The sequence below is a fragment of the Apteryx rowi genome, unplaced genomic scaffold, assembly GCF_003343035.1.
Source record: "Apteryx rowi isolate R43461 unplaced genomic scaffold, aptRow1 scaffold_43, whole genome shotgun sequence".
Lineage (NCBI taxonomy): Eukaryota > Metazoa > Chordata > Aves > Apterygiformes > Apterygidae > Apteryx > Apteryx rowi.
In genome coordinates this window covers 3,325,971-3,395,351 of record NW_020450683.1, presented here as the reverse complement: position 1 = coordinate 3,395,351, position 69,381 = coordinate 3,325,971, and the positions used below count along the sequence as shown (strand labels likewise).

The window sequence follows — 69,381 nt, the reverse complement described above, 5'->3', positions numbered from 1 at the left end:
AAGATGCAAACGAGCCTTTTCTGGCTTCTCGGCTGCATTCAGCTAACAGTCACTGAAAATCCTCTTCAGCAATGATTTTGGGGGGATTGAACAGAGCTATCATGCAAATACTTGGGTGGCTACATTTGGTACCTGTATCACCGTAAAACATCCGAAAGCTGTCAGTGTGATGGTGTCCAAAAAACTGGGCAGCAATCACTCTATGGTGCTTCTGCACGATTTTCAGGTATCTTTCATTAAAGTTACTCTGGAACCAGGGCTTGCTTCTTTTCTTCTCAAAGAAACCAGGAGGAATGTGCCCAGCAATGTAGACCTACAATACAAAGAGCCGCCCTGAATGCAGATCCCATGCTTCCCGAAGACAGCATTGACTTGCTGGTCCTTGGCACACAGGGGCATCAGGAGTGTCATTCTTCCAGGCTGGAAGAAGCCTGGAACAAAGGCTTTTTTTTTTTCCCCCTTCTTTTTCTTTTTTACCATTTCTTCTGCTTTTGAGGCGTTGGTCAGTGTTTCTTCCAGCCATTGGAACTGCCCGCCAGGATCTTCCTCAGCAGCTGTCTGGTTATTCTGGTCATAGTACAGATTGGTATTGAGGACAATCATTCGACCCCTTGTATTTGGGCTGGGCAGCTTCTCACTGTAGAAAGCACCTGCAAAATGCAACCAGCAGGAGAAAGAGCTGGAGTTCTGGCCACATGGGCAGTTGTGTCCCCAAATCCCTGTGAACCTCCCTCAGCTCTCCTTGGCAACAGCCACAGCAGAGTCACTATCTAGACAAGGTGCCAGCAGCTCTGACTGGTTACACAGTAACCAGCAGCTCTGACCAGTCCAGGATATGGATTTGGTGTGACTCTTCCCTGTGTCTTCTTGTCCTGCATGTGCCACTCAAGGTGAAAGGAGGCCCTGGGTGTTAAGAGCATGTACAGGACAGTCCAGGAGCTGGGAAGCTATAGAAAGCCATAGTGCTGATCTACGGCAGCAGCTTTCTTGAGAGATCTTTTTTATTTTCACTGAAGCCCACCATTCTCTGCAGAGACACCTTCCTACAACTCTAGGAAAGCAGGAGAGACTAAAGCATAAAGAAATTCCTTTTCTTGCATGCAGGAAAACTCAGTGCTAGGAATCATTTTTAAATTGGATCCTTCCTCCACAAACACTGTAGTTTCGGGAATAAAAGCAGGGACAGTTCATTCATGGTGACTCTCCTAACCACTGCCATCTTCCCAGCACACTAACATGGGCTAGTGGTGCCACACCTGCTCTGAACAGAGGAACGGAAGTATCGTTCAGCCAGGAGCGCCATAGTTCGGCCGTTTGGTTGTAGATCCTGTGCTCCTTCCCTGGAAACTGATTCTTGGGGTGGAAGTCATGATTGCCCATCGCAGCATAGACTTTAGTTTCTAGAGACAGAGAAAAGGAAGCACAGAGGAATCCATTCAAACTTCAGAGTTCTTCAGCACCAAAGCTCTCTAGTGAACTTACAGACTCAAAAAGAATAGCAAGGCTTGAGAGCTTCATAAAAGGTTACCATCCACACTAAACCTGTGTGGTTGCATGGACCAGGGATACAATACTGCAAAGACCATCTGTCCTCAGGGAAGCCACTGCAGAGCAAGACTGCCATGTCTTTATAGTCAGAGTTAGTGAGATTTCCTTGTCAATAATACTTCTTCCCTCACTGCTGAGATGGATTAAGTGAGAAGAAATTTTGCAGCCTTGTTTTTCATAATGAGTAGTTACAGAAATGTTTCTTTTCCCCTCTTCTGAGTAAATTAATCTGAAACAGCAAGGGTGTGTCAGACATGTCTTGATTCAAGTGGCCTGTACAGCAACTAGGAAGAGGACAAACTAGTCCTAACGCCCACAGCATTTCAGTGCCTTTCCCCTTCCTAATTATATCATTTCTCCACAATGGTAAGTTCTTCCCATGAGACTTTGTACTCCTCTCCTCTATTCATTCTCTCAAATCCTACCTGGAAATATCTGTTTTATCAGAGAAGTCAGATTTTCAATTATATGCAGAACCTGTTTTTCTCCAAGCTGCTCATTGGGGACATGAGGAGTATCATCTCTGGAGAAAACAAACAAACAAACAAACACACACAAAAACAAACAAACACACACAGCAGAATCATCATCTACGACTAGCAGTGCATATGCTTAAAGTGATAAGGCAGAGAACTTGGGTTTATGCCCTCTGACTGTCAAGGGCACTCACGGAGTTTCAAGGAATTGCTCATGGTAAAGACCTGCTCTGCTTTATTCTACCTTGAAAAACCTATACACAAGCACAAGAAACGAAGCCTTATTCTACCTCAGTGTATTTAATAGATGCTACAGATCACTGGCGATCTTGTGAGGAACAGTGTTTCAGAGTCTGGTAGTAAATTTGATCAGCAATAGTGAAACAAAACTCTTTGTACCCAAGAGAGCAGCAAGATAACTCTTCCATTGAAAATGAAACAAATGGACGCCTCCAATAAAGCAGTGACCCTTGAGATCTACTTCTAAAAATCTAGCAGACACATGTTTCAATGCTTTCACTAATATGCTTTTGGCATCTGTAGACAATATTGGGGTAAGGATTACGAGTCCATTGGAGGATAAGATTAAAATTCAGACAGATTTTGAAGAACTGGGAGAAACGGTTTGAGAAAAACAAGACAGAAGTTTTAAGGACTAACAATTATTTCTAAGCAGAAACGATCATCTGCACAAATATAAAGTGGGAACAATGGGTTAGTCAACAGCACTGCAGATCAGGACCGGGGTTATAAAAGCTCACAGGGAACACTGGGCTGTTAGAAGAAGCAGCAGACATTACAGAGGAGTGTATGAACCTACAGACATAATACAAAATAAATCCTTCACTGTCTGCAAGTGCTATTATGGTCTCCTGTAGAACAGGGTGCCCACTTCTGGACACCATACTATGAGAAAGCTCCATTTGGGGAGGTTCTTTATAATTTTAAAGAAAAATAGCCCCTTTTTGAGGCAAATCTTCCAGGTTCCTCTCTGTAGTTTGAAGAAATGCAGCAAGCCTGTTTTCTGATGCCCTTCTACTGGTGCCTCTAACAAGGCAGGGCTTGTGCACCAAGGAAATGAGTAAGCTCCATTCCCCCAAGCGTTTTTGGGTATTCGGAATTTGTGTGAAGTCAGACAGGGCTGGCAACAATTGAAGAAATGGAAAGGATGGTGAATTCTAACATTTTGCCTCATCTTACTTGGAGTTTCTTGGAGAATCCCTCATTGCTGGGGCTTGTTAGGAGCCCGGCCTCCCGCTCCTAACAGCCTTGCTACACTGTCTCCCTTCCACTTCGTACAGCTCTGCTGGAAGCCTCCATTTTGCAATTTAAGGCGTAGCCAAATCTCGCCTCTCCAAAATGCTTACCTTATTAAACCCCCTGAATTTACTATGAACTCTTCACACCCAAGTCTTCCTGCTCCCCATTCTCTAACAAAGGTTCCTGGCCAAAACCGGCAGTCCTCAAAGCACACTGGATCAAGGCAAAACCGAAAAGCGTGAGTAAACAGAACCAGTCCTGCCAATTTTTGGAATATTTGGCGTGTTGTTTTTTTTTTTTCCTCTCGTATCTGCAGATTCCTAGCAATGCAAGCGCAGGTATTCGCCTCCTGGGACTTCAGCGAAATGATGGAAAACGCGAGCCCCGAACTCGGATTTCCTCATTTTTAAAAGCATGGCTGCAAGGCCAATCCTGAACCTGCTGCTTTTCCGCGGGCCGGGCCGGGCCGGGCAGGGCAGCGCCGCGGCGGGGGCGGCGGAGGTCGCGCCCCGGCGGGCCCCCGCGGAGCCCCCTCGGCGGGCGAGCGGCCGCTGCCCTGCCCGGCGCCCGGCGGCGCTGCCGGCCCGGCTCCTCACCCGGTCCAAAGGATGAAGTCGGGCTGCCGCAGGAGGCTCCTCATGGCGCAGACGGAGGAGTTCAGCAGGCGCCACGGGGCGTCGCAGAGGTAGCTGCCCCAGGGCCCGGCGGCCGCCGCGGCCCGCGAGCCGCCCGAGGGGCACACCTGCGAGGGCGCCGCCGCCGCGTCGTAGCCGGGGTCCCAGTGCAGGTCGGTGACGTGCCAGAAGCGCCCTGCCGCCGCCGGGAGAGACGCCGCAGCTCAGCGGGGCGGGCGGGCGCCCGGGAGTCGCCCGCGGCCGCGACCACCCCCGGCGCCCCGTTACCTGTGAGGGCCGCGGAGAGCGGGCAGAGCACGAGGAGCGCGAAGGACTTCATGTCGGGCAGCCTCCCCGTCCCGTGCCCGTGCCCTGCCCGTGCCCCGCCCCCGTGCCCTGCCCTCCTCGTCCCGTGCCCGTGCCCGTGCCCGTGCCCGCTCCCCGCCCCGCCCCAGCCCTGCTCACCTCAGCGGCGGCCGGGCTGCGCCAGCACTCAAAATGGCGCCGGCAGCCTCCCTGCCGCCTTCCCCCATTGGAAGGAGCCGGAGGAAAGGGGATTGTGATTGGCTGGCAGGCCGGAGCAGTGAGCCCGCGGATTGGGCAGCTGCTGGCGGCGCGCGCGGAGGGGCTGCGCGGGTCCGCCTGACGCCTGCTGCCTGCTGCCTGCTGCCGGGCCTGGCGCCGCCGCCATGTGGAGCGGGCAGGGTGCGGGCCCGGGGCTGCGCGGGGCCGCCGGGGAGCCGCTGCGCTGGGGCCGGTGCCGGTGCCTGTGTCCGGGGGCAGCTCGGGGCGGACCGTGCCGCCGGCGCGGGAGGAGCCGGGGCTGCTGCGCCCGGTGGGGGCGGTGGCGGCGGGTAGCGCGTCTGCCGCCGCCTCAGGGTCTCTCCTTCCCCTTCCTCAGGTACCTTCGAGGGCGGCTACAGCGGCGTGGGCGGCTCGGGGCCCGCAGGCGGCTACATGCAGTCCCCGGGAGGCTTCGGCTCCCCCGCCGGCACCCAGGCTGAGAAGAAGCAGGTAGGCCGGGAGCGGGGCCTCGCCGGGGCGCGGGGCGGGCGCGCGGCCGGCAGCGCTGACGGCCCCTCGGCGCCCCCTTGCAGAGAGCCCGCTCCCAGAATATCGTGCCCTGCACCGTGTCGCAGCTGCTGGCAGCCGAGCAGGTCGACGAAACCTTCAGGATCCGCGACGTGGAGATCTCCCAGGTAAGCGCCCGGGGCGGCCTCCGGGCAGAGCCGCCGCAGCCCGAGCGGGAGCGACGCGAGCGGCGGCGGCGGCCTCCCCGCGGCGGCGGCGGCCTCCCTGCAGCGGAGCCTTCCCTCTTCCCGCGCAGGTCACCGTTATGGGGATAATTCGGCACGCGGAGAAGGCGCCCACAAACATTCTCTACAAAGTAGACGACATGACGGCGGCCCCGATGGATGTCAGGCAGTGGGTTGATACCGACGTAAGCACCAGTGGGGAATGCAGCGGAGAGAGAGGAGCTTTTAGGTGGTTCCTGTAGCCCTGCTTGTTTGGGAAAGGTGGAAAAAGATAGATTTAACCTGTAAGCAAAGAACGGAAGAGCGAGAATTTAACTTCAGTTTGGTCCCCCTTATATTTTAAATGGAGGGGAAAACTCAGAACTTGGGTGTTCTTAGTCGTTTATAGTGATTCTTTGCGATAAACACCCTGTCACATTCTCTGTGCGTACTGTGTTTGCGTTTATTACCGCATTTGTTACAAACTTAATATAATGTTGCTATTTTGGAAAATATTTGGGGAATAACATACCTTTGAAAGCCAAGGAAAATGTTGCTGTAGCAGAGGTTACCAGTATCGTATAGAACTCTCCTCCTGCTTTAAAATTCATATGTGTTTCTGCATTGAAGCATGCTGAATAATTTTTTGAGGTATTTAGAGGCGGACGCTCGAATGTTACTTCATAACTGAATTGAGAGATGAGCCCTCAATACCTTTGTGTAGATGCATGACTCCAGTGAAAATTACCATCATTACAGGATTCTCATGCTGATATAGCAAGCCTTTAAAGCTGGACCATGTTATTAAAACATTTTTGAAGGCAAACAGCTGAGTTCAGGTTAACAACCTGAAAGAGTAATTAAGCAAACTTTCAGTTGGCTTAACTACAAGTTCATCATAAATTAGAAAGAGATTCTGTTGCTGTTTCCATACCCATGACCCAAGTTTTATAGCTGAACACTTCCTTTTTATTACTTAATTTTTTTCCCCTTTTGGTGCTTTTTTTGAAGATCCCTCAGAAGTGGACAAAGACACCAGAGCACTGTAATACAACTGACTTTGGCTGCCCTCAAATATGCAGTGTGTTGAAACAAGAATTTTTTTTCACTTTTAACTTACAGATTTTTCCATTTTTCACTTATACTGACTGTTCTTATTGGACGTAGGAATGTATGGCTTTTGCGTTTGCTTGAGATAAGTCTCCTTTCTCAAGTCACTTATTGTGATAATGGAGAAATGAAAATGTGAATCAGCAAAACCTTGTTTTTTCCCCCTTTTCCTTTCTGTAAGGAGGCAGGTGGTGAGAATGTTGTGGTACCTCCAGGAACTTACGTAAAAGTAGCTGGTCATCTTCGATCTTTCCAGGTAAAATCATGCTACTTACACATGACTCTTCAAGTAATGAGGTTGAAGCAGTGGCTTGAAGGATTAGTGATCTTGTAAAGTGGTTAGTAGGGTCTTTTTAGAATATCCAGTTAATCATGATCTTTGTTCAGCTTTTCCTTGAATGTTTTTGCCAATGCTGTATGAATCACTTTAATTGATCCTAAATGCAAAGGACAGAAGATCCATTTAAAATGCCACTGTTGATCAGTACAGCTGAACAGTACTGGCCACTGCATTCTAGGATGTTTGTACTATAGAGCTTAGATCTCATTCTGGTTACTGGGGGACACTTAATAAAGGGTAATAATGTCATACAGTTGCATCATAATAGTCACTGTTCAAACAGTGATGCGTGTATTAAAGCAAAGTGCAGTTAGTTACTAGCCAGTTAGAAAAAGAAAAACATATTTATGTGTTTAAGGTTTCTCCCTTTGTCTTTACTGTGTGAATTAATCTTCAAATTACTGCTTTAGTATTTGGGAAAGGTAGTTTTTTAGCACAACTTTTTTAAAAGCATTGGAATGTGGCTTTTCATTTCATAGGGTGTGGGGGGGGGTTGGGTTTTTTTTTTTTTTTTTTTTTTTTCTTGGTAAGCAGCCAGTGCTGCCTTCTTGAACAGTGCTGTTGGTGTTATGTCAGTTATATGGGTAAAAAGCCAGGAGTCATCAATCTAAATTTTTACCCCATTTTGTGAGAAGTTGCTCTGTCTATAATGTATTTCAGTCGCATATGAAAACAAGTCCAAAAACTTGGGCACTAGTTACATGCAGACAAGCCCCCTACCCACCACTATCCTTGTTCCTAGAAATAATGATTGGATTGGGTGTTAAGCATGTTCCTGTTGGCTATGATTTAAATTTTTTTCTTTTTCTCTTCTCTGAAAGAATAAGAAAAGCTTGGTGGCGTTTAAGATCATGCCTCTAGAAAATATGAATGAATTTACCACACACATACTAGAAATCGTCAATGCACATATGATCCTCAGAAAAAATCTTATGGTATGTACTTGGAGATCCCAACACCATCTTAACCCTTACACTGAATGAGGGGATTGTTGGTTATTTCCCAAAGAGATGGACCTCTTCTTTCCTTAGGGAAATTGTATTTGACTTGTGAGGCTGAAAAGCTTTAAATTGCTGGCGGGCTACAGTGAAGGTATGGCAGGAATGCTGGCTTCCTTGTTGGGAAATTGTGCTGCAGTCAATTTCCAATTGTTTCTTTTGGGAATTTATTTTTAATTACTGTGTGTCTGAAATAACATTCAGTCTTTCATCCCTCAGGCTTGAGGGCAGCCCATGTAACTGCAGCTCTTTTACTCTTCTAGTCAGCATCGAGAATGCCTCAGTCTCTCTCCTCTGCTGGGATAGGTGACATGGGGGGCTACGGAGGAGGTGGCAGCCTGCCAGTGAACGGACTCACAGCACATCAGAGTCAGGTAGGTGCAAACAACAAGCTACTTTTCCTGGAACGCAGCAGTCACAGTGGTTGCTGCTGTGATGTGATATAGGACAAAGAAATGAAAGTTAAGGTGTTCTGTGAAGGCTGATAGTTCCTCCTAGACCTTCCTGTAACTGTCCATTGATGACAGACAACTTTAGTTGTATGCTAATGGTGGTTGTGTGTTGCTAGACTTACTGAAGACCAGGTGGTCTTAACTGGAATTTTGCTGCTCCTGTGAAAAGGAGTTTGAGTCTTCTCAGTAAATGCAGCTAACATTTTGCAAACTAATTGAATGAAGATGTACGTGGTATTCATGGTACTGTGAACATATGGGACAGAAGGAGAGGAGGAGAAGCAATATGGGAAAATAGAGCATAGTCTGCTGTACTCCTGAATAAACTGCATACACTATCCCTAGATTCTTGTTCTTCCAGGTGCTTAACTTGATTAAGAACTGCCCTGTTGCAGAAGGTATGAGTCTTCAAGAGCTAAAATTTCAGCTCCACAATATCAGTATGGCAACAATCAAGTAAGTATATAGAAGCAGAGGATGTGTTTCATCAGAGGATGTTTCATTCAGGCTGTCCTTCCTAGAGTCTGATAAAAGAAGGGAGGGAAGTAGTGGGCAAGATGTTTACCTGTTAAACCACTCTAGTAATTTCAGACATTTCCAGTAGGGTGTGGTAGTGAGTCTGAGCTTTTGAAGTCTTTCAACGGAACAGGTTAGACTGAACCATTGTCAGATGAAGTGGTGATAAAATCCATCACTCCTTTTCAAGACAAACTGTTTAACACTTCAGTAACAAAGTTACATGTACCTGGGAGTATTACAGTGCCTCAGCATTATGTGCTGTTGTCTGCATGAGTTTGAGGACTATCTTTGCTCTCTTTGCATATTGGACAAAATTTGGGAATAGACGATTTTTTTTCTTTGCTGTCTCATGTAGCTTCTCATCTCTGAGACTTAGAAAAATAGTGAGGTCTAAAGACAGAAAATTCCATTATCTTTCTGTGTTCTGTCCACTTTGAAGCAGACAGTTGTAGGCGCTGCTTGTATCTGGAAAATACAGACAGTGGTGGCCTTTCCCTCCATGGTAGGAAAAGGCTGAGAGCCATTGGCTGAGCATTTTACTTTACCTTTGGAGAAACTTTCTTTTTATTCCTGCTGAGCAATGGGTCAGCACTTAAACTGACCATGGGATAGAGCCATGAGAGCTTCCCTTAGCAGATGCCAGAGAGAAACAGTAAGGATGGGGTCTGTAGGCAGGAAATCCCAGAAAGAAAGATGTTAACATGAAGTAATGACTGCTTTTTTTCTTCTTCCAAGGCAAGCAGTTGAATTCCTTAGCAGTGAGGGACATATCTATTCCACTGTGGATGATGATCACTATAAGTCTACAGATGCTGAGTGAAGCTATTTCCACCTGGTTTTGGTTCTAAACAAATGCCTGTCTGTGCTTCAAGTTACCCTGTCAAGCTTTGCGACGTGGAAGGTGATCTTTGCTCTTCCTAGCCCTTGAAAATCACAGTTACTCTGTGAGCGCATACTTTGCCGAATTCAAGGACAAGCAAAATGTACAGAATTCTGTTGACTCAATTACTATGCTGCGGCCAGGTGATTAAAAGTATAAATAGATACAGAAAAGCTGAACTCTTCAAAACTTCAGAGACTTCAGTTTGTTTTTTATGTTTCTTAGTAGAGTGCCTGGGTTAGAAAGGAAAATTTCTTTCTGATCTTGTTATGGGCAGGTTGTCTTTTGTTTCTGGAGTAGTTTCTCCTAACACAGCTTCATTTTACTTCATTCACAAAGTGGGTAGCCAAGAAAAATGTTCCACTAATGTAATCAAGACTAGATTTTTTTAATGAGTTTAGTCTGTGCATTTAAACCTATATTTGTACTACAAGAGGATCTTGTTACTGAAGCTTTTGAATATTTACAATAAAATTTTAACTTGGGTAGTCTTGCATGCGTTTGTGGCTCTACAGGCTTTTGTTCTTTTCTAAAGCAGGAAAACCATCTACATTGATAAAACTTAGCCAGGTGGGTAAAAACACAGCACGTGCTTTCTCCTGAGTTACTTGTTTTTAACTGTATTTTTTTTTTCTTTAGGTTTTGAAATAAATTACTCTAAAAGGTCAAACTAAAGTGAATGTCTGGACACTAAGCAATTAAAGAATTCTGCTACTGAAAGAAGTTACAAGTTGCATCACTGGCTTCCAAATACAGCCAGAATCATTTTTGTTAGTATAAGCACTTTAGCTCAAGCTAAAAAGAGTTACATCCTGTGGAACAAGTTTTTTTTTAAAAAAGCTATTTAAAAAGAGATAATAAAAACACTGCAAGTTAGGTTAAAAAAAGCCGTGTTGAAATTGGTGATGCATGTGTGATAACAAATTTGCATTTCCTGTTTCTCTGCGTGATCCTGCCTCATTCAGGGGAGCAGCACTTCTTGAGGGCAGCTGCTTCAGAATATCTCTGTCCTCTTAGTCATTATATGCTTCATGTCATATAAAATGCAGAGCTGAAAACTACCTCATGGGAGTTGTTTTACGTTCATTAATGGTAGCGTTTGAGAAGCTCATAAATATTCAGGAGCATTTTTCACAATGACCCCTTAAGGAACGTAGCAATTCTCACAAGAGGAACCATGGTTTCTGTGGCAAACGTGTTTAGCATTGCTGAAAAGCAGGGCCTGGGATCTCTCAAGCTGAACGCTGAGAAACTGAAATGCACTCAGTGCCCACCAGATGGGAGCCCAGTTTTCTGTACTGCACTGATCTGTCGGTTGAGAATTGCCTGTTCTGTGTCCTGCATGACAGGTGGCCTGTTAGAAAAACTGCATGTGTGATTAGGGACTCATTCTGCATTCGTGCAAGCTGGGCAAGTCTGGGTTTCACATGAGCTGCAAATCGGGGGTTTCAGTGCAAGTTTTTGTGTTATCTGAGACTAATGATGTGACCCAGCTTTGAAAAAGCAATTCCCAGTTTGCACATCCATTGCGCATCAATATCGACTTTGCTATCCAGTGTAGTTGCTTCTGTTGTTTATGCTGTAGCAAAACCAGTATATCCTGTTCAGGTTCAGATAGCAGTACAGCTGTATCTGGTGATGTATTTTGGGGGCTAAATTGTACTATAGATGTGTAACAGGTGAACTTCCGTGCTATGGAAACTAGTGGATCCAGAAATCAAAAGTAATACTATTTCCATTTTGCGGGAGGTGTGCAGGTTAGGAAGCAAAACTCTGATCATTTTTGAAAGCTAAAATAAGTGAAATTGAGAGTAGCTGTGGGAGCRTACAGAATGATTATGTGACTGCTGGGGAGGAGGTTCAACTCTTCGCTTAGTTGCCCATTTGCTGTTTATTAAAAGTGTCCAAGAGCACCTGCTTTCGTCTGGCTAGCAGGAGGATTTGGAATAAGGCTTGGGTCTGTCAGGGGAAGAACTGTTGGCTCTTTTGCAAAAAGTTTGATTTAAAAGTATTAGCGAAGTTGCATCAAAACTCGGGGTGCTTTTGGTTCTAATAAAGGAGATGAGAGGAAATATTTGGATATTTTCAATTGTTCTAATTTTCTCTATGCTCCTGCTCTCCTGCTCCTCCTCCCTGTCTGGAGCCCATCTTCTTCCCAGCCATAGTTCAGGTACTAGTTTTTCTTCTGGGACAAGGAAAAATGTTCCTGGGGTTGTTTAAATGCCTCTTAGTAAGATGACAGGCCAGGTAAGAAACTAGTTTTTCCCTGTTTTGGTGAGTACTCGGTCCTGATACTGAATGTAAATCCCAGGGCAGAGTCGGAGGAAAAGAAGACACCAGCCCAAATCCAGGCTAAGACTTGGGCTTGAATGAATGAGATTCTCTCTGCAACTTTGTGAACCTCCCCCAGATTCCAGGTGAAGAATGACATGAACTAAAGAACTGTTGAACTTAAAACTGTCTTCCCTGGGAGAGGAAAAAAACGTTTTTATCTCAAGTGAAATTTAAAATTTATTTTACATCTTAACTTAAAACTGCAAGCTTGTTGAGAAATTAAGCCAGAGTGAGAAGTGAGTTAGGCTAGCACTGAGAAAATGCAGCTTCTATCTCTTAAGATGTTTCTTCTTGTGGAGTGAATGTGCAATTGTAAAAGCATGTGAATCACCAGTTCGGACCCCAGATGGAGCATTGTTTGCACTGTGCGAAGTACTTAGTAATACCCCTCCCCATGCCATGTCCCAAACAGTGTCTGAAAATGCTGGCCTCAAACCACATGTGTGGAAGTGTCCAGCATCCCAAACTATAGATCCAGTCTCTGAACTCCATGGTTAGGCACTTAAAAGGATGCTGAGCTTCCAGGAATCCCACTGCAGTTGCTCAGCATCTTCCCAAATGCACCTGCTTCTGGTTTTAAGCTGCTAGGTCTGGAAATGGGCCTGCGTTGGTGTTACTGGTGTCCAAAGCATGCTCCTGGTAATGCAAAACACCAGTCAGGTGGATTGCTGTGCCTTAGCTGATGGGTACAAGGGCATGTGGAGAAAGCCACTGGTGGATGTCTCCTAAGCCTCTGGTAGCTCCCAGCAAAGGTAGCACAAATGACATGTAAATACAATAAAGGTATTAGAAGTTTTCAGTCTGAAATGGGCGTAGACATGGCATATCTGCCATTTAGGATCCTATTCAAGCTGCATGCATAAAGTGTCTCGATGATGTTAATGTAGTGGAGCAGAGCAAGATACATGTCCAAGAGCCTTGGCTGGCATCTCAGTGGCATCTTGGTGGCCACTCAGTCCCTAGGATGGGTCCCCCCTCTGTATGCTGGTCTGGTGCAGTTGGAGGGTCCCACCTGTGACAGCTGTGGACAGCACATAGCACAACCACCTGCTATGGTACAGCAAGGGTATGTATGCTGCGTGCATAGCGTCCTCTGGCATTAGAGGGAAAGCGGGGATGATGCATCTGTTACGATGGAGGCAGTTGGAGGCTGCACTGTGGATCCTTTTGGCTATATTTAGCTTTTGTAAATAACGAGTTTAATTTAGGAACTAAGAATATTTGGAGGCTCCCAGAAACTAGAGGTTTAGAAAGGAAAGACAGTCTGCATTTTACAAATTGTCTTTTGAAGATCTTCATCAACTGTTTCATAGTCGTGGTCAGAATCGCTGGTCTCCGCACCTAGAAGAGAAGAGTACAGAAGGATTGAGTAAATGCACTGTGATGATGGACCATGGCAGATTAAGGTCCATGGTTAAGCCCTGCAGTGGGCTGTGGGGGCTTCTGCTGAGGTTTAAATGGTGAGGAGCTGTGCAGGGAGCAGAGCACCATGGTGGCCTCACCTTTGTCCTTTGGGGTCTTGCTTGGCTGGGATGCTCTCTGCAAGCGGAGGTGCATGCTGTACTCGTTCGGGGTGCTCCGTGCAATGAAGGGGCTTCTTGTTTTCTGGGACAAGGGAGACTTGGACACAGGCAGGGAAGGCGGCTGCAGAGAAACGATACAGGCTTTTGACTGAATGCAGGGCCTTGGGAGTGGTGGTGGTGGATCTGGGGTTTGAGGGCACCTTCCCACTGGAGCATCATCCCTTCCTCCTGCTCCCTGGGCAGGATCATGCCATACCTTTGCTTTCTCAGGGCCAGTTGCTTTGGCTGTTCTGAGGCCTGCCTTGCCCACAGCCTCCTTCCTCCTGGGGGGCCGCGGTGGAGGGGGAGCTGAGCTGCCCGGCAGCTGCTTCAGTAAGTGGTAGTAGAAAGGCTCCTTCAGCTCCTCAACCCGCGACCAGTCTGTGGAGGGAGCCTGTGGGTGGACAGGCTCCTCCGTGAAGAACAGGGACATGTCCAGCCACCGTGGTGGGATCTCAAAGCTCTTGTTTGGCTCCTCACAGAAGCTGCTGACCAAGAAGGGCTCGGTGACCCGTACCTCCAGCCGCAAGGCAGAGAAGGAGCTGAGCATGTCGCGGGTGAGCGAAGGGTCCTTGGCCACCACCTTGACGTCGCAGGGCAGGGGGAGCTGCTCCAGGATCTCCGCGAGGCTGTACTTCTTGCTGTCGCACATCTCTTCCACAAAGCTGCCTCTCAGGTCTAGAGGCAGCATCAGCTCTTCACTCTCCTCCCCCTCCTCTTCCTCAATGCTGCTTCGGTTACACAGCAGCACGGTGGTGCTGGTGCTGGCCTGGAGCAGGCAGCGCACTTCCAGCCGGTCGCCCACGCTGAGCGAGGGCATGTCCTCCTCGTGACCCTCGCAGTCCTGAGTGACCACCACACGCAGGCGCTGGCTGGCCTGCAGGCTGGCAGCCAGCTCGTACGCCGTGGTGAACTCCCTGGGGCGCCTCCGAAACCTGCCCTGGTATGCGCTGGAGAGGAGGAAATGGCGGGTGCCCTTGCGAGCCGAGGCGAGGACTTTCCAAGCACAGCCCTTGCCATGGATCTGGATCTGCTGGCCTTTCTGCAGGCGGGCAATCCAGTCGTTCTTGAAGACAGCCAGGGAGCTGGGCCCCTCCAGGATCTCGGCGCGGACAGGGAGGGCTTCCTCCATCTGCAGCACCTCGCTAAGCAGCAGTGGCTTGATAAAATGGATGTGCTGCACCTCCTCCGTGATGTCTTCCACATCCACTTCCAGCGTGGAGGGGATTTTCACCACGTCCTTCCGCACTGCAGGGAGAAGAGACACACTGAGGGCTGTGCTCGGCCTTTCCCCCGTTAGTGCCGTGCCGTGGGGGCCTGCTCAAGCTGAGGGATCGTTGAGCAGGAGCAATCCCACCTCGGGCCGGGCACCTGTCCATCGCTGCGACTGCTGCTATCTTGGCTGATGCTGCATATCGGGGGCTCCCAGCGCCCCGGGGCTGTGACTGGCAAACCTGCACGAGGCTGGGCATTTGGGCAATGCTTTTCTAAGCCAGAGCTGGGTTTTTACCTCGGTCCCTGTGTGGACGGACCTTGCCTGGGCCACTGCAGCACTGGCTCTGGGCATCCCCTCTCCTCCCATCCCATCCCATCCCCAAAGCCCATGGACATGCCCCCAGCACGTGTGCGTGCCAGGTCCCATGCAGCGAGCGACGCGCAGCTGGCAGCAGCGGCGCTGCACCACACCTGCCCCAGCCCATGCAGGCACACGCGCACCTGATTCCTGCGGTTGGACTCACAGTGCATGATGGCTTGCACTTCGTAGACGGGGCTGAGGAGGATGGGACATGAGCCGAGTGCGGGGCAGAACAGGCGTTGCGGCCAGCCGCCCTGCAGCCCCAGCACCTCTTGCAGCGTGAGGTCCCGCTGCCCGCCGCACTCGAAGAACCGACCCCGCAGGGAGCGAGGCAGCGAGAACCAGTGCAGCTCCCCGTGGCTGCCTGCTGTGCGGACAGCTGCCTTCCTCCCCTGCAGTGCCTCCAGAAAGATGGGCTGTGCCTTGGGAATGACCTGCCGGTTCACAGCAACGTCAGTGGCCGAAACGAAGCACAAGGGCTGAGCCTCCTGGGCCCTCCATTTGCTCCGGATCAGCTCCTCCAGGCTTGCGTATGGCTGTGGGTCCGGACTGGTCTGGAAGAGACCTGCAGGAAGGTGAAGCTGAGCTCACAGATGCTGCGAAAGGCTCCCCGGGGATGATGGCACCCATGTCATGTGCTGGATGAGGGCCCAGCATCTGACATGAGAAGCTGCCTGTCAAGGGGAAGGGCTGGGGTGCTACCCCATAGCCATTTTGGCATGCAATGGGAATCCGGGAAGAGGAGATGGGGTATTAAGGGAGGGGTGGGAGTGTGCAGCCCTTTGCAGTGGGCACAGGGTCCATGGGGCTGGGACATGCAGGGTGCCCACAGGGCCTGGGTCCTGGCAGCAGTGGGCTGTGCCTGGGCAGCCCCACTCACCTTTAAAGGTCAGTGGCAGTTCTGTTGTTTGCCCCATCTCCACATCCTCACAAATGACCTTCTGCAGCTTGATGGCAATTATTTTTAGGAAGTCTCCAGTCGATAAGCAACATTCGTTGCCTGAGATCTCATATACAGAGCCTGCAGAAAAGGACAGGACCATTCAGTGGCTGCCGTTGGTCTGAGCAAGAGCCAGACCTGCGACGCTGTGGAGCACCCCTGCTTACCCTGTGTGCTGCCCCCCCCCCAAAAAAAACTTTGGGTGGGGGGATCACTCCTTGCAGCAGGGCTGTGGAGCAGCAACGGTCCAGGACCAGAGCTGGGCTCTGTCCTGGGCAGCCTGCCTGGGCTCTGCATGTTGCTGGGTGCCTTTGCGGAACTGTTTAGGTGGCTCCATTTACAGTGCTAGAGCTTTTCTCATGCTTCCCAGCAGAGCATCCTCTCACCGGCCAGGCTGGAGGAGGCAGGGAGGAGGACGGGGAGCCGTCACCCTGCAGGAGGTGGTAAGCACCCACTGGCTTGCAGCCCCGGGGTGTGGTGCAGAAGCTCACGTCCCTTAAAGCATGTCAGCTGCTATTTTTAAGCTGATAGGAAATGGGGTTATTTCTGCCCTGCTGACTCAGTTCTTGCCCGGATGCCACAATAACCAGAGCGCAGAGATTGCTCCAAGCCACGCACGGCCACAAGCTCTGCTGCCGCTGCTGCAGCATGAGAATGGGGCTGGCTCCAGGTAACCTGGCAGGGCTGAGCACCATGGAGCACAGCACACCCCACGCAGGGAGAGCCTGAGCTCCCGTGCATGGAGCGGGTGGCCACAGTTAGAAATTTCCCCAAAGAAGATGCCTTTAACAGCATTTTTATCAGGTGCTGATCTCTATTAATCACCCGCACAAAGATGGGCTTTAGACTTGGAGCTTTGAATTTTCTCCATCTGGGTGAAAAAGTAAACTATCCTTTACTGTTTCACTGGGCTAGCTGCTAGTGGTGCATATGCCCATCCAACGCTTGTCGCGAGCGGTCCAAGCATGCTGGGTATCATTAACAAATATCGATTACGCAGTGGCCAGGCCCTGTGCTGTGTTGGGCAAACCAGCCCTTGGCCAGCTGCAATGACATCCTGGCAGCAGCTGGGAGGCAGCGTGTGTGTGGGGCCAACTGTGGCCTGACGCCAGCAACAGCATTTGTCCCTTCTGGGAACTGAGGTAACTAGGTGGTAATTGAGCCCATGTGCCCCAGGCTCCTGCAGGTGCGAACAGTCGTGCCCATGCCTTAATCCACACAGCTATTTACACAGCTAAATCATTTCAGTTGTGTCCCAACATACCGTGTCTTTGGATTTAACCATCTATTTAGCTCTTCCTGCAGGCAGGGAAGACACTGGAGGGAGCTAGAGATGGATGGGTACAGAGGACAAATGAAAAACCACTGTCTGTGAATGGCATTGCCTTTTCAGCTGATTGATAGAAGGATCTGCTTTCTGCAGAAAGACCTGTCTGGAAAGGCTGGGCCACGAAAGTTGCCCATGAGGTGTGGAAATGCTGCCGGGGCACCGCTCTTGATACCCCAGAGGCTGAACATCTGTGAGGGAGCTGGCTCCCACACTGGGTGCCCTGCTCTGGCCCAAGACTGCAGCACCGTGGCTGTGGTGGGGTGAAGGGGTCCCTCCAGCCCCCAAGGATTTCTGAAGGGGGCTGAGGGGATGGGGCCAATGGAGGAGGGGGAGGAAAGAATGGCAGCTGTTTGGGGACAGGCAGAATTGGTCTGCTGGCTCAGAGGTGGGGTTGACAAGGTGTCACATGAACAAACCAGGTGAGCTGGCAGCTTTGGTGGCCCCACATGCAGTCAGAAAACAAAAACACTATGGTGTAAATATGCTGGTTTAGGGTCCCGACGCACAGGGCAACACCGGCGGAGCCAGGCAGGAAGGATGCAGCGAATGATGGACATACGGTTGGAGACCATCCGGGGTCCCCCTCTCACCAGGAGAGGGACAGATGATGCTCCAGGTATTGCCACATCAGCGATCACTTGTCTGCAGAGCGTAGATGGGAACAGCTATGTGGGACAGCCACATTACCTCTGAGCCTGCTTGTGCAGAGTGGGGGGAAACTCAAAGTGCAAGTAAGAAGTATGGAAAAAATTAACCAGGAAAAGAGAAGTGAAGGCTGGGAGGTTTGAGAAAGCATTGCACAGTCTGCAAGCCCTGTACACTGTGGCTCCATGACAGCATCAAGGGCATTATTGAAAAAGAAAGTGAATATGCGGCTGGGCTCCACTGCCCAGAGCATAGTGTTGGGTGGGTGAACGCAGAGACCCACGCAACTCTGCACACACATGGCATGGTTGGCCTCCTTGGATGACAGTGAGATGCTTGAAAAGCCTCAAGGAGGGTCCATGCAGTGAGATGCCGCCTGCCCCGGCCAGGCCTGGTGCTGGAGCAGCCGTGTCTGCGCAGAGCCCAGGGATGGCTGCGAGCACTGGCTGGTCCTGCACTACCCAGGCAAATCACACACAGCAGGACCAGAGAGGAAGGTGCGCTCCATATAAAACATGATCAGGGATGCTGAGGACAAAGAAAAGTTCATGGCTGGGAAAGCAGCCCAAGAAAGGGCTGAGGACAATAGGATTTTTGTTTAACATTTTGGGGACCCCCCCACCCTCCCCCACAAAATTTTGCTAATCAAAAAAGCTGGCAGAAGCCAGAAATAGTGATTAATAATTGCAACAAATAAAGAAGTGTTCAAGAAATATTATCACTGTGCAGGATGGCGTATCTGCAAGTTGCAACACTGATTAATCCCCAATACACACTAATCTATCCATGAGGTCAAACATCATTTGCCAGCAGCCAAGAAAAGGAGTCCTGGAAGAGCTGGCTGAGAGGGCCTTTGCTGGGCCAGTGCTTATTTTTAAGGAATCAATAATACCAGGAAGCTTGTACAGCCCATGTCCTGGAAAGCCTCAGTGCTGATAACTGCGTAGGGGGTCATAAAGGAGAAGAAAAACAATGCAGAAGTGTGTAACAGAATCAATGGCTGGAAGCCAAAATGATGAAATTCAAAGGCAAAATGCAGGCACTGTTTCCAAGTATCAGGAAAGATTCAGTGCTTGGTCACTCTGTGAAGGGATGGGAAAGATCTGCCCTGGGATGGGCTTTCTTTCCTGGAGCAAGAACTCCTCAGGGTACAATACCATGTCACGACACCATCCCACAGGACCAATAGCTCTTTTGGCCCTTGAATCTCTGAATTCATCAAGCTGCTACAAAACCATCTGCAGAACAAAACGTCTCCCCTTGCTGGGATGATGACAAAACCCTCTGCTATGGGAAGCAGAAAGCACCAGCTACCTCATCACCACCACCGATTGCTAAATAAATTAACTGTCACTGTTTGAATGAACAATGACATTTTTACTCATTTACCAATTTAAAAATGTTATCATGGCCAAGGGAAGTCTTTGGGAAAGGAAGGTAAACATTCATCCTGACTGAGCTACAGGAAAACAGAGTTTGATCAACACAACTGCTTTGCCTGCTCTTTAAAAGTTGATGCAACCTAAACAGATGCTACAAATCCTACAGGTCCTAAGGGTAAACATTGCATCGGTGTTCATAACATCTATCAGCATCTGCTGCTTTGCAGTGTATGGTCCGGCTGTGTGCTCCCAATGCCTACATACTTTTCACGCTGGCTCCATTTCACCACCAGCTTTGCTGCCAGTTGAGGAAGCTACCTTGGTGAGGACTTCACCTTGACCTAAAATCTGCCCAGTGATATGCCCCAGGAGGAAGCAGAGAGCTGCAGACCAGATTGTGAGGCTGCTGTCTATGCTCTTGCCATGCTCAGTTCATTGGAGCCAGGAGCCACCCTGTCCCACCATCCTACAGCCACCGAGTGTGTGGCTCTGTCCCTGCCAGACCCATGGCCAGCATGTATGCCACCGCCAGCCGCCTTTGGGATAAGAGCTGTGCATGGGATGGAAGACCAACCTGGATGAGTTTTTAGTGCCCCACCACTTTCCTAGCAGCACAATTGCATGTACTGGGTCACTTGGCTGGGTGATGGCTGTAGGAGAGAAGGTCTGTTGCAAGCAGCTGTGCTTCAAGCACCAGTTCCTTGGCAGTGGCTGCTTGTGCAGCAATCGCGCAAGGATCTATGCCTCTCCCTGGTCATAGGTAGCTGGTGGCAGGGGTGCAGGCACCCCTGGGAGCCCTGATGGGGCTTCCACCTTCGAGGTGGGACAAGGGAGCCTGGGCTGCAGCGATGCAGGGGGAGCCAGGAGGTGGCACAGCCTTCGGGCATGGCTCAGCGGTGGCAGGGACCCAGCACTCACCTTGGAAGTAGACCCCGGAACAAATCCTGAGGATGCGAGGCAGTACAGCGGGGTTCAGGGAGCAGATGTATTTCTGGAAGGATAGGGGCTCCATGGCAGCACAGCTGATCCCTCTGGAGTGCTCTGCTGAGAGCAGAGCTCGTGGGAAGCTGCTCTGGTCTCTGCTTTCACTTCTGTGTGCCTCTTACTTCTGCTTTCAGCAGCCGTTAAGTTCTCTCCCAGCCAGAGACCTGCGCTGCTGGCAGCTCTTCAGACTGACTGACGTGCTGCTGGGACAACCCTCTCCCTGGTACCCATTGCCCGTCATGGCCCGGTGTCTCCCAGCCCTGCCCTGATGGTGCTGCCAGGGCTGAGAGCAGGCACAGCCATCCCAGCTTTGCTGCCATCCTGTCCTGGCTGGACCGATGCTTTGGCTTGTCTGTCCCAGGCTTCCTCCACTGTGCATCTCCCTATATGCCAAGCTGAGCCTGCCCATCTGTGACCGAGGCCAGACAGAGCAACGGTGCCCATGGTGGAGACCAGGCCCAAGGGGGACCATGGCAGAGCTAGCAATGGGCTGTGTCCAAAGAGCCATCACCCCTTACAAGCACACAGGCACCTCCATTCCTCTCGCTTCTAGGCTTTTGGGCCACAGTTGCCCCTTGTAGCAATATCCCGTGTCACCCCAGGCCATGCTGGGCTGGGCATCGTGCCCTGGCTGTGCTTAGCTTGCAGAGGAAGAGAGCGGCATCAGCCGGTTGGGACAGCATGTCACTGTGGCAACCTCAGCCCTGGGCAAGGCAGAAGCCAAATTCCCACAGCTCCAGCATAGACAGTAGCATCCGGCTCGCTCGCCCACACAGATGGGCCCCGTCCTTTGCAAAGGCAGTTGAGCGTGTTGTCTGTGGCCACAGGCACCACGCGCTGGCCCTGTGGGCTGCTGAGGTGGTAACAGCATTGCTGAAAACTGCTGCTTCTGATCCACCTCATCTTTGTAACAGTTTTCCTCTAACCTCAGCTGGTGAATCAAACTTTCAAGCTGCAGGCTAGAAACAGGAGCAGGATGGGCCCTCATGTAGAAATGAAACTTGGAGAAAGATATTTTCAAACAGATGATACGGAAGAAGACGTCTCTCTGTTTTGACTCTGTCTGGGGAAGTTGGCTGCACTTTACAAAAATTAGTGCATTTCCCATTATTCAGTACAGAATGAAGCAATCTGAGGGACAGACAATGCTTGAGCATTGAGATCGCTCCTTTGCGAGGCTATTGCAATGTGCAGGGTGTCATAGCAGTGCTGGTGGCAGGGACATCTGGAGGTCTTCAGTCCAACTTGCCACTCGGAGCTGGACTAGCCTTGACACCAGAGCATGTCGGCTCTGGCTTTGTCCATCCTTGAAAACCTCCAAGGATGGCGACCTCCCACCTCTCTGGTGACCTGTCCCAGGACTGCACCACCTTCCTGGGGAAAAGGTTTTCCTAATGCCCAATCTGAATGTCCCAAACTGCAAATGTGGCCATTGTCCCTTGTTATCTTGTCTGCCACTATTGGGAAGAAATTGTCTCCAATGTCTGCATAACTGCCCTTCAAGTAGTTGCAGGCTGTTATTAGATTGCCCTTAGCCTCCTCTTCACCAGACAAGACTAGCCCAGCTCCCAAAACTGCTTCTCATAGACTGTGTGCCTCAGCCCCCTGACTACCTCAGCAGCCCTCTGCTGGCCCCTCTCCAGTTCCCCCATATCCCTCTTGAACACTGGACCCAGTATTCCCAGGGCAGCCTTCCCAGTGAGAATGGCAGGAAGAGCTTCCCTTGACCTGCCAGTCATGTTCTTGCCTTAGTCCAATACGTGGCTTGCCCTGTTTGTGGTGAGAGCACCACATGTGCTATAGCAAATACTGTGACCCAGGGTATGGGGGGGAAAAAATGAGAGAACTGCCATGTAGCAAACCCTTTTGGAGGGCCAGCAGGAGCCAATATGATGCAGGCTCTATTCCCCAGCAGGATGGACTCTCCCAAACAGGTAGACTCTGCATGGCTGCAGAGGGTGGATTGATGCTGAGCCTGACCCAATGAGACACTGCAAGATGTAAAGCTGAGCAGCAGCACACAAGTCCATCTGGAGCCAGACGAATGAAGCTAAAGCTGGGAGCCAAGCTACAGTCAAGGGCCATGGGGCCATGGCCTTGGCTCTCCTCATGGATCCAACACCCAAGGAAGGGAGCACCTCCCGGACAAGCGAGCAATACAGGGAAATGTGCTCAAGGGGGATGCAAATATGCCAGGCAGAGAGTGTAACGGTGAAAGGACACCTGAGGATGTGCAGTGTGAGTCTCCCTTCAGGGTCCGAGACACTAAGAAGGCTCAGTGCTGTGCTGCACATGGCGATAGGGAGTATGAAACTGTGGCTGTCCACAGGGTATTGATGCCACTCACAGCACAGGCACTGGAAGCACTGGGGTGGAAGCGCTGGCCTCTGCTCACAGGTAAGAAAAGCTGAATGAAGCTGCCGTTTGCCACCATTACCACCAGAAGCCAAAAAAATGTTTTTGTGCAGAGCAAATAGCACTTTTTTTTTTTTCCAGTGCAGATGGAAAACCACGAGGGTCAATCAATTTGTCGTCTTCTTCTCAGCAGCCTTTGCTGAAAAAGGTTGTCTGTGGCTAAACATAGCAGCTGTATTTGCAAGAAGCTGAGAGCTCCTCTTCCAGGAATGAGAGACATGGTGGGGAAAAACACAGTGGTCTTCATCTCAGCTGGACTCGAGGAACTTCAGGCCCAAACATGGAAGGACCCAGATACAGCAAAGCCAGTGCCTTCGCCTCACACAGGGCTGGGGCTCACAGTGGCTGGGAAGGACCAACACAGCCTGTCCTTAGAAGATGGGGAATTACAGTTTAAGTAAGTCCCTGAAAAATATGTGAACAAATAATCAAATAAAAGTATTTCTAAGCACTTGAAAAATGGTAAGAACATGAATGGTGGCCTGTGACAGGGCAAAGACCATGGAGAGAGGGAAACAAAAATGTTTGTTATCTAGGCTCTGGCTTTTATGGCATTGTCATTAAAAACTAAGGAAATCTGGTTCACACAAGACTCATGTGCAGGTTGTAAATGTGATTTGCAGCTACATCTGATGAGCAAATAGCAGTGATTCTGTATTAAAATGGACAGACGAAGCATGGGGCTCGTGGGGTCTGATCTGGATTCATTTCTTGTGATCTTCGTTAACATCCATGAGAGGGACAAGAGGGTCTAGGCATTAAGCACACAGACTCCAGCACACTGTGGGACAGGCTGAAGACTGAGAAGAGTTTGGGCAAATGGGAGGAACGGGCAGAAAACCTCAAGGGAAATCCAGGAAGCCGAGATACAAGAAAGAGCTCAGAGTGCCCTGGGCAGTATTTGCGCTGGTTGCAGTTTTGGAGCAAGAACCAGGAGTTACAGCTGGTCATAAACCAAAAGCAAGTTAGCCTGTAAGCAAACAGTGCCTTGGGACACATAGCTGGAGCACAGGAATGAGCCCACCTGCTCAGTGCAGTGCTGGCTCTAGCGGATTGACATTTGCTAGAACATGCAAAATCAGTTCAGGGGAGTTGGGGCAGCAGTAGGCAGCAGGTGAGTCAGAGGCCAAAACATCGTCAGGGAATCTGTGAGCTGCATTTAATGAGCTGCTGCTCAGGGCGAGAACAGACAGGAAATGATTAAAGCTTTTGAAGCCATGGCTCACTCTGCCCATATGTGTGTTCTGCTACCAGTCTGGGGAAAGTGGGAGGGACAGGGGACAGAAGGAGTTATTTGGAAAATCAGTTACAGAAAAATATGGTTAAAAATAAAATAAAAGGTCACTGAGCGGAATGAAATGGGCCAGAAATGTAGAGTGGCCTAAACCGAACAGTAAGAACTCTAGTAAAGCTTATGCAATATACATATATTTTATATATCTGTATAGGGCACTTCCAATATACCTAAGGTATCTGCTCTGTGCTCAAATTGTTGCACACCACACAGTTGCTCCCAGGCTCAGTAGCCCTTGGTTTAGCATGTAACAAGCTGGCTGTGGTTGGAGAAGACACCAAAGATAGTGCTGGCACTTAATTGTCATGACTGAGGTTTCCTCCCAGGTGACCAGTGATAACCTTACAAACAAATATAGCCAGCACAGAGGAGGCCCAGTGCCACTCAGCTCTCTGGAGCTCTGCACAACTGACACATTTTTGGGAAATGCTGTTGTGAGCTGCCATTCCAGCTGCCCCCAGTTCCTTGGGCACACAAGCAATACAGGGAAACAAATGCTCAATGGGGGTCCTAATAGGCCAGCTGCAAAGTGCAGCCATGACAAGATGTCCAAGGTCCTGGGGTGCAAATCTCCGTGGAAAATTTGAGAAACTAAGAGGAGTCACTGAGGTGTCCAAGCACTGGACGTGGGGACAGGGAGCACAACAGTGGTGGGATTATGGTCAGCTCAGAAGCCTGCTAGCTCTTGCCTGAAAGAGGCTTCTAGAAGCAGTTCTCCAGGCTGTCAAGCTCCAGCTGCAAACAGCCAGGCCTTGGCCACAATGAGTCAGCCAATGAGGAAGGAAGTGGGCGAGGGACACTTCAGGGATGGAGAAGATCTGCAAGGAAACAGGAGCAAGAAGAGAAGAGGAAGAGATGCGTTCAAGACAGTTCACAACAAGCCTTGGGGCTAGGCCAGCTCCAACGTGACCTGTGAGCTGAGCAGCTCTGCTCTGCAGCCAGCTGTGCCTGCTGTACTCTGTTGATACTGTGCTGTGAGACTGGTTTCTTTTAACTGGATGCAGAGGAGAGGTGAAGAAGTTTGTTGCTCTACAGTTATCCTGGAAGCAACTGTAGCAGACCCATGAGGTTTGGAATGTCAGTAGGGAGCAATAGAGCACCTGTAAGAGGAAGGAGCAGCAAACCTTTGAGGACTCCATCATCCCAAACTCAGCCAAAACCTTGGACTGAATAAATGCAAATGAAACTAGTCACACCCAATGTTTTCACTTCCTCCTGTCTGCTGCCAGGATGGTGCCCTCCTGCAAGCTCTGCCTGCAAGGGGAGGGACAGGCCAGTCACCACATGGCCCTGCTGTTTCACACACAAATCAACACTGGCCCATCCTTTCCACACAAAACTGTCATTTCTCCCCAGCAAGCAATCCCACTGTCCCGTGCCCCAGCAGCAGCTGGAGGAAAGAACCTCCTTTCCCCACAGCAGGAACTTCCACACCATTAGTCACACAGATCCTGATGTTGGGGTCGGCTGGGCTCAGACTAGACACACGTGCTCTGAACTGAGGGTCCTTTCATGACAGCAATCTCCACCTCTCTGAATTCAAATTCGGAGATGATCCTGCTCTGTAAGTAACCCCTGCTTTGGGGGCCCCTGTGATGGTAGGACAACATATACAGAGATGTGACAACCCAACAAGAGGTGCAGCAGAAGAAATCAAGAGTGCAAAAAGATAATCTGTCCATCTGAGGAAGCTGGAACTAGCTCTTCTTCCCAGATCATTGCCAAGGCCAGAGATCTGGATGAGCAGTGCAGCAGAAAGGCCAACAAAGAGGGAACTGTCAACAGTAATAGCCCACTGATACTGTAGCCAGGACTGTCCATGTTTGCCTGTTATGGCTCATGGGTTTACCCCTGCAGTTTTCTACCCAGTCCTGTGCTATGGCTGACCAGGACACTTTTTCCCAATACACAATACCTGTCCTTAGGCTATCCAAGAGGACCCCACTGAGGTCTCCATGCAGAGGGATCCTTCCACCTACTTAAGAAAGCCTGGTGCTGATATGCCACTGCAGAGCACAGCACAGGACAGTGGATGAACCAGAACCCATGAGCTTACACTGCTGAAGCTCTAACAAGGACAAGGAGGAACAGTAGTGGAAACAGGTGACTTGCATCAGAGGATGTTGCCATTTTCTTCCTCATGTTTCAGATCACCATCAGGAAACCAAATGCAATTGCTTTTTTTCCTCCAGTTTAGCAGTTGCTTGAGCAGAACAGAAAATACCGGTTGTTTACATCACTAACAAACAGGCGAAAAACCTGCAGCAAGTGGTTTGCAGAAATTCAGATGCTGAACTGGGTATGAGTAATGGTCTTGACCAGGATTTTGATCAGCAGCAAGAAAATGCAAAGTCTACATTTAGAGCAAGTGGTGTCTTCTAGATAATAAATAACTGAGCCAAAACAGTCTAGAGATAACAGAAAGACCCCAAACCACTCTAACAGATCAGTTCCTCAAAGACCAGTGCACGTGCTAGCAGCTTCCCACTTGGGTGTGTTCCAAGATAACAGTAAACAATCTTGACCATAGCAGACAGGTCAGAATGACCAGAGCAGTATTTAGAGCATATCTTGTACTTAGGACTTCCTCCTTCTCTATCATGTTCTGCAATTCATACTTATGGAGAGTAATACAAGACTGTCCCAAATGTGACTAAAACCTTTCACAGATGTAGGCCAGCATATATGACAAGACAGATAGGTAAATACAAGAGGGTAGACAGCACAGATTTGGGCTCTTCAGCAGCTTCTCCCCTCTTAAAGCTTCTCTGAAGGAAGAAAACAGTTCTGGGGGATTCATAGGAAGCAAAAGACACCAAAGCAACCATCACTGCTGCTGGAAAGCTACTGCTTTTCTGGGACTGTCAGGACCTCCGAGGGAGGCTGGAGAGCATCAAGGTTAGACATGGTCTCACACGCTAACCTGATGTCTGTACGTGAGGTAGCTCTTATTGCTTAGCGGTTTTGAGACTTCCCAGAAATGCTAATTTAGAAAACATGACCTGAAGCACATAGCAGTCTGTCCTGAACTGGGCACAATCCTACTTCATCCTCTCCATTTTGCACTAGCATTCTCCCCAACAGCAGGCAGACAGGTCCTTCTGGCACCACGTAGCTGGTGACAATGAGGAGCTGCTCCTGGTGTTGAGCAGAAATGAAAGCAGAAACTTTTTTCCTTTAGCTGCTACTGCTAGTTTAGGACAGAGTTTTGAGTTCAGAGGACCCACAAATTACTCTGTACTAACTGTGTTTGAAACAGACCTCTCAAACAGCATCTGACCACAGAGTCCAGTAATAGCCATTACAAAGTTTCAGTTCTTTTGACTTTTTCTGAGCCATGTTTTCCAGCCCACCCCTCTACTGCAGTCTTTCCTCATTACACTGAGTGTTTTGAAGCACTTGGTATAGTCACATAAGCACACATTTAAGCTGGAACAGCTGTGCTGGAAACTATTCCTAGTTTCCCAAGAGGCCCCAGGAAGCAGTTATCTCCTCTGCAAAAACAGTCATTCAGGGACTTCCTCACAGGGTCTAAAACCCAGGTATCTTATTGCAAAACACACCAGGAATAGAACATCTTCTGCAAGCTCCTTACTAGCTCTTGAGATGCCTGTTGGATGCTGAATTTTTGTATTTCAAAACCAGAAGTGAGAAGAGGGGAACAATCTTGTTACAATGTCAATTTGGTCAAGGTTGCAAGGACAGATTTTTCTGGAAAACATAGCCATTATTGTTTAGGCCAATCATTTATTCAGCTGCAAACTCTTCTCCGCCTTTTAGTTCCTGTCTTTGCATTCTGCATTGCAGGGTGTGACTTTGATTATTGTGCAAGTTGCCTCCTTTGTAATATTCCAACAAGAAATTAACTGATGACTACACTGGCATTTAAAATGTCAGACCACAGTTAACTATTTAACCTATTCCAACTGTTTCTACTTGTGTCAGATCAGCAGCTTTCACATAAACTGTGAGGATTCAGTCTTCTGCTGACATGCAATAACAAAGACGTAACTGACCCAGCTGCTTAAAGTGATATTGCTGGATTGAGAAGAAACACCAATTTACAACCTAAAGTAATTCCAGGTTCAGCAAAGCTTGTGAACCTCCCACAACCCCACACTGTAGGCACCACAGTTATCTTTAACCAGGTCCTAGTTTACTGCTCTTTACAACATATCTCCCCAGTAAGCCTAGGACAGGGTGCAGAAACATGGTGCGAGAAAGGATGGTGCTTTTAGGCTGCCCAAGGCTAGTCTATAAGACAGAGGCAACAAGCTGGGTGATGGGAAGAGCAAAGCTGGGCTCTGAAGTACAACTTTTCTAGATAGAGGATTCTGTCAAAACTAGATCAACCTTCATTCAGAAAACAAAAGGTAGCTGCTGTTTAAACCACACTGCTAACAGGCGGCACTGTGGTGTGCAAGTGTAATGCACTGCGGCACAAGGCAGCAAAGCAGCAGGCCACCAGCAAAGGAACTGGAGCAGCTTTAAGAAGTACAGTCTGAGCCAGCTGCTAGTGAGACCTGCGGTCATAACTGCATTTTGCCATGGCAGAAGTCTTCAATTAGCCACATAAAACATGCAATCTCAACTGCAGAAGGAGCGTAGACTGGGAACAAACACACTAAACTCTCCAAACTGGCAAAATCTGCATTTAATTTACAACATAATAAAGGTTACAGGTAAAAAGCTCAACAGAAAGAGTGAAAAAGCCTATTACATATTACACAAGTGTACAAACTTCTGTACAAAGCCCCTGGATGTTATACTGTCCCCTCCTGTACTGGCCAGCTATGGCCTATAAGCTCTGAAATAATGAGAGCTTGTACAAATCCAGGGAGGAGAAGAGCTTTAAAAACAATGAGCCATAAAGCTTCCCTTTCCAAGAAAGAACTTGCAAAGAGCCACTAAGGAAAAAAAAAGGGGGGGGAGAGAGTGAGAGCAAGCAAGTGCAAAAAAGAGAGAGAAAGAGGCAGCACGAGCAAGCGAAGAGAGAGAGAAAGAGGCAGCACGAGCAAGCGAAGAGAGAGAAAGGCAGTGAGCGTGAGCGGCAGCAAGAGAAAGAGAAAGAGGCAGCAAGCGCGAGAGAAAGAGGCAGCAAGCGCAAGAGAAAGGGAAGGAAAAAATAAAAGTCCTGTTCAACTTTTACTTGCCCTAACTAGTCTTACCCTAAAAAGTCGCCTTCAGAAAACAGACTGGCAGGAAAAAGAAAATTTTACATCCTGGAAAGAAGTAAACCTAAAAATCAAGGGAGAAATATTTAAAGAGTCAGTATGGAGTGTCTGGAACAAGAACGCCTGAAGACTGAATCATTTTCAATAGCAACCTAAACACAGAGCTGCACAACTATGTCATGGAGAAGTTACTGCATTCATCCACATAGTATTTTCAGGTAGGTATGAAGGGGGAGGGGGAAACCTACCAGTCCCTCAAGGCATCACTCTTGGGTGGGGTAGCTACCAGCTCATTTTTTCTTCAATAACATGATAGAAGCAATCACTCTGCAGATGCAGAAGTCGCACTGATTTTGGAGCATCTGTCCAAAACAGTTCTAGTGCATATGGCAGACCAGATGCATTAGAAAACAGCATTGCTCCAACAACCTTCAGGCTTTCACAACACTAGTTTGCCAGGTAGCTACAATAATGTACACATTAATGAACTGCTGGGGATACTACTGTCATTTTAGTGGACATATGCTGGAGGAATCCCCCAAACAAAGGAATGTGACTACACAGCTGAACTGCACTATACAACGTAAAAAATCCAGAATAAATCTAAGAAAAATAGAGTTCTGGCCTTACCTTATGTAAAGACACTGCATCTGAATACATTTGAATCAGATTTTGCAATGTAAAAATGAGAATTTGAAGGGCTGGAGCGACTGTCCGAATCCAACGCATTGAATGCAATTGGAAATAGTGGTGAAGTAGTTAAAAAAAAAAAAAAAAAAAAAAAAGGTAAGGTTACGAAGCCAACCTGGGGACTGCTTTATTTAAGGTGAGGCAGATTCTCTTCTGAGAATTCATATTCTAGCTTTAAGCAGCTCTCATTTCTCACCTGCTGTTACGAACAGCCAAAACTAAAATATGGTGTATATTGTTGTTTTAGCTGTTAAATATGCACGTCCTCTAACACTCCTGATGGTTGCTCATTTTTACTTGTGCCTTGTTGTGTCTCATACATACTCTAATCTCACAGGTTCCGTTTGCAAATAAAAATGAAGTTATTTGAATTAGATGGGCCACTGAGTTTAAAAGAAAGTATTCTCCTCTGTGTTATCTCCCCTTTAAGTTATCACAGTGGAAAGGATTATCACTGCTTTGTTGTTTATTACTTGTACAGTGTAGATAGTGGCAATCACCCAGTCAAGGGTTCCTAGGCTCACCATGCTTGCGTGCTGCCATTAGCACCAACGCAAGCTCAGATCCATTCATGTATGCATTCATGTATCCATCCACACAGCACTTTACTGTACAATACTCGACCACAGCTCAGGAACCCCACCTATTTCTTGTCCATTTCAACTCCAGGTTTTCATGAACTAGTGGGATGCTGTAGTGTTTTAGGTGGTAATTAAAAAAAAAATTGCATCTAAACTTAAAAAAAACAAAAGAAAAAAGAGAATCCACCACAATGGTGGATTTTGTAAAGGTAAAATAAAATTAAAATTGACCTATATTTTGCGAGTTTTAGAACTCGCATCAATGTGATTTCTGAAAGGCTTCACCCAGCAAACATTTACTTCCGATACAGCTGAACTGCTATGAGCAAGCCCAACAGGAATGACATTACTCATAGTAAGCACTATACCTAGATACATATACTTGCAGGGTCATGCCATTAAAGGTAACTGTGTGACTCTGACCCCTCAACTTATGGAACAAAGTTCAGAGTAAAGACCTTTGGGGACAGTAACGGCTAAGAAAAGGCTGCCAGATATTTTGGTTCAAAAGGAGATGGGAGCTGTATTTTCTTAAACATACATATAAAAACATTTGAAGACAGATCTTTAAAGGATATTTCACTTCTCCAATCTTGATATTACATGTGGTTAGGACACTGAAATTTTAAAAAGACGATACTGCACATAAACAGTTTCTGAAGTTCATAACTCCCACCCTCCCTCAACAAAACCCTACTCAGATCAGTAAGGAAGGGGTTGGCTTCTTGCCCGGCCATGCCTCCTTTGCATATTTCTTCTTCTTGGGTTCATTCACAGCTTCAGGATTAAAGACAGCAGGGTTTGGAGCAGGGTTCATGTTAACTGTTGAGGGTACAACAGGAGTCAAGTCCACATCTGGGGCAAGATTAGGGTAGGGCATCGGCAGACCACCAATGAGTGCTGTACCATGGACACCATGTGATTGGGACCCTGCCTCATTGTGAGTTGGAGGTAAACCACCATACAATCCTCCACTGTAGGGGAAGTTTTGCATGCGCCGTGATGCAGAATCATCTGTGGTCAGTGAGCCTGGATTCTCCAACCGTTTTTTCTGTAGATGGAAGTATTTAAAGAATTATTCAGAATACAAGAAACAAGGAAGCAAGCCACTTAAACTGGATCTCAATGCCATTTTCCCTGAAAAGGCACCTAGACTGGCCACAGACAAGGTAGTCACAAACATGGGTGGATTAACCATTTCCCACATCTTTGTCCCAGAAGATTTCTTCTGGGGTTCCTCAAAAGCCACCTAATAAACTGTTAACAACACACAATGCAGGAAGGGGTGACAGAAATTGAGATATTAGCTCAGGTTTAACTTAGATCAGCTTTGAGTTCCCCTTTGCCTCCGGAACTTGCTTGCCAGACTTGAGCTTGTCCTGAATGCAAGACCAAATAGGTCTTCAGAGAATAACAGAACCCCTCCTTCCCCACACAATGAAAAACAGAGTGCAACTTCTAGATCAATGATCACTTGGGCGATTTTGCCTCGCTCCTGATCATTTGAATCTTCTCCTGCAGGCAAGCAGTTTAAAGTTTTATGTAGAATTATCCTTTTCCACATATGTTATTTAGTCTATACCAGCAATCAGTGGCATTATTACACTGTTCCTTAGCTACTCTGAAGTTCTTCAAATCTTCCCTACTCCTGGAGTATTTGAACTAAATATAGCACTGGCAGTACACTCATTTTGGGGCAAAGTTTAAACACCACTAGTTCTAGTAGACAACCTTATGAAATCTTTAGCACTTACGGTGTTTAGATAAACACTTTAGATAAATTTAAATTTAGATAAATACTTCCCACAATTGATGCCAAGAAGTACCATACTGAATTTTTGGGAAGTGGGTTGTTTTTTTCTTTGGGGCAGGGGGTAATTCTCATTAGATCCCATGTGTTATTAAAGAAATGAGTGGGACTTGAAGGGAAATTGTCAAATCTGCTAAAAAAGTTAACTGCAAGAAGTGAACAAAATGTTTGCTTAACAATAAAACACTTGCCATCATAGAATTGTGTTTAAGGTTATAATCCATACAGCGAATTTATCAAGGTAATTTCTTAATTAGAGAGTTGGGAGTTACTCTGTACCTTAACAGGGACTACTGCTGTCTGTACCATGTTCCTGAAACGCCCAACAGATGGGTCCACATCCTCTGTAAAGGAAAGCACAGTGAAGCTTTCAGTAAGAATACAGAAAAAGATGGAACATTTGTCAGGTAAAGCAACCTGTAGGAAGAACTGGTCCTTCTCTTCTCAAAGCTGGCATTGTAGTAGCCCTCAGTAAGCGTGAGCAGGCCTCAATAAAGAAAGGAACTAAGTGTATGGATGGGGACACCTAGTGGTTGTCTTAAGGTGGGCTCATCAGTTACTCTGGGAGAAAGCCTTGGGAATGCCACAGGGGACATATGGAACTGGTTCAGGCAAAGGGAACAGATGGACTGCTAGTTTGTATTGCTCAAACAGAGTGGAGTTTTGGGCTGAAAGCTGACGCTGACAAGGCACTGCACATGCTCCGAGTCACAACTGTTAGCCCTGCAGGGCCTTATGGGCCCTTGAAGGAGTCAGCAGAATCCAATGTACAGTCTCTGAAAATCTGAGCATCTTTTTGCAATGTAGATAACTGCTGTTTACATGAAGACATTCCAACAGCTAAATGGCATAAACTTATGGATCAAAATAGTTATTCTGGGTGGTACACACTGCTAAAAAACTTAATCTCCAGAGGGTATTCAAAGATGCATATTTATTAATAAGCTGCACTTATTAACGATGTCTCATATTGACGATGTTCCTATTAATAGGAACATCATCAACATAAAACAGCTAAGGAAGAAAAACAATTAGTGAGGAACTGGATACATTTTTAGAAGTGTAATTTTGAATTAGAATCACTTGTTTCAGATATGCAGACAAGCAGGGAAAAAAAAAGGAACTGGAAATACAAATACTGAGTCCATGAGGCAACAGGTAGGGAAAGCATTAAGGAATAGATTAAAAAAAAAACAAACAAGAAGTTCAGTTCTCATTTAGATTCCAAAGGTGAGAATTTAAAAGGTCCTTTTGGACCCATGGGATCTTTCAGTCTGATGAAACTGTGAGCAATGAAGCTGAATGTGATGCTCCTGTCCTGAACAAATCATGCAGAATTTTTATAGGTAGAACAGAAGAATCAGAGGTCAGAGATATGAGAGATGTGGCAGCTTCTCTGACACAGCAGACCCCAAATAGTCACTGCCAAATTTTTGTTCTCCTTGACACACAGCCATGAGGGATTCCTATGTGAATACTGGTAAAGGGGTTCTAAAGGCATCAACTGGAGTAAAGCAAGCTATAGACACTCACCCGGATTAATGATTTCATCATCATCACTGAATGTCACTCTGGAGTTCTTCCGTTTTCTCTTTGGTCTCTGAATATCCAAGTTTCCTTCCTCTATGGTTAGTGTGGAAATTCTTTTGTTGTGGGCTGTATTAAACTCTGTCAGGTTCTAAGGATAAATTCAGAGAAGAAACAGTCTAAGTAACTAGTGTATGAAGTTTGTTTTAATCATGTGATTGTGCATGCCAAAAAACTACAGCACACCATTTAGATTCAATGTTAGAACCCTAAGAAAAAAGTGTGCTTCAGTGCCATGCACACTGCTTTCCCACTCTTCCCTAGCTAACTGTAGGAAACAAGTCTCTGTTCACTGCTATTTGACAATGGGAGAAGAGCCTGGGAAATCACCACTGACCTGGGGTGAAGTTACTTGGATTGAGGGCTGCCTACAAGCCTTTGTGAAAAGACCATTGGAACAGTAGAGTCATTAGGGCATTAGTACTGGGAAGCTGCATGAAGACAGGCCTATCATGGCAGAATGAGATGGTCTGTGAATATCTGCCAGCAGGAGACACCTTGGGCTGTCTTCAAGGCGAAGAAATTAAGAATCTGGACCTAAGCAAACAAGTAGGGAATGCTATCCATTTAGATGCATATGCCATCTAGGTAAATATGCCATGGTGCTCACATCAAGTTCCGTTTCCTCCTCTGGCAGGCCCAGCAAGCCCTTGAGCTCTTCATCGTCACCACCCATTTTCTCATCTCCTTTAACTGCTGATGGCAGTGTCTGAGGCTTCTCTCGCAGCGTATATGCCCGTGTAGAAGCACCAAATGAAACCGTGGAGTCAATGGGTATTTGTTGAGGTTTGTGAGGTTCCAAACGGATATGACCCAAGAACGTGCCATGTGCTAAGAACATCAGAATAGAAAACAGTCTGTTAGCCATCAGCTTGGGCTCACGCTATTTGAGCTCAAGCATTGAGAAGTTCAGGACCTGTACGTGGGTGCTCTGAGATACAAATCACTGAGCTTTGCACTGCTGAATACACTATCTATGTACACTTAAACTACCATCCCACAAACTAAGATGATCCACAAGTCATGAAAAGAAATGACAAACACCATTTCGTTTCTGACTTCTTGTAGCTCCCATTGTACCATGTCTGGAATCATTCCCTCAGTGGAAAAAAACCCCAAACTTCTGGTTTTAGATCTCGGGAAACCACCCTGCAGAATAGGAGAGCTTCTTCATTAGAGCTGCAAAGGGAAGGCCAAGTTACCTTCCTCTTCTCTCTCAGCCTCTTAAGAGGCTAGAAATGTTGCTTTAAACACCAAGTGAAATAGATGTAAACTGAGTGAAGCAAGCACTCCTTTGCTCCTAACCCTTGCCATTCTTTCATGAGGATACTAATTCTGATTATTGCCATCTGTCCACACAATGTAAACAAAAAAATTGGAAAAATGTGTCTCAGATTCAGAAATGTTTAAGCACTGAAACATAGTACTTCTATTTACTAAAAAGCTCTCTTCCAGAGTGAAGTTAACAAGTTCAAATTTCAAACACAAGCACTTTTCTGAAGTTTCTTGAATTCAGTTTGGACTGAGGCCACTCCATATCCCACCCTGATTAAATGTCATGCTACTTACTGCTGTTCAGATCTATGAGGAAAACCCTCTTGAGATGTTTGTGATAGACCAAGGCAGCATGGACCCGAGAGCAGGACTGGTGGTCAATGGTAAAATCACACAGATCAGGATTTCTCCCAAAAAGATAATACTTCTTCTCATCAATGATGAGTTTCTGAGTAGAATATCACAAAAGCATATTAGATTCCTATAATCTTTCAGATCTTCCTGAAAAACACACACTCAAGAACACAAACAGAGCAAAATCAAAGCAGCAAAACAATCAAAGCATCAAGAGCTGATCGATATTTCAGTTCTGTCTGATACTGTTCAATAAAGAAACTCAGATGTTGCCCTTGTAATAATCAGAAGAGCTGAATATGGCAGAGTCAGTTATGCCCATCTTAAAAAGCCAATACAAGACAACCTGGGAAGGACAATAACTCTTTGAAGCATGAGAGCATCTCCTAGAAAAGAGTCTCTCTCAAGTCTGCTCACAATGTTTTTTTATACATTCCTTGAGGCAGATCATCTTGGACCTTGTCAAGGCCAGGAACCTAGGCTAAGAATCTCTAGTCCAATACAAAATATAAAAAATAAATATTTCTCTATAGAAACAAACCTACAGGAGATTTTCCAGACCTTTATTCAATTTGGATTTACATCTTTATTACACATACTGCAATATGAATCCATATTAACCTATTCAAGCAGCTACTAATTTTAGGCTTTTCTTCTTTATTCATCCTAGTTCCAATCTTTTCTTTAAACAACATTTTGCATACAGTAAAATCAGGCATGTAAAACACCCATGAAAAGCAAAGGAACATGCTGACAAAGTCCTGTGGTGTATACAGCAAATTTCTATTAAAAGATGTTGTTGATAAAAGGAACTCCTTGCTCCTAAACGCTAAAGTACCTAAGCAATGCAGCAATCTTCCTCACTGCACCCCAAGACCTTAATTTAATCTGTGTTTTCTTGCTTCCAGCTGCACAAGTCAAAGGCTAGCAATGCATTAGAGATTTGTTAACAGATGATTTTCTCTGCTCTATGGAAACATTTCCTAAAGCCCGCCCAATGTTAAGCAGCCTGATAAAGCTAATTATGATGATGTATTTTTCCACCTGAAAAGAAAATCTTAGTTCAAGAAAGCATTTGCTTTTATGACATGACCTGAGCTGAATTAACACTTTGCCTGCTGAAACACTAGGACTTTCCCCCTCTCCCTGCTTCTACTCCCAGCTATACAGTCCTCCTCTCCTCTGATCAAAGTTTTCAGCTTGCAAAGCACTTTTTTGCTGTGTTAGTTTTCTACTGTTTTAGTGAACTGAATCAGTTTGCCTTCAGTCAGATGCGTCTCACACTGGCTTTAGGAAAGCAATGAATTACATGCACCAGGACTGTGGGATGAGGCAGGACCTCCCTTTCTGGCAGCAGCAGCAATCACATGAATCACACTTTTTGGCAGCTGTATAAGCCACAAGCTCAGCTAGAAATAGGTGATATTTCAAACTAGTTACAGGGAGATTCTTATTTTTTCAGAGCTATCAGAAAGACTGACACAATCAACACCTAGACAGGCATTTATTCTGTGACAGTATTAAGTCATACAGAAAATAGGGAGACAAAGCATGGAACATGACATAGCATTCTATTCCTCTGCCTTGTCTACAGGCATAAAATTCACGCTGACCTAATATTCTACAAAGCACTTTGCAAATTCGTGTCTAATTACCTGTCCATCCATTATCAACTTTAAGCTTTACTTAAATTGCTGCTTTCAGATTTCACTTCCCCTTTGAATTTTTTCAGATTAATTTTTTCCCAGATCTGTTCTCCTACATTTTGTAAGTTGAACTCTGCATTGTTTTGCTGAACATCTATCTCTGTATCATTTTCCAGCCCTCATACTGCAAGTTCTTATAATCTGGTACTCACTAATAAATATTTAATGCATTTCATATGTTTATTCTCTCTTTTATATCACAATTAGAAGATGAATAACTCAGTCAACTCCATACTAGTATATATCACAATCACTTAATTTCTGCTTCTGCTAATTAATGTCTTATTCACAACTAACACAAGGTATTCACTTTTAAACATAATTTCATGAGAGTAAATGCTACGTAAATCAGTAGATTTCACAGATGTTTATATTTTGGCCTGCTTTCCTAAAATAACAAGATATAGATGATCAAGCTGTTTGTGCATCAGCCCCCTACCCCCACCACTAAACCGAATAACTTTAATATCTTGAAATTGGCAATTTCAAGATATTAATTTCCAAGACATTTTGTGAAAACAAACTGCTAGATAGAGGACAACCACCTCACTAGTACCCTCAGTGATATACAGGCTGATAGAAAATCCACAAGAGTACTTATGCTTTAGCTGTAGAAAAATCTTTTTGAGTCCACATCTCATTTGATGGTACAGAAATCACATCATTGTTAGAGATTCACCTTCAAATAGATTATCTGGTGACAAATAAGGTTTAAATGCAAAATGAAAGGGAATGATGATTTCCTCGTGACTGGGACATTTAAAACATGCAGTTCCCTCCTTTGAATCTACCTGTGCCTGTTAGGGAATAGCATACCTTGAAGCCTCAGTTTAGATGGAAAAAACAAAACAAGAAATCAACATACTGAAACAAAGTTTCATGGATTCTGCTGTCACCTGGCTACTTTATCATCACTTCCTGCCTCTTTACAAATACTGGTTTTCACAAGACTCTCCCTTCAGAACTAACCAGAAAGTATTAACCATTGAAAAAGAGTTTAAACAAATACTTGGTTCCCTCACTTTTTTTTTTAAATTATTTCACTTTATTTATTTTTAAATATTCTACCTGTAAATGGATCTCTCTCCTCCCTGTAAATGCTTAAGACTAGCATACTTTTGCTATGCTTTCCCCTGCAAGTCTTAATGGACACCTATCATTCCAGTAGTCTCTATTACCATATATATTTTTTCCTTAAGATTCCAGTAGTTTAATCCATCTGTTTATCTGTGAATACCGTACTGCTTGCTATAATACATCTTCTGAGAAAGTTAATTAGGATTTCTGGAGGTTTCAGCTTCATAGCAATGGATTTATTACCAATCCTACATAGTATGTTACTCATTCAGTTCAGCACTCTTGAGTCTTCCATTCAATACATTTGTACCACTGAATTCTGAGATTCCTCTTTGTGGAAAGGAAAAACAGCTTGCACCAACTTTTCCTTCTACCCTAAGGTACTGAAAAAACTCCTGTGTAAACAGAATCCCGATACAAACAAATGGATCTTCAGAAGTTGCTTCATTATTCCACATTTCAGTGTTAGATCCACAAAGTAGCTATCTCATGGTCTCAAGTACCATAAAAGTTGGTCCAACAGTTTCTCGTTCTTATCGACAGCTTAATCCAAAAGAAATTTCTTGCAAGTTATCATCTGCATCCTTTAAATGTAAAACAATACCATTCTGACTTGACAGTATTTCAAGAGATCTTGCAAAGATACAAATGAATTCATAAATTGGAAGTGCTGCAACAAATCAGCAAGAGAAAATCATTTTATTGACTTTATTTCAGTAGAATGTTTTGAAAAGTTTTGTGCCTCTGAGTTATAACCCAGTGTTATCCTTTACACACTGAGCTTAAATACTGCATGGCTTGTTTAATGTTGCACTTCTCAGACCCAGCAATCACAAGGTGTACCTCAGATCTCTGTACAAGACCTGGGACACAGATGGCTCGGTTAGTATCAAGTGCTCAGTAATCCACAAAGATTTAAGAATGTTCTTACTTGGTTACTGCTATCTACATAAAAGAAATAAAACTGAGAAACTACCATGTGCCACTAACCAAAGAGGGAAATAGATGTATCACATTCAAATGCTTTGTTAATTTATTGCACAGCTCTCATGTGTACACAAAACATATTGTCTCAGGTAACCACCAGTTTGGAGAACTTGTCAGCCCCTATATACACTGTACAAGGCCACAAAACAACCACGTAATGCTCATGCATGGTATATGAAACAGTCTGCTACAGCTTCCCAACCATGCCAGCTCTTCTGGTTCTTACTTCAGCAGACTATTCGAGGCAAACCATACTTCCATGTTACACTTGTGGCTGGGTGTACCTGGTCACCACCTGCCACATCATTCAGCACAAAGATATGACATGCTGTGTAGCTGGCAAACTGCACCTCACTCAGATGCCTTGACACTGATACCCAGCATTAGATATTCAGGAGATAAAATAGGAACTCTGTAGTCATTCTGTAACTGTTCCAATTGTACAATGGCTTGCTAGAGCGTAAACAAAGAACAGGGCAGATCATCAACTGGCATGCATGCATCAAGCAAAGATTAGTCACTGAAACCCAGGCTGATGAATGTTTGGGACAAATGCCTAAATTTTTACTAAGGCCAGGCCAAAGCTGTGGGAAGAGACCTCTCATCACATCCTCTACTGAGCCTCAGAGTGCTTAGACAGCAGACAAGCAATGGCTGTTAACAGTGCTTTGTACGACAGCAAAAGAATCTTTTAGGTTGTCAAGAGAGTTGATGTGAGGAGGAGGGAATCAGGATGTTTGTACCACCTGCTTTTCCAAGGCAGCTGGAGATCCCAGGCTTACAACTTGGGCCAAAAACTCTGGGCAGCACAGCCTAAATAAATTCCTTCTAAGAATCTGACAACGCCAGGAAAATATTCCTGACTGTCAATTTACCAACACTGAATTTGTTCATCCACTGTCAAAGGTAATGGCATATTGTCAGCTTCCATATCGGCGTTCTGCTGCCTTTTTTCAGTGCTGACCAGGACTTCCGTGATAGCCATTTGCCTAGCACACGTGGATTAATTTAGCAGAGAACTTCATATAAACTTTCTTTTCCATCCTCAAGTTCCCTCTCCACTCTCAAAAAATCCAAAATAAACATGACAAGATAAAGCTGCTTTCATAGAAGGTCTCCCAGGTAGGAAGGCTGCATTATGTTTGACCTCCTGCTACGTATTGGAAAACCCAAAGTCATTGCCATTTGGCTTTGCTCACTGTATCTCGTTATATAGCCCAGAAAAAAATATCAAAAAACTCAGTACCAAGTACAATCCTCACAAAAGATGCTGCTGCTAGGATGGCAATGAGAAGGATGAGCTGAGAAGGACTCATATTACAGCTCTCTGACCTCTGACAGTGATTTTGAATATGTAAAAGATTGCCATGAGAAGCAGGCGACAGTCCTCTGAAGAGAGACACAATGCAATGGGTTTGAAAGCTACAGCACCTAGGAAGAGCGAGTGAAGGATAGTCACTACATAGTCCAAGCAGCTGGTACAAGCCAGTTCGGCCATGCCTTGTGTGAACTAATGAGGTCCTATGAAGATAAGGTAAATGTGTGTTAATGTCTGGTTCCTTTCAAACTGAGGCTGACTTAACTTGTTCCCTTGCTCAAGGTTAGCTTTGCCAATTGTCTGTGTCTTCAAATAGGGACTAAGAGCACTCACTCAAAAAGTATGTAAATTCAAGAGCTCTGCTCTTTTTTTCCCTATAAAGACAAACCTAAAGCTTCATTTGACTACTTTCTGGCCTAGGAAGAATACAGTTTATTTATGAGATATCTATTTATGAGATTTGAGGTAACTTAACCAAATTTTAAAGAGCAAATCTCTCTCCTGCTAGACACCAGAAGGAGCTCTTAATACTGTCTGTTGCTCCTGTGGTAGCACACAGTACAAAACAGCAAACAAAGGCTTTCAGTTCCCTCAGTCTTTCCTGATCTAACATTGAGTTTTTAATTCTCCAAGTTTCTCTTCAGAGAACTTGGTTCACCTCCAATTTTGTAAACTTTTGCTCTCCAGAAACATTTCTCTATTTTAGTCAAATTGCAAGTTAGAAGCAGTCTCTCTATGGCTAAAATAAGGTTACTGGCTTGGGTCTTTGGCAACAATGTCAAAGGTTTTTTTCTTTTTCTTTTTGACTTATTACTTTTGATTGAAAATATTCTTTTAAAAAATCTGAATGTTGATCAGTACAACAATAATATAATAAGACCTCCAGTTATCAAGATGCAAGACAAAGCATGAAATATAGAATGAGGAGACAAGTTCCTCTGCCATAATAAAAATAATTCATCATATCTGTGTTAATCTCAACACTTTGTAGATCCAGAATACAGGATGAAAACCATGCTGTATTTCGCACAGCAGGACAAGGTGTCAACTAGGCATTCCATATTTTACAGGATTGTCCTTACTGTAAAACAAAATTAAAAGTGAACAGATCTAAAACAAGTAATACAATAAAAGAGTAAAAACTCTGATGTATTTGGGATTTATTTCACCACTTTTTTCTTTTTTTTTGAATGGGTTTCTTCTCCTGACTTTCCTAAAACAAAGTGTCTTCTGGTCATCTCCTATATGAGCGTCTTGTAGGAAACAACAACCCCCCCCCCCCAACTTTGGTTGTAAATTAAAGTTTGAAAGAAATAAGACTCTGCAAAGTATCAGTTTTCCCTTACAAACATACTAGCTGCGTGTGTGTGTGCGTGCATGCATGCATGCGCTGGGACAGATTTAGTGTTTGGGAAGTGAAACGTCCCTACACTGTTTGCAAGCTGAGCACCACATTTTTGTATTCTTTCAAGAGAGACTTGCAGTACAGGCAAAGGAAAACTGCTTCACTTTATCCAGAAGTTTCAGAGTATAACCAACTGATTTGGAAATAATTAACACCAGGGTGAAATGCTTCTGGATGAACATGGTAAATGTAATGACTAAAAAGTTTCTTACCGCTGCTGTTTATGTATATGATACACTGAATACGTAGAAGATGTATTTTCATACCTCAATGAGTTTGTCTCCTTTGACTACATCCAGATGTAAGCCAGGTGGAGGCTTCCCTGCCCTGGAAAATAAACAAAGAAAAATATAGTATCAAAATATTAAAAAAAATTTATTAGTACTGGAGCCGTAACACACCAAACCGATACAAATGTAAGCAGATTTATTTTGGGGAAAATATGAAACCCCCATAACTGCTGCCTTCTTCCTGCCAATTCATTCTGACTGCACATAAAACATATTTTTAAAATGAGAGTTAAGCTGACAGAACACACGAGGCATTTCAAGCTGTATTTCTCCAGGGAAAAATAGCTCATTTACAAAATGAACATAGCAGCTCCCAACAGGACATGAGGTGAGGCCAGGAAGCCCTCAACACTAGAAAAGGGAATGGGCTGGGATTATTTTCAAGAAACTTGTCTGCTTAAGGGCCTGCCAAAGTGCTCTGTTTTCTCATGTTACCTTCAAAATAGCAGGTCTATACTCTCAGCTGTTGAGAGGGAGAGAAACTTCCACCATTCTTCCCTTCTAGAACTGGTGATGGTCAATACCAAAAAGGGGCTCCATAATTCAGCTGTAATATTATTCAAGTTTTTGACCAATGGCTAGCATCCCTCCACTTTCGCCCTATAACCAAACGTTCCTACCAACGCGGGGAACTAAAACACTTCATGGAAGAGACTACAGCATTAGACAGCAAAGGGACCACTACGCTACCAAATTCTCCTCGGCCAAATTCTCAAGCACACAGCAGTTCTGTTCCTCTAGCCCTATAGCTCCATCCCTACCCACACTCTGCTGAAGTAGCTTTGCCAGGCAGATAGCATTATTCCACTTGGGGAAAGAGAGAACAGAGGCAAGCGGAACTAGGTAATTTACAGAAAAACAACATTAATATGCAGCAGAACCCATGAGGATTATCGGTGTCAAACATATATGGTATTCACAATGTTCAAAACCAGGACATCACTATGGTATGAATACACTGCCCGTCACTACATAGGATCTTAGGCTGTTGGGAGCAAATGATGTTTTTCTATTCCGACCTCTAAAACCTCTATCTCTAGTACTTCTTCACTGAGAATTACATTGCTGCTTGTCTCTGTGGCTGGACTAGCTTTCTAGGCAATGGCAGCGACCCAGTTCTCAGCTATCCTGTCATCCTTCTGAAGAACAGCCACAGAAGAGATCACATTCTCATTTACTGCTTTGCTTACTGTACAGAGCAAGCAAAGACAACAGCCACAACGGGCAGTGACATTCTCAGCATGGCTGGGGAAGAAAGAAAGAAAGGTCACTTATAATGGAAGGTGTTCATGGGGGTTAAATATAGGTGTTCACGCTTTTGGGATGTGCCTTGCAACTTGGACGTTTCTTCCCTCACCTTAAGTCAGTTGGTTGTTATATACATGCTCTCCTAGATAACTTCATACAAGGATACAGCTCTCCTATTCCTACACTTCATTTCTTTCTCAAGGATTGCACTTGCTCTAAATCCCCTATACTAGCCTGCTCTGATCTCTCTCTGGCCCTTCTTGATTTTGCCAATTAGACTTTCACAATTTTTCTTACCAAGCCCTTCTCTAAGATTGTGGATAACATCATTCTGTCAAATAAGATGAATACAGCTGATACCAATTCTTATTCTTTTTGACAAATGAACAGTAGCAACAAAAGCAGAGGGAGCAAGGCTCTATGGCAATCTACCAAAGCGGTGACTGTTTCCAAGGAATGGGATTGAGGTGGCATGGGGGAAACTAAAATGTTCTCAATGAAGTTGCACAGCACAGCTGATTAAGTTCTACAAGGACTGATTCTTCCTGTCACTCAGATACAGCGAGCGGACCACTTCATCTCAAGTATTCTTCTAGGCCTACATAGCCAGGCTATATCTAAATATTGCTATCTCTTCCTGTGCTTCTCTCAGATCCCAGCTCTCATTTTTCACTAAAAGACAGGTCTCATCCATGCACTCGCTCTTCATGCCACTTCAGTGTTTTCCTTTCTGCCCTTGAGCGCTGGCAAACTTGTTTTCCTCCATTCCATGCCAGTTACCAAATTCTAGTTACTCTGCAACACAACTTCTTTTGATAATTTTCACAGAGCATGCCTTGCTTCGATCAAACAAAAGCTGCTTTTTTTTTTTTCTTTTCTCCTTTTCTTAAACTCTCCAACCTTTCACAAATTAACTCCACAAGCTGGTCTAGTTACTCACTCAGTTTGGCCTCTGCTTTTCTTTTCAGTGATATTTTCCTGCATACTCAGTGGTCAGCAACTCCTAAAAACGCTTTAGCAACATCCTCACCTGTCGGGTCAAGGAAAACCTCCCGAGCGTTCTAGCTCAACCACGTCCTCCTTCTGTACACACAATCCCGTCTGATGGTCATCTTTTGCCATACATAATCTCTGATCTTTCCTTTCCCCTCTACTCATCATTTCACTCTTGCTGCTATTTTCACTCTGCTTTTATCTTCAGCTTGATTTTGAACACAAAAAAACTCAGAACTAACACAAGATAGCACCCTCTGAAAACAAAGGGCTTGAAAAATTTATCCATTCTCCGACTTCTTTTGGACTGAAAGTCTTCTGTAGTTAGTAATTTCCCCTACTGATCTATGCCTGCAAAACACTGAACACAATCAGACTGTAATACTGCTTAAGATACTGTCAAAACAAATACATAGAAACCATTCCCAGTAGAAAAAAAACCTTTGGAACACACTAAATCAATGTCACAGCTAAGGCTGCTGAATTTAGGCTTTTATAAAACTCTTTTAATGAAAAAGTAGCAAAATTCTTCAGTCCTGTGATCAGTTGCAGAGTTGCCAAATATCAGAAGTAATGGCTGTATCTGGAAGTGTTAACAACCCTCATAAGCTCTGGTCTATCAAACCTCTAATCACATGCGCCAAGGAGGTAAAATACTGTAAGGCATTCTCTTGCAGTAATCCACTAGCACAAAGTCTGTTAGATCTGCTGTTAGTATTTTTCCCTTATTTCCAGCATAACAAAGTCCTCTCCCTGCCAGTGACCAGCATACTAAAACATCCATTAAACTAATTTTCCTATGCGATTCCAAAAGATGGAGAAGTTACTTGAAGTCAACAGACTCTTCTCTCTAGAATATATATGGACAACATGGTTTAGCACTGCTCTGAGACAACGGATCTTACCTCAGAACTTGGATCCATGCAAGGGGATCCATGCAAAGTGCTTGCTTTTGAATGACACAAGACACTGTTCTGTACCTTTCAAATCATATATCGCAGTCCCACTGCTTGAACAACTTCTAGTATCTACATCTCAGCATTCTGCAGTGACCTTCAAATCAGACCTGCAAAAGGACTAGCTGCAAATGATTCACTGGTTCAATAAGTTTAACTGAGATAAAATATGTTTCTGTTTGGAAAATGTGCTTAGAGTGCCTACTGGATCTCCAAGGGCTTACTTGGAAGAGAAGTCTTCCAGAGATTTAATGAGGCTGATTGGCAAGGAGAATATGGCCACAGCAACACCATTAAATGAATTCTCTGGATCAGAGAAGAGGTGAATGAGTACAAGGAACTCAAAAAGAAGGTTCAGTAAGAGAGATTTTAGGACAAGCTGCTAGACAGAAGTAACAAGCTGCAAAACCCAGATGGTATTTACTTAAGTGATCTAAAGCATATCAAGTATCAAACAGCTTCCTACACATAATAGTTTTGCAATCTATTACTTAAACTACTCTCACTGTCAGAAGAATAAAGTTATCAACTGTGACACTAATTTTAAAGTGTATTCCAAGTGTGATGTGGAAAATACAGACAGTAAATTCAAGTTCTGTCCTAGGAAATTGGGAGAAATTATAATAAGGAGTAGAACTAGCAAACAGATAAGAACAGAATAATAGTCAGACCATAACAGAGTCATCTAATCCAATGTTCAGGATGGTGCACTCAATGGCATTCTTCACCTTTCTTGTAAACTGAGAGCACTATATCCACAAGAGAAGAGCTTTTTCTGTATGAAGAACTTTAAAAGGACTTTACTTATGCTTCACATTCTTGGGGAATTGTATTGGGCAGACCAAAGTGACAAACCCAGAGTAAGAAACCTTTTGCAAAATGAAAACATCCTCCAGTAACTAATACTGGGTGCCTCATACAGGCATACTCTCCCAGTTACCAACAGTTATCAATTTGAGGACTTTTTGAGACATAGTTGTTATCTCTTTAACAGCTGCTTATGTAATGGCTCTATGAACCAATGTAAAGTTATGGCATTCACAAAATCTTACGTAAATGATTTCACAGATTAACTACATGCAGTTAAACACCATCACCTTTTGTTGACTATGAATCCGCCTGCTATTAGCATTCATGCTACAGACATCTGACATTCTCAGTTGCTCCTCTTGCAGACTGCAGAAGAGCCTAGGCTCACAGTTTGTTGTACAGCTGTTCTATATCTTTGATTGAGATAATACTTAAAAATAATACTTGAGAAAGGATTAACATGGTTTTTGAAGAGGCAAGTAATATCTTACAGTCTACCAGAATTATTGTAGACAACCAAGAAGATGTAAACAAGGGTATCAGTACAGCAAACTGGCATTTTTAAAAAGCTTTTGACAAAATTATCAAGTGGTGTTAAGGAAATTAAGGTGCAATGGAGAAAAGAAAACACTAATCCAATGCTTAAAAGTTAGGAAAGAGCAGGGTCCCGCAAGGATTCCATGCTGTTTAGCAGATCCATAAGCAACCTGGAAAAAGAGAGTGAATGAACAAATGAGAAAAATCATTTATGACAACAGTTATGCAGGACAGTCAAATCAGACTACAGAGCTGCAGAAGAGTATCACAATACTGAAATACTGCTTGAGAAAACAGTCTGTAAAAATCAGTACTCTCGAACTCAATGTAATGCAAAAGAGAAAGACCACTCGAATCACACAAACACAACAAGGAGCTCTAAATTCATTACTGTCACTCAGGAATTATCTAGAGCCATTGTGAATATTTTCAGAAAGAATCATCAACAGCTGACAAAGCAAAGACACCATATGGAAGAAATTTTTATGCTACTGCATAAATAAAATGTATGCATATCTTCAATGCTGTATTAGTGCTGGTTTCCTCATCTTGTAGAGAAGGGCACAAGGCTGATAAAGCAGCATGGATGGCTTTGGACAAGGAAAGAAAAAGAATCTCTCTCTTCAGGAGCTTTGGGGAAAAAAAGGGGGCAAGTATTCACTCTCTTAGTCCCCTTAATGAATGCTACAAAATTACTGTATTAATTATATCCTGAAACACAAGAATGAAGAGGTCTCAGATTTGAAAACAAGGAGAGTGCTTTTTCCTACATTTGCATAATTTCTGGAGTACACTGTCACAGGATGTTGTAGAATTAAACTCTGTTAAAAAAGGGAGTTAGAAAATTTGTGGAAGTTAGGTCTGGTGTTAACTGTTAAACATGACAACCTAGACACAATCTTCAGCTCACAAAATCCTTTAACTTCTGACAACCAAAAGTCTAGAGTGTAGTCAAGGGGAAGATGCCTTCCCCTCAAGTCTTATGTACAAGTTACTGGCCACTATCAAGATAGGATATGGAACCAAATGGGCTGTTGGCTTCAATTAGTACAGCTGTTCTTATGCTCTCTTCTATAGAAAGAAATGGAAATAAAGAAAAATCCTCCTCAAAATAAGAAGTAGGACAAACAAGTTGCTGCTGATCTTACAAATAGGTGATGGAAATCAGTCATATGCCCTTCTCAAAATATGGCATACATCACAGATTCTGAGACAAAGTTAATGCTGGAATCTGTTTTGGTGACTTGATAATAAATTTGACAACACAAACAGGTATTATGACAAAATTAAAGCTCAAGGTTTGAAGGGAGGCATCTGTGATTTCCTCCACCCTTAGAAACATTAAAATTATACTCTCCAAACTTCCAGTTGTAAGAAACACTGGTTAAAAAAACTTGCGGTCCAAACTAGATGATCACATACCCTTCCTGAATATAGGAAATTACAATATGTATTAGAAGTATTTTATAGAAGATTTCTGATGAGAAGTGTGGTAGCTGCTTCAACTGAACAAAGCATTCCATTTGTATTAAAGTATTTGATCAACTTCACCTTGGCATTATGCATGTTTTCTTGTTACAATGCATAGTTTCATACAGCACAAGATTTTACCAGTTCAGTCTGCAAAACACTTGTTTATTTATTTGGGAATTAAGTCTCCATGGAATATAGTGAAATTAGAAAACTGTAAACAAAATTTAATTCTTGAGACAAGGGCCATGAATATTCTAGTGCAGAGAATGAAAGACTTTACGACATCAAAAACTGAATTAAAGTGGCACTGAATTAAATAGGAAAGTGAACACTAAATAGCAAGGACCAACACAGTGATTAATTGATAAGATTACTTATTCTCACTCTGAAAATGTAGAAATAATCTTGAAGTAAAATTTCCCTGTAGAAACCACAGTAAGAAAAGACAAAACTTCCACAGTCAACAACACTAGTCACTGCTATTTCAAGTCATATTGCTCTAACCACATTCAAGTAAACATCCATTAGGTTTTTTGCCTCCATTACACATACTGGGAAGCTGTTCCAGAACCGTTTTATTCTGATGGTTAGAAACCCTTGATTTCCATCCTAAATTGTTTGTTGTTCTTGTCTGTCAGTTAAAAAAAAAAAAAAACACCTTTCCCCATACTATCCCTCTTTAAAAATACTTAGTGAAAGCCAGTGATGTTTCTGTTACACTAGACAACTAAAGCTCTATTCTCTCTCAAAGTCATATCTCTCTTCCCCCATCAATGTGCTCGCCCACTGCATCTGGTTTAGTTTGAATTGAGCTTTCTTAAATACAGGTAACACAGACTATAGATTTTCATTAGTGCCTTTACAACAGCACTAACATTTCCCTGCCTCAGAGAGATGTATCCTGTTACACACCAAGTGGAATATTAGTCTTTTTATTTATTTTTGAACAGTTGTATCTTACTAGTTGTTGATGGTCATTCTGTGATCAACTTATGTACCTGAGTTTTCTCCTTTTGTTTCCAAATAGTGAGTTTCTAGCTTTTAGAATAAGTTCTTGTTACTAGCCCCTAAATATTTTCCATTTTACACTTCTACATTTCATCTTGTTTTTATTGCTCCAGTCTTCAAACTATACCAAAAGGACTGGATAATACTCGGACTTTATTTATGTTGACCACACTTAACTTGTGCTACTAATGAGTGTTGGGGCCATTTTTATCAAGGTTATTAGCAAAAAAACCAAAAAAAAACAAACAAAAAACCACACACCACACCACACCAACATGATCAGCCCAGAGGCTAATCCTTAAGAACACCTTTCTTTTGACAATTTCTCTGTCTAGCTGCAATTATCTCCTGGAGGCCGACTCCTTATAACACTTACAGTTCTCATATGAGCCCTGCCCCACCATCTCCTCCTAAAATGATAGTTTCCTGTGTGTTCAGAAAGGCCAGTTCTCAAAGAAAGCAAGTTCATCCGACAAAGTCACCCTTTGACAGATCTACCGGATCTACTTCCCCATCTTCGGCAATTAATTTCCTCAAAATATAGTCTAGCAGCAGGATAGAGCAAATTGCAGGTTCTTCTTATAGTAGCGAAGCATATGAATTTATTGGTCTTATAGATGGCACCAACTACTTAGAATGATTAGCAGCAAAATAATTAAGAGGGACATCATTGAACAAAAACAACTTCCAGCCTGGGTTTTTGAAGTATTAACTTGTAAACACCTACAAGAAATTTTTTTTCTCCTGTATTGGAAACTGAAAAATATTTCTTCAGTTTCTTCACCTTGTGCTCTGCAGGCCAGTTCACTGTTCTGTGCATTACATGGCAACAAATCTGCGGGGAATTTGTATAGATTATTTCTGTTGGTGATGGCAAACACTTTACTGCAGAACTATAGAGAAAAGGAAAAAAGCAGGTAGAGACAGATGAGGAGGTCCGCCCTCCCAGCTGAGCTCTTCACCTTGAAAGAAGCACATTCAACATGGAAAAATAAAACAGTTCAGAGAAAGAGGACAAAGCCTTTAATGCTTTGGGATGGGATACTAACTAAGAAGTACTCAATAATGGAACTGAAGTTTTGTTGAGAGTATCTCTGCAACACTGCTGATGTTCATGTGTCTTTCATTTTCAATGCTTATGTGCTGGTAGGGTTACAACACTTGCATCCAGTTCAAATTGAGCAGCCTCATTGAATTAAGCCCTATCTAGTCTAAAGAGAAATTTTGAGTTTTAGCTATTAAGGACATAGAGAGGACAAGTATAATTCTATTGTGTTAGTTTAAAAATTAGGCCAATTATTTAGGTTTCTAAATGTGGGCTCAGATGTCTAAATTTAGCCGCTTCCAAAAATCTTGGCCTATGTGACTACTGTATACACCTTCTTACCCAACTTCAAGGACAAGGTGCAATTTCCAGAACTCTAGAACTCATCATCTCCAGAAATCAGTGTAAATCATTGTCAGGAACAGCCTGATCTTGGCTCAGAGAAACTGAAGAGGAACCACTATTCCCTTTAAAACAGTATGTTTTAAATTAATTTACGTACATTCCACTACAAGCTTGACAACTGAACCACTGGGGTGTCAAGACAGACAGTAAAGAGAGGTTGCATAGAGTTAAGGCAGGTTAAAGCAGGACAAAAGGAAAGAGAGGCAGTGTTCCTTTGAACACATGATATTCATCTCAAAATCACCTCCCAGATCATTTGCACCTCCTGTAAATTGCTGCTACTCATTAAAAACCACCTCAGGAGGTATGCTAAAGATTTAACAAAGGAAAAGATATTTGTTATCTAAAGACTTCTTCTAATCTCATGGTATGTCTACATTTTAACCAAAGAAAGCACGATCAACATCTTTATTCCAGTTTTAAGTGTATGTTCCGTGTCCCTGCTGACACATATATAGGAATTACAGTACATGCATTAAGCAAGTACTGGCATAAGCAAGTACTATTTAAGAGAGAATTCATTATTTGTCAACTGTCTTGAGCCACTTTAACTGCTGGAAATGAAAGAAGAAAGAATAATTATTTTATGGACTATGATGAAGTACACCACACTAGCATGAAAACGAAATCAAAGCCAGAATTTAAAGCCAGTGAAAACCTTGAATTTCAGTAGAGAAGGCTTTTCTGGAAACTGGATACTAAAACATAACCCACGTCAGGGAAGAACAGATACAATAATGGAGGCAGACCTCAAAGTGTGGTCAATGTTTTAAAGAAAAATATAGCTATTTCTGATTAATATTTTTAAGATACGTTACTCTCACGGTGATGTTTACAGTCCCAAGTGCCGCTTCAATAAAAACAGAAAAATAAAGATATCAGTAAACACTACAATTTTGACTTTAATACAGGCTGATGAGCTTGAAAAGGATTCACTGTAGAAGAAGCTGCTACTGACCACGAAGACTCTCTGCAACTCAAGGGCTTTTGGTTACCCCAAATTCTCCCTGCTAAGATCTGCACCATTACGTATACAGAAAACTTCTCAGTGCACATGCAAGACACTGAGGATCTACGCAGGCTGCATCTACACTGATGCTTTATCTTCTGGTTGTTGTCTACCAGCAGCACATTCTCCACCAGCTGATATCAAAAAGAGGAATTTTATTTCTAACCACCTGCTGATGATATTTACTAGCAAGATTCCTATCCTTTCAAATAACAGTGCTAACATTGATCATCAGCATCTCAATGGCAGCATCAGAGATGCCAAAGATGGCACAATTCAGAAAGTCCTTGGCATAAACAAGATTTGAAGAACTAATTACAGCAGCTGTCAAAATGACTTTGAAAATTCTGCCTTCTCTCTCACTCCCTGCTCCATGAGCAGACTCACTCTCTGCCATGACCTTTCAATACTAAAGCAGATTCATTGTTCTCCATTCAGTTTCTTAAAACCTCGTTGAAGCCATCTATTCGTTTACCAGTCGCTACAGTTGACAAACCAGAAGTAGGAAGCCTTGAGTCAAACACACACACAGTAGATTACATTTAATATATCACACATGAATCTCAATTACATGAAGGCCTCAAAAGACATTGGAAGTCTTCACATAGTCAAGAGCTTCAAATAACAAAACTACTGGTCCAAAGCCTGCTACTGCAAACAGTTTTCACTCTGGAGGATTGTAACTGCAGCTCATGTATAGAACAACTCTGCATGTGAATCTGCTGTGGATGACCTTCATTTATTCAGCATCAAAATTGTGTGTCCTTTTGTTTGTTCCAAAAGAAATAAAGGATTTAAAATTGTGAACAAGAATTTATAATTTGGTAGGTGCTGGCAGAATTAATGTAAGGTTTTTACAAGAGATATAGTATTTTACTTTTTGCAGACTAGAAAATCAAGATCAGAAGTAAATAAATTCAACCTGTTAGGAGGGCTCCTCCCTCCTACTGGATGAGACAGTGGAGTACCATCAGCCATAACTGCCTAACATTTTCCACTTTCAGTTGCTTATACTTTTAGCAGAATACAAACACTGTTACTGGAAGCTATCCACATTGGCTCTTTGCTGCGTATTAGTTTTTTAGGCTTACGTAACAGCTTATCTGTTTTAAAAGAAATGTTAAGGAAAAATGTTAAGCTTCCCCCTCCCTCCCCCCCAAAAAAACCCAACACTCTTTCACTGAGATAATTTACCACATCTATTCATGATGATTTGAGTAAGATCAAACTCTGTCAGGCATGCATTTTATTATAACTGTAAAAATACACAGCTTGTCCAGACTCAGTAAGTAACTAAAATATTACAATTTGTACATGTCCAATAGAGGTTTAGTGGAGAGTAAATAGTTTCTTTAAAACACATAGGGCGAGAGTCCATATACTAGCTTTGTTTTACCCAAGGAGTATTTTAGGAAATTATATTAAAAGAACATTCAGCTTGCAAAAAGCTGATCACCAAAAAAGCTTGGAAATGTCAGAATGAAGATGGGCCATGGTACTTGAACATGGTTCCCTTACTCATGGGTGTGAAAACTTAGGCTTTCATCACATCTCTGATGCCCCTTCCACCTCATTCTTCTATCATTCAGCACAATGTATTTGTGCTTCAAAACCAAATCATGCTAGCACAGTGAAGGAAGCTGTCTGTCTGTAAGACCCTACCCTGTTTGTAGCAGAAGCCAGAAAGTACGTAGCTAAAGAGGCCCTCACAGTTATGGCTGTTACAGTTCTCTTCTCCAGATGGTATTTATTTAGGAATTCTTCTGCAATAGCATGCAACTGACTGAAATGAAACATTTAACAAGTTATACTTTTTCAGCTATTCAATCTAAGGCTTCCAGAGGCAGAAATCTCTAGTATTTGCTACTGAATACAATGCAAGTTGTGAACACTGTGCTATAAAAATACAATAAAAAATTCAGCACATATGTCAAATTTCATGTTGAAAAACCAGAATGTACTGGCGCTGTGTAATTATTAGGCTTACCTCCTCCATCACATCATCATTGTACAGAGCACCATCTTGTCTCATACAGATATTTGTTATTGCATATGCTTAGCACAGACGACATGGCAAAATACATGAGCAATTCTCTTCCACAAGAGATTTAAATGGCATTTGCTGATTAAAGGAAGGACTTATAAAATAAGTGAAAATTAAAAAGCATATTCACTAAGCACCCATTCACTGAGCACTATCATCCAAACACTGAAGAAAAGTATGGGACCCGTAGTAAAAAAACAGATGACTATGCAATTAAAGACTGCAGTCATGCACACACACATGCAAGGATTAATTAGCTAGTACTAGCTCATACAAATATAAAAGTGCTTGATTTTTCAACTCTACTGTTATGTCATTTTCCATGTAATTTAAAGTACATGTCACATCAGTAATCAGTCCCACATCAGCAAAAAAATATGGTATAGCAAATACCTACTTAGCCACCTATCCAAAAATTCAAAATGAACAAAACAGGGTCCTAGATACCCTAACTGAAGGCCCTGCTCTCAACAGAAGGTTGGGCCAGATGATGTCCAGAGGTGCCTTCCAACCTGCACTTTTCTACGATTCTAAAACCAACCATATTTGCATTTCTAATACTGCTTCTCCAACACATCACTTTGCCCAGCCTTCCTACACAGTACAATATAAATCCAGGCTAATTTTAAGCTGATAGATTTCTTGCACTGGATACATAACTCGAATGGGAAATTTAACCTGTCCTACAACATATATTTTGTTTAAGCCCTTGCAAAAACACACAGCATCTCCTGAAAGCCCTCTGAGCTTCAGCCAACTCCATATTTCGGCATTAAACCGAAATAACCCGCAAGCATTTGCTGATGAAGGACACATCCGCAGGGCCGCGCCTCTCAGAGCCCCCTGACAGGGCCCAGCACCCCGGGGGGGCAGACGGCTACCGCCGCTCCGGGCTGAGGGAGCCCAGGCCCGGGCAGGCGGCCTCACCCCCGCGCCCGGGAGACGCCGCAGCCCCGCGGCCCTGCCCGGTCCCAGACTCCCCTCACATGAGCGGCCGCCACCGGGCCCGGTGCCACTCCCCCGGCCCGGCCCGGCCCTGCCCAGCCCGGCGGGCACCAGCGCCCCGCCACGGCAGCCGCCAGCCCGCTCGAGGCCCGCGGCGAAGCCAGGGGCGAGGGCCCCGGCGGAGGGGGACGGCCCCGACCCGCCCGCTCACCAGCTAGGGCACTCGAAGAGCGAGAGGCCGCCGCCTCCGGCCGAGTTCGCATTCGCCGCCATCTTGCATCTGCCCCATTCAGGCGGGCCGAGGGCAGGATGGGAAACAGGAGGACCGGAGCGGGAAGCAATCCCAGAGTGCCCCGCGCGGCTCCGCCGGAGCGAGCGGGGAGAGGGGCGGCGGTGGCGGCGGCCCGCGCTCGCCGCCCGCCTCGCGCCCCTCCCCCCGCTCCGGGGCCGCGCTCGCCGCGGGCCCCGGGGCAGCTCGGCGGCCGCGTCAGAGACCCGCGGGGCCAGTCCCGCCCCTGTGCCCAGGGGACGGCTGGAGGAGGCGCCGCGGACCCGAGGCAGCCCCACACCCGCCCAGAGGCTGCCCAGGGCGGTTTCTTAGGCGGACGCGAGGGGCCGGTCCGGAGCGGAGCGGCTCTGCCCGGTCAGGCTGGAGCCGACTGCGGCGCGCTGCCCCGTGCTTGGCCTGTGCCAGCGCGCTGCGCGCAGGCCTTGAACACCTCAGGCGGCCGCCGATCTTACTGTTCTGCCCCTCTTCACCCCCCCCCCCCGGCGTCGTCCCCCCAGGGCACCGAGAAGGCCCTCTAAGTTACCATTTAGCTAAATTCCTCAAAAGAAAACTGAGAAACACATACATAACCCTGGATATTAAAACGCCTTTTTACTTCTACCATGGGGCCTTCCATCTTGCTGCTTTTGGAGAAGGACGAGGTAGACAAAAATTTAAATGTCGGCAAGTATAAAAATAGCAGATGAATAAGATGAACAAAATGCTTCTGCAACAAGTTTTAAAAACTCATTTTACAAACGTTTTAGCTAGATGACAACATTTCTTTCAGGATCCTTCTCAGCTTTTTAAATAAATTGCAGGTAGAAAACAGACAGTAGCTAATACTGATCATATACTCTGCTTTTGGTATGGATAATTGAGCCTGTAAGAGGGAAAACTAGATTTCACTAATACTCCAGTGAGCCCCAGCTCCCCAAAGAGCTGTTAGTAAAAAGATCAAACACCCCTAAGCACCGCAGGAAGAGCTATCACTACAAACAGAGCAAGTAAGCTTCTTCCTTTCCTGGATCTCACTCTGAGAGGTAAACTTCCTGCAGTACATTTTCAGTAATTCTTACACTGGTAGCAAACACATCTGTAAGGCAGGAAAGCTCTCTCATAGTGCCAGGATGCTACAGCAAGGGAGATGAGAGTTTCTGCTTGCAATCTTTCACAAGCCTGTACCTTAGTTAAGACCATTGTTCAACATAGCAGTGGGACCGCTGCAGAGACAAACTTCCACAAAGCAAAGAAGGAAAAGGAGTCAAGTAGTTACAGCAATCCTGGGTCAAAGAAGCACTTGGGTTGTCAACTTCAGTGTCATGCGCTGAAACAGACTTGGGTTAGGAGGGATCCTAGAAGTAATGCACCCAGGCTCTCTTCAAACATGGGGAAATAAGAGCTTTCATTTTCATAGGGAGGTGTAATATCAAAACAAACCTCCCCATGGAGCAGGTAGTGCATAAAGCAACAGGAAGAGTATTTTAAATAAGGAGCAGAACAGTGCATACTCAGTTCCCTGGCTTTGGAGTCAGGTTCAACAGTACAGGCTCAGCAAAGACTTCGAGTCCCAGCAGTTGGCAAATATTCCAAGTTTACCAATCAACGTTCAAGGAAGCCAGATTCATCTTTCTATGATTAGTTATTGGACAGGATTTCTGCACAGGAGTTTTGTATACGTCCATATGGAAGTCAGTGTTTTCATCTAGGTTAGCTTAAGAAAAGTCAGGGATTGTAGAACTAAAAAATGGAGGAAACACCACTGATGCTGATATAAAGAATCTTCTGCACTGATTGCAAAGAGAGGCAGTTGCAAACAAATACTTGTGCCAGTGTCTAAATAGCAAGAGAAAGAACACGATAGAGGCTTTTAAAAGTGTTTATTGACAGTTATTAGATGGAATGATGGAGCAATAGTGCAAACCACTGTGCAATTGGGAGAACACTCCCTTCCCAGCTTTCACATTTACTTTATTATACAGGAGACATCAAATAAGGATTAAATACAAAATGGATCAGTATGCGGCATTTACCACACTGATGGGCTTTGGACAGATTACTGTTCCCTCAGTGCATGTCAGTTCAGAGCTACATCAGAGTGGGGAGTGGCTGCTGCGTTCCATCCAGCTCTACTAGCTAGACATTAATGGGAACTAGAGATCTTTCTCATTTCCACACACATCCTCAAACATTCTTAAAAACCTAGCACTTCACTCAGCCAAGTTCTGCACTTTCTATTTCATAAACAACGGAAAATATCAGATGCTCACAAGCAATACATAATATTCACTGGTACACTACAAGTGAGCTTCCAAGAGTACTTCTTTAGAAGCAGCATTTCAGGTAATACTCATCTATTTTGCTAGCTTGTAAATTTAGGTGCCCATTTTCTCATCTTTGCACAATTTTCTCCCTAAAAGCTTCTAAAAAGCAATTAGGAGTGAGCAGCTAAATTTTTTTTTCCCCTCTACTCAATATGGATTTTGTGCACCTTAATATTTCTAGTGCTCGAGAATCAGCATTGGAAGAGTTTTATTTGCCCAATAATAAACCACCAGCTAGTTTTCCAAGGAAGTTGCATTGTTAGATTATCCTAAGTCAAAGGTGTTCTGTCCTCACAAATGCTGCATTTGAAGACCCCCCCCCCCCCAAAAAAAAAAAAACACTCCACAAACCACCAACTGTGCTCAAACATTAATAAAACAGTTACAAGTCTCATGGCTAAACTGACCAGTTACTAAGCACACTAGTGGTTCCAACTGTGGTCATCCATGCCTACTTCTTACCTTTCAAATCTGTAGTGGTATCTTTCTCTAAGAGAGTTTAGAACTATGGTCACCTGGAGACTAATTAAACCATGGGGCAGACACTGGAGACTTTAGAAACTGCTGGATTAAGGTAATGCAAGTCTGTACTGTGCCCTCTTTGAGCATCATTCTTATTCCAGTCCAAAGTTACCTATACATACAAAATATTAAAATTGTGCCACTTGTCAAAAAAACAAGACATCTCCAATTATTGATCACACTTCAGTATACATTTGGGACAGGGAATAATACATTACAGAAAGAAAAAACACAAGATCTTAGTTACATAAAACAATATAATTTGTATATAAACTGATAAATACTGTCTCCATGGTTCACTAATTCCATATACTAGTTATCTGCACATTAGTTGCTAATATCTATTACTAGAAGAAGTTCTGGCTTCTGGTCTCTCAAGGTGGTCAATTCATTTCTGAGACTAGTCAGCCTGTTCGCTCTGGGGGAATGAGAATTGCTCTCCGCAATGAGACTAGGTTCCATGTGAAAATTTCATTTTATTGTCCGCCAGATAACAAGTCCTAAGATTAGAGAAGCCACAGCAAGACAAAGAATCAGGATACAGATCTTCTTACGGGATTTCTTCTAATGAAAGAAGAAGAAAAAAAGCCATTGACACCAGGAAAAGATGACAGGAGGATAAGCAAGTTTACCAGCTAACGTTATTCATTTCAGTGGATTAAAACTTTGTACCCATCCTTTTTCAAGAGAAGTAAAAGTGTACAGACTACACTGCTTAAGCATTCTTTAAACTGCCTGATCTTTCAGCTAGCCGTTTTCAGTTTCAGCATAGTCTAAGAGGTGCAATTAGGTCAAAATTTGACTGTGACAAGTCTTGCTTCTCTCAAGGAAAATACAAGTTTCCACTCAAGTTGACTATAAAAAGAGAACTTTACAACATCTAGCACATGCTTTTCATACTAAGGTAGGCCACCATAGCTTCAAAGGAAAACTAACCACCTCTAGCTAGTTGGATTTTCCAGCTAAGACAAGTAATAACTGCTAACTAGTTCTCTGATACAATCTCTCCTTGATCACCTGGAGCTGGCATGGAGATAGTATTGCATTTCTACAGTTTAAAAGCTTTGATAAACAGTTATGGTACTTGGATTTTACAGCTTTGATCACTTTTAATCATCACAGGAAGTTACAATCTGTCCATATATACAGAATACTTTTATCTAAGGATTTGAGGTTAACTATATAAGGTCACTTCCTCCTCTGTCCAGAAGAATATGTCCAATATATGTCCAATATCTGCCAGACTTGGCTTTATCATACCTTGAAGCTTCACTTTATAGTGGAACCCAAGGAAAGAGACAATGATACCATATGCTGCCAGCTGGCAAAAGCTACTTTCCTTCCCCGCTAAACAGCGCAGGAGTTTTATTGCCTTCCAGTATCTCCCCACTCAACAGCTTGAGAAAGTCCAATTTCCTATCTTGTATATTGTTCTGAAGTCCCAGCAGTAAAACTCCATACCGAACTGACTGACTGAGCACCCTCATTCCTTCACTGAATCTGAACCTGCAAGGACAATCAGGAAAGGAGTATACAAGAAAACACTAAATATCATAAACAAAGGCGTCTGCAGTGGCTGTCACTGCTGCTTAAGAGAGTTGATGGGACTTACAGGACAGACCAAGGGATGGTAACTGAGCAGTTAGAAAGATGCTGCAAATCCTGGTAAGCAGAAATTTCCCAAGTCTGTATATGAATTTTTACACATCAGTGTTTACACAAAGTTCTGTGGAGTATGATCTCGACTGGTATGCTTACAAGATGGGTATAACATGAGAATTTGTTCTTGTTTAACTGTTCTGCTACCTCCTGAGAATGGCAAAGCTAGGCACTTAAACTCACTGAGCACACCCACATGAAGGAACAAACTAATTTCATATCCTCTGCATTAGAAGGCTCATTTCAATATTGTGTTTCTCAAGTGTTTTATTTATTCCTTACAGTACAGCTTTGTGGGAGTGCCAGCTTGCGCAAGCTGTTTTTAAGAACTTGTTTGGTGTGCTGCAGTCCTCACTAAGTGTCTTGTTATGCCTGTACCATATTGCACAGATATATGTTGACATTAATGCAAAGCATACAGAATGTACCTGATAAGAGGCAGCCCTCTGTAACTGCTCACTGGCTCTTTCCACATGGACTTCTGCACTTTCCACATTTGCCTCTATGCTGTCTACAGAAAAATAAGAGCATTCTTTGTAAGAGAATTCAGAGCTTTCGTGTTAAAAATCAGATATGTGATATGATCATTTTTATACAAAATATATGAAAACCAAATCAGACAGAATATGTAGTTGAGATAAACAAACTTTCTATTATCCATATGCACTTACCAATCATATCTCCTTGGTCATGAATCATCATGGCTAAATCCTTAAATATCTGATTGACATCCAAAATGTCTGCCTGAAGGCAAGAGTTTGACAAGTTATAACAACCACTGGTTACAATTTTGCTAAATCTCATTCTTAGTCTCTCTTACAACCATTGCTCAAAATAATATAACAGATACCATCATTCGTTGACTGAGGTGACTATGCTACCATCTATGGAGCTGAGGATTAACACAGAAGCCTACAATATTCCTGCTACTCAGTGTTTGTTTCAGCACACTAGCAATTAGCACAGCATGGAATTGAGATGCACATTTTCACATGAATTGCTCCTACTACCATCTCTGACGGATCACAAATCAACCCTGAATGAAAATGTACCTAGTCTTCTTCAAAAGAAGTTGGGAAGACAGATCTGGGCATCAAGCCTCTCTACAAGAAGCTTTTTTCCTCTCCTCTCAGATTTCTTTAGCCCATCCCATTAGTTAGCACTGTGTGACATCTTTAGCTTAGCTCCTAGCACTGTTAACTGTGCAGGATCTCCTGTTCACCTCTAATTGCCTGATTGCTGTTTCTCTCTCTTTAATAAGTTCAAGGTCCTGTTCAGTTATTGCCACATCTTCTTCCTGAGACTGCATTTGATTCCATTCTTCACCACTAGAAAGAGAAAGAAGGAAAAAGCCTGTTTCTCTGAGGGTAGATATATCCACACCCATGTTATACCAAACTGCCAGTGAGTTAAACTTGAAAAATTTCCTACCAGAACAACCCCTCCCCCTGCCAGGTTTCTGGGGGTTCCTAGTATTGCAATTGTATACAGAGATGAGACTAATTAGTGGCAACAGTTACAGTCAGAACAAATGAAAAATAGGGAGAGATCAGGAAAAGCAGGTCTTGCACAAGGCTATTCCAACAACTCAGCGAAGAAACTGGGAAGCAGCTCACGCATAGGATAGTCTAAGATATGACCATTATCTATTACATTATAAAAGAAACCTTAATATTCCAGTGGTGTGTTTTTTTTTTTTTTTTTTAAATACGCCAACATCTTTCTTTCCTCTCACCATCCCCCCAAGAAGGGAGAAATCATGGGTGAAAGTCTTGATAGAGAACAGCCTACGAGCACAACACTATTAAACTGCAAAAACACTAGACAGGAATATAGATGCAAAGATTCCCACTTGCTATCTGGCATTGGGAGCTCAGAGTAAGTTCAAAACCACTGCACAAGTTACACATTAATTACAGCAAAGGCAGTACCTATAACACAAGGTCACCTATATATTTAGCATAAAAAATTCTTCAAGGATAATGCTGTCCTCTTCTTAAGAAAGGGAAGTGTACTGGAAAGCACTGTAAGGTTACAGTATGCCTGTTGAGTACACACCATTAAACAGTAAGTTTCAAAGGCTCAAAGTGCCAAAAGAAATGAAGATAAGCTAGATGACATCAGAAACAGCTGACACATCCAGAAACTCAGCTCTGAGATGACAGTAGGGTTTTCAAATATTTAAGGCAAAAGTTTCTGACATGTAGCATGCAAGAGCAATATCAAACGTGGAACAGCTGCTGTGCGCCACTACCTCTCAAAGAGCTAAGAGCCTCTGCATTAATAAGTACCCGCTTGGCTCCCCTTGCTTTGGGAAGCAAGGCCTTCAAACTCATCACAGCATCTGTATAATCCAGCAGTGTGGGGTTTTCACTTCTGACTCCGCATGTGGAGGCATGGGGCTACTAAGGGGGAGGGGGTGCACCACAAGAAGCTGAGCAGATAAAGCTCAGTTTGGAGGTAGAGGGTGGATGGATGAGACATGGAAGCTAGGTCTCTTGATTTAGAAAATTAAAGGGTATATACACATAGGGCCAACATATTTCACCCAGGATTTCTCAAACAAACATACAGTAAAAGTTGACACAGTAGTCAGAGATATTTTTCAGGTGCCTTGAGTTCACTTTACTCGTACCATACAGTTCATATACTATTTTTCAACCTAGCTTCTATGCAGGCACACAATTACTGCATAAGCCCTACAACTCTCTGACACGTTAAAGTAACGTTGGCTTGTTGTGCATGTTCTGTGTTTAGTCTGTCAGTGAATGTTGGAAGTGCCCAAGAAAATACTGTTATATGCAGTTAATTTTTTACATTGTATATTGCAAGTACTGTAATAATTGCATTTCAAATCTTTTTGCTTTGCATTTGGCTAATGAAGCCTTGCCCTGAGTTACATTAATATATTTTGCCACAGTAGTTTTAGTTATACATAGGTAAGAGTGATTATGTGCACATCAAGTGTGCAAGTACTTGTTACCTATCAAATGAGACCAGCTGTTCTTCTCTGAATCGCTCATCAGCCTGGAAGAGAAAAAAAGTGTTATTAATCTTGCAGACTACTAGCATAACTAGCAAAATCAATAGCAGCATCTTGAAGACAAAGGAGCATACTGTTCAGAGAATTCTTTGAGAATGCCACTGTCACTTCAGCTTTTAATTTTCATGTCTCTGCAAATAAGAAGCAATTGAGAGCTAGAAAAGCTAGTCTGTTTCCTCAGATCAGTTGGCATTGTCTGTCACTTCCTTTCTCCATGTATAAGAAAAATCTGAGTTCTTATGATTCTTAAACTAGGGATTATGTTCTTAAGAATTAAGCAAATGATAACTGTGTTCCCTTGTGGAAGTTAAGAATATGTACCTAACACAAAGCCCCAAAGCAAGGGGAGAGAAATGCTCTCACTGGCCTTTTTATTATGAATTCTTAGTAGCCACTGGTCAAAACAGAATAGGAAGACAGTTTGAATGTACATTAGGGATACTGGCAGGACAGGAGCTGTAAGAAAATAATAATAACAAAAAAAGAGTGTGAGACTTCAGATGTAGTTCAAGGTATGGTAAACTTCCAGCTGACCTCCTAAATTTTATAGCCTAGGGCTGACATCTGTCAAAGAACGGTTTGCAATACTTAGCTATTAGCTATACTTTGACTTCCCCTCTCTTGTCATCCACAAGATTTGTAACAGCCAGGATTCCCTCATCTACTAACACTGACAAGCAGCACATTGAAATGAACGTCCAGTACTTATAGCATCTGGAATGGTAAAATTAATGCACCAAGACCCCATCTGTACCCAGTAATGGTTCAGTAGATAGCTACAAAGTTGGTAGACAAGTAAAGGGTCTCAGAGAAGACTTGTAATTCACTACATCACTACAGAATTCCCATAAATACTTACAGAGATGCGGGAGCTAGCTCTCACCCTTGCTACAGTCTCTTTCTCCTTCTCCGAGACTTGCCTCTGTATTGCTTGGAAGTTATTTAAGGCTGCAGAGAAGTCATTCATTAAACGTTCTTTCTGAAACCTCTGCTGGCGCTAAAGGATTAAAACAAAAACAAGTCTTCAGATATTCCCATTCATCTTAATAGAACTGTCCAGGCACGCTCTTTCTCTCTCCCAAAAACCAAACAAACAAAAACCCCAAAACAAAACCAAAAAACCCAGCTGACATTCAGGAGATCTCTTGGTTCCAGCATTCTGGGGGACTTGAGGGAACAGAAAAACCACCAAATTTTCATTAGTTATACCAAACGCTCTATGCCTTGTCCACTGCAGAATAGCTCTGAGCACTAAAGTTCTCTAGATGCAGTCTGGTTTTAAGTCTGGAGTAGAGAGGCCTTCTACACTACTCCTGGAATGAGATCTGAATAGAAGTAATCCATCACATTTACTTATGTATTTTTTGGATACCTATGATGCCTTCCCCTCCATTCCCCTATTTAGCCAACATATCAGTCCTTAACCTTTTCTCCCCACTCCATTCTCCCTCCCCCTGCCACCCCCAACAATCCCCTTAACTTTCTTATGAATGTAGGAAACCTAGAGTACAGCACCCCCTCAGAGAAGCACACTTTTAAGATTAAAAAGAGTCCCAAAATTCCAGAACTAACACCCATCACCCCCAACTTTGGGAGCTGTCTCTCAGTCACATCACACTATAAGTCTGCCATTAGTTGTTCAGAGAATATCCTCTCTTAGTCTTGACATCCATTTCAGTTTACCTGTTCTCCAAAAGCATCAGTTGCAATATCCCTGGTTATCCTCATTTCACAGTATCAACTTATTTAGCTTCCCTAGAATGCCTCCTTTTAGTATTCTGACATCCCAGTTAATGGAAACAGCAAGTTGTGAAAAAGCTTGTCTCAAGGACATTTAATTCTAGGGCCCATTCCTATGCTTTCCACTAGAGAGATTCCTGACAGCCCTCTCTCAACAGAGCGAAGCAGCAGTTTGATCCTTCAGCAAGTTCGTATCAATTCAACAGCCATTCCAAGGAAATAAATGCGTTTTCAAATAGATTTTTTTTTCCCTATTATAAGCCACCATAGCAGTTTTATAATACACTGCAGCTTCTATCTGAGCTGTTTGGAAGCAACAGCCTCTCTGCCAGATGAGTTCTTCAACATGCTCATGCGAGCTCCTGCAGATTTTGGATGGACAGTGCAACAGCCTTGATTAGGCTTCAGGAGTCACTGACACATTCAGTGATATGCACATGACAGCATTTTGCTCACCAGAGGGAGATTAACTGAGAAATATTTGCTGAAAAAACAGCCAAAACATGGCCATGCTTACAACTGGCATTTCAACTTCTAAATATAGAATTAGACTAAGACAACAACTGCTGACTCATACCCAAAGATCATCCCACAACAACATTGATTTATCTGCTTTTGTGATATTGTAGTAGTGACTTAGAGGCAAGAAAACTCCAACAGCAGAGGACTGTTCCTTCCCTTTCCAATAGGAAGGTGGAATCTGCAAGACTATTCAGCAAGAGGTAAAGCCATAATCATCACCTAACTATATTTATTCAAATACGAGCAAAGCGAGTCAGCTTTTTTCCTCCAGCTAATACATCACAGGCAAGCGCAAGCTATTTGGCATGACCACACTTCATACTGACATGTAGTTTGCTCTGAGTTCTTATCCTGAAACACTGCCTCACACGATCAGACACTTTATAAATAATATTATTTTTCAGAAATGTACTCAGAAATACAGAATTGCATACTTAGCTCTTCTCAAACATTTAGGGCTTCTGATTCTTATGCAAGTAAGTTTTATACCCATTTTGCCGCTGGTAAAGTTTGAGATGTTTTCCAAATGTCACACAAGCAGTCAGGATGTTATCAGTTTAATGAGTCTTCCCACTTTTCCAACAGCTTTTTCTCCACTGTGAAAGGCTACTGTCCCTTTAGCTGTGCCAATTCAAGCTTTATGAGGCTGTGCTCTAAGCTAGATCCGTGAAATGAGTGATTTTTAAAAAACTTCCAGATGAATTCCGTGTACATACCTGTTCAGAAGCAGACAGAGGAAGCGGCAGAGACCCCAGTTCCTTTAGATATTCATTGGTCTCTTTAGCAAGTCGGTTGGCAGAATGCTGTAGCTGTTGTCTAAAATAAGGGTTCAGAAAGAGTTGCACAAAGGTTCTCTCCCAAAGTAGTTTCTGAGCAATTCAGTTTTCACAATAATGACCAATTAGGGGTTCTGAGATCACACACACCTTTAAGGATTTTTTTTCCTCCAATGTCAAAAAAATTAAAGGGAGGAAGAGACAACTTTATTCAGTGAACATAATCACTGTTCTAGGGTGAACTGCTTATGTTACCAATTGGTAACTAATTGTTCACTTGACAACCTCTGACTGCATTGGTCAAATTTAATTTGATAAAAATATGGAGATCTCAGATCTCCAAAAACTAATAAAAAACCCTATTAACATAACAGAAAAACTAATAGGGTAAACCAGGAAGACAAAATCTTCCTGGGACAAAATACTAAAGTAAGGATCAAGACTTTTGGTATTTAATGGGCACAAGATGCTTGAATGAAAGTCATCCCTTCAGTCTGATATGCAAATCTAAGTATTCAGGTTACCTTGCTGTATGAGCTCACCTGTAATACGGGAGCTGAATATGCCACCCATGCATTTTTGTATTGATTTCTATGGCATCTGACAATTTATTGAGTGCAACCACTCTCCCCTTAAAGAAGAGGGCCAAGTCTCTATAATGAAATTAACTGGAAAGACATTCATTTGGCTGTCAGTGACTTTCTTTAATCTACCAATTAAATCCAGGTCAAGTCAACTTAATACCTCTGGCAAGCTAATTCCTTTCCCTCCCAATTGGGTTCTGATCACATCCTCCAAATGCAAGTTATGAGCTCATCCAAAATCAGCTATTACAAGAAACATGGGGATGTTGCATGACTGACTGACAAGTTTCCTTTTAGTTTTCCAGAAGTTATTCCTTTCATACTTTGCTGTTTATGCTTTTCAAGTATATACAAGATGCACAGGCATACAGACTCCCTGTCTGGTCTCTCTAAGACAGAGTTTGGACTGTGCAATTTAAATATCTTCTATATTGTGTCCCAGGGGCCTGTTCTTGCCTGAGGTTATACTTGGCAATTTGGCTGCCATACAGAATTGCTAGTCTTTCTAATACCCAAATCCTTCTGTATTACAAGCTACTTTTTCATCAGATATGGATCTTCCGTGTTGTTTTCCCTTTTCCTCCTATGTCAAGGCCAAGTACCTAGTATGGCATAGATTCCTTCCAAATCACAAGTGAAGCTACTAAAATAAGACTAGTCTTCAGAGTACAGATAAGGTAAAGGAATATGTACTATTCTTATCTCCTTTTTTAGATAATCTATACTGTTTCTAATCATTCCTATCAAGCAGCTTTGAATGGCTTTTCCAGAGTTCAAAACACCTTAGCACATCTAAGAAACTACTTCACACATCTAGTCATTTTGTTTTGTAGGACTATATTAAACTTATACAGTAAAGCATCTCCCCAAAGCAAGTAATACAGTTGCTCTCAAAACAGAGAGAGAAATAAAAGAGAACCTACACAAGTGTTAGCTCAGTTAATACTTACAAGTTTTCCTGCAGCTTGCTGGAATCCTGCTTGGTTCCCAGCTGGCTCATCAAATTCTTTATCTGAGCAGCTGAAGATAAAGAGATCAGAAGGTAAGAGAGTAGGACAAAGTTCTGGTGTATTTTCTTCCTTCCTGAAGATATTCTTTTAGCTCCCCACAACAAAGGGTTTCTCTCAACATTTTGCTTAACTCAGGCTTGCATGACAACACTTACACTTTGCATTTAGAGCAAAGCATGCATTTTAAACATCCCTACTTAGACTTGATATAGCTTACTAGAGCGAGTGTTTCAAGTGAGAAAAAGACAGAAGTTTTGAGACATACATATCTTGAAAACAAGTCTTTGTGGCTAAAGCTCTTGTATTCCTCTTCCTCAATCTCATTAAGGCCAACAAACATAGCTGTTTATTTCTATCAACCTTGCCATTTGTGTATTTCGGGCTACCAATGCTGCAGAACAACCACACTATTACTAAGCTGTGTTGTTACTGTCACATATTCTAGAGTTACTTAAATTAGCGCTTTCTTAAAAAGAAAGAAAGAAAAAAAAATGTTAAGCAAAAAAAAAGGCCAAGGGTTGCTATCAGGTTAAAAAATAATTTGAGTTTAGCTACTCACAATAGCCAAGATTTATTGGAATACTGGGAGAAATTTAATCTTTTGAGAACAGCAGATACTAATGGTGATGCTTCATAGTTAGCTTGCATCAAATTGAAATCATACTGTAGCCAGAAGAGAGATTCTAGCCCTCTTTCTCCTCCACCCCCTGTGCATTTCCACCACTTCCCTTACGTGGGCACTATGATCACGCAGTCACATCAAACTGTTAATCTACCTGAAAAGTATCTACCTCTTTTTCTCTTTCCTCGCACCCCCCCCCAATATTATTTTTGGTCAGCTGATCTGTTTTATTCTACAGCTGCACAACTGTTAGTAGTGCTAAAAAGAGATGCTGGGAGCACCACTTTTGACAGCAGTACCATGTTTGATTGGCTTAAACTGTTTATGAAATCATATCCTACACTTCCAAGTGGTGAGACAGGCAAGACCAAGAAGGATAAACTTGAGTCAGCTGCCTGTAGAACTACATTAAGTTGAAATACCCAGTACTAGATATTACCAAGAGCTACTTCCAATTCAATTGTATCCTACTGGTGTAATTTCTGCTTTCAACCTGGAGCAAGCCGCTTCAATTGATGAAACATTGCAAAAGAAACATCAGATTTCTAGACTGGCCACTTCTTTTAAAGTCATGCCCAATAACTTACAACAGTGGAAGCTCAGCTAAAGCTGCAATATGATTTAATCAATAAATAGGCAAGGATTCTGACTTTTGCATACAGAGAACACACTGGTTTTCTAGAATCCTATTAGCTCACACAGTGAGTTGTGTAACAACTTCCTATACACTGAGCTGAACGTGTGTATTCTAGCGAGCAAGACTACACTTATATCACAAATCTGTCTATTGGAAGATCAGAAAAGTCCACAATCAAGTTAAATTGACAAATAGCACACTGACTCTACTCTGTAGTGTCTAGACATCCTGCGCTTTGCTGAGTGTGTGTGTGGGGGGGGAGGGGGCATTTTGTTTTGAGATTCTTGCATTAGTTCCATTTCCACTCCAGAAGATGCTCTATTCTTGTGCTGGTATGAGACAGGTTTAGTAGTTTGCTATACTTAGTTATTTCAGCCAACGACAATGCACAGAATCTACGCAAAACGACAGCAAAGAGGCTTGGGAGGCTAAAGAAAGAGATAGGGAATGTTTTGCTTTATGATTCTCTGGATAGGGGCCATACACATCAACTGGAGAGTCACATGAACAGCCCTGCCAGTCAGTAGCTTTCAGTCTCCCAACCCTTTCATTTTACACTGCAAACCCTTCTACACAGAGGCTGTTGTACACTTAAAGATTACTTATAACATTTCAACCTGTGACCTAGACGCTTAGCTACTAAAATAGTCTTGCAAGCAATAGTTTTGATAGCTCAGGCCACCAGTTTTTTTTTTTTTTTTAAATACAGTTTGCACAACATGCTAACTCTATGGAGCTTCCAAAGAGGAGTGAATAAAAGTCTGCTGTGTCCACTGTTTGCTTGCTGTTTTTTCCATATGGAATGAAATGCAAACTGAGGAAAAAAGTTTAAGGCATCAGTTTCTATTTTCCTCCTAGGCTTCAGTGAAGGGCATTTATAAAACGTGGAATAAAAATTGATTACTGTAGTGTTAAGTCAGATGTTGTGTGTGCTCCCGCCCACCTTGAAAAAAACCGTAAGAGCATTTGTTTCCCTTGAGATAGGCAGCACTGAGATAGGATGGCTACTGGTCATGAGACAGCGGAGGCTTGTCCTATGAGGAAGAGAAGCTG

At 43.8% G+C, this 69,381-nt stretch overlaps 5 protein-coding genes and 1 non-coding gene across 12 annotated transcripts in view; 1 reads left to right on the top strand and 5 right to left on the bottom strand.

The window, feature by feature from the left end:
* SMPDL3B (sphingomyelin phosphodiesterase acid like 3B) overlaps positions 1-4,271 on the bottom strand; it is an 8,617-nt gene extending 4,346 nt beyond the window's left edge. The window contains exons 1-6 of one of the 5 annotated variants that reach the window (XM_026076360.1): positions 4,187-4,271; positions 3,881-4,094; positions 1,974-2,071; positions 1,257-1,400; positions 478-650; positions 133-313 (exon numbers count right to left, since the gene is read on the bottom strand). In XM_026076360.1, the coding sequence (XP_025932145.1) occupies positions 133-313; positions 478-650; positions 1,257-1,400; positions 1,974-2,071; positions 3,881-4,094; positions 4,187-4,238 (862 nt within the window). In that variant the 5' untranslated portion in view covers positions 4,239-4,271. Of the gene's footprint in view, positions 1-132; positions 314-477; positions 651-1,256; positions 1,778-1,973; positions 2,072-3,391; positions 3,747-3,880; positions 4,095-4,186 lie in introns of those variants that run through there. The other 4 variants (XM_026076361.1, XM_026076363.1, XM_026076362.1 and 1 more) reach the window with 4 other exon arrangements.
* A 246-nt stretch (positions 4,272-4,517) lies between these two features.
* Positions 4,518-9,928, top strand: RPA2 (replication protein A2). Its single transcript, XM_026076383.1, has 9 exons — positions 4,518-4,603; positions 4,800-4,912; positions 4,996-5,097; positions 5,226-5,339; positions 6,425-6,499; positions 7,405-7,518; positions 7,845-7,955; positions 8,395-8,489; positions 9,288-9,928. The coding sequence occupies exons 1-9, from the start codon at positions 4,588-4,590 to the stop codon at positions 9,370-9,372; spliced, it is 825 nt and encodes a 274-aa protein (XP_025932168.1). The 5' UTR covers positions 4,518-4,587; the 3' UTR covers positions 9,373-9,928.
* Positions 9,929-11,946: 2,018 nt separating this feature from the next.
* On the bottom strand, positions 11,947-20,350 carry THEMIS2 (thymocyte selection associated family member 2). 2 transcript variants are annotated; one of them, XM_026076399.1, is made up of 6 exons: positions 20,120-20,350; positions 15,785-15,925; positions 15,068-15,469; positions 13,546-14,576; positions 13,269-13,410; positions 11,947-13,107 (listed from the first exon to the last, which is right to left on the bottom strand). In XM_026076399.1, exons 1-6 carry the CDS (start codon positions 20,211-20,213, stop codon positions 13,013-13,015), a joined length of 1,905 nt encoding a protein of 634 aa, XP_025932184.1. In that variant the 5' UTR covers positions 20,214-20,350; the 3' UTR covers positions 11,947-13,012. The 2 variants fall into 2 exon arrangements, with proteins under 2 accessions (XP_025932184.1, XP_025932183.1); XM_026076398.1 differs by having other exon boundaries at positions 13,269-14,576.
* Positions 20,351-30,344: 9,994 nt separating this feature from the next.
* Positions 30,345-55,004, bottom strand: PPP1R8 (protein phosphatase 1 regulatory subunit 8). The gene is made up of 7 exons (XM_026076358.1): positions 54,833-55,004; positions 42,125-42,185; positions 35,306-35,459; positions 34,347-34,567; positions 33,683-33,827; positions 32,429-32,493; positions 30,345-31,390 (listed from the first exon to the last, which is right to left on the bottom strand). The coding sequence occupies exons 1-7, from the start codon at positions 54,892-54,894 to the stop codon at positions 31,037-31,039; spliced, it is 1,062 nt and encodes a 353-aa protein (XP_025932143.1). The 5' UTR covers positions 54,895-55,004; the 3' UTR covers positions 30,345-31,036.
* LOC112971218 lies at positions 38,883-39,047 on the bottom strand. Its single transcript, XR_003255270.1, has one exon.
* Positions 55,005-56,752: 1,748 nt separating the features above from the next.
* Positions 56,753-67,108, bottom strand: STX12 (syntaxin 12). 2 transcript variants are annotated; one of them, XM_026076348.1, is made up of 8 exons: positions 67,010-67,108; positions 65,416-65,515; positions 63,297-63,434; positions 62,378-62,421; positions 60,617-60,722; positions 60,066-60,138; positions 59,823-59,905; positions 56,753-58,299 (listed from the first exon to the last, which is right to left on the bottom strand). In XM_026076348.1, exons 1-8 carry the CDS (start codon positions 67,057-67,059, stop codon positions 58,207-58,209), a joined length of 687 nt encoding a protein of 228 aa, XP_025932133.1. In that variant the 5' UTR covers positions 67,060-67,108; the 3' UTR covers positions 56,753-58,206. The 2 variants fall into 2 exon arrangements, with proteins under 2 accessions (XP_025932133.1, XP_025932134.1); XM_026076349.1 differs by having other exon boundaries at positions 56,753-58,235.
* Positions 67,109-69,381: the final 2,273 nt, after the last annotated feature.

Bases quoted from the DNA above. Each gene is read 5' to 3' on its own strand.
- RPA2 (XM_026076383.1), top strand. The intron at 5,098-5,225 runs GTAAGCGCCCGG...CTTCCCGCGCAG, and splicing joins GCGACGTGGAGATCTCCCAG to GTCACCGTTATGGGGATAAT. The intron at 8,490-9,287 runs GTAAGTATATAG...TCTTCTTCCAAG, and splicing joins ATCAGTATGGCAACAATCAA to GCAAGCAGTTGAATTCCTTA.
- THEMIS2 (XM_026076398.1), bottom strand. From the start codon at position 20,213: ATGGAGCCCCTATCCTTCCAGAAATACATCTGCTCCCTGAACCCCGCT. The intron at 15,926-20,119 runs GTGAGTGCTGGG...CCTTTTCTGCAG, and splicing joins TTCCGGGGTCTACTTCCAAG to GCTCTGTATATGAGATCTCA. The intron at 15,470-15,784 runs GTGAGTGGGGCT...ACCTTCCTGCAG, and splicing joins ACTGCCACTGACCTTTAAAG to GTCTCTTCCAGACCAGTCCG.
- PPP1R8 (XM_026076358.1), bottom strand. From the start codon at position 54,894: ATGGCGGCGAATGCGAACTCGGCCGGAGGCGGCGGCCTCTCGCTCTTC. The intron at 35,460-42,124 runs GTATGAAAATAC...TATTCTACTCAG, and splicing joins AAGGAGACAAACTCATTGAG to AAACTCATCATTGATGAGAA. The intron at 31,391-32,428 runs GTACAGAGTAAC...TTCCATCTACAG, and splicing joins CAGCAGTAGTCCCTGTTAAG to AAAAAACGGTTGGAGAATCC.
- STX12 (XM_026076348.1), bottom strand. From the start codon at position 67,059: ATGAGCCAGCTGGGAACCAAGCAGGATTCCAGCAAGCTGCAGGAAAAC. The intron at 63,435-65,415 runs GTATGTACACGG...TTAATCCTTTAG, and splicing joins CTCTGTCTGCTTCTGAACAG to CGCCAGCAGAGGTTTCAGAA. The intron at 59,906-60,065 runs GTAAGTGCATAT...ATTTTTCTGTAG, and splicing joins TGACCAAGGAGATATGATTG to ACAGCATAGAGGCAAATGTG.